This window comes from Esox lucius, chromosome 11, assembly GCF_011004845.1.
Source record: "Esox lucius isolate fEsoLuc1 chromosome 11, fEsoLuc1.pri, whole genome shotgun sequence".
NCBI lineage: Eukaryota > Metazoa > Chordata > Actinopteri > Esociformes > Esocidae > Esox > Esox lucius.
The window spans coordinates 17325125-17397213 of record NC_047579.1 but is presented as its reverse complement, the minus strand read 5'-3'; the positions used below and the strand labels follow the sequence as shown (position 1 = coordinate 17397213).

Below are 72089 nucleotides of genomic sequence, written 5' to 3'. Positions count from 1 at the left end.
GAGGAAGAGTACCTCCATGGTCTAGCCTGGGATCCAGGGTGGCGGCAACACCGCTGGGCACCACGTTGGCGTCCCAACGCACAAGCCCAGAAAACCCATGATATGTTTTTTGGGGGGGCTATGGGGGCCGGAGGGGTGAGAAGTGGAGCCTCTCCCATCCCTCTCGTTAAAACTCGTTGAAGAGCCCCTGCAGCCCTGGGGGCAGGAGCACCTGGAGGAATAAGAAGAGTTGGGGGGGGGGGCTTTTTGAGGAGCCCCTGCAGAAAAAGGACCAGGGTAAGGAGGAGGAAGGAGGCACATTTCAACCTCCAACCCTGGAGGATCAGTGGCCGCCAGAGGGCTTTTTTGCTCGGCGCAGGCCAAGTGGTGGAGGCCTTGGCTGTCACTGAGACCTCTAAACCAAGGAGCCACTACAGCAGTGGAGGAGGATGAAGGGGCCTTTGAGCACCGCAAGCAGATATGTAGGGAGCATCTGAGGTCCTTGTATCCTGACCCTTCGGCAGCCAAGGATGAAATATCCAGCCAAAACTCCTGTCCCTACTCGCCAGTCCCAGTGGAATGAAGAGCCAATGCCGCCACCACCTCCGGAGTGGCTCAACGAGGGGCCCTGTCAACCATTCCCAGAGGGGTCGGGCCGTTGCCACCTTCTCCCTCCACCCCGGCGCCCTGTACTGCCTCAGGGATGGAGCTTCGCTCTGCTTCGGTGCCCCGTCCTGTTCTGGGGACGGAGACTCCATCTGTCCCAGCACTGTGTCCTGCTCGGTGGATGGAGCCTCCACCTCTCCCGGCACCACGTCCTGCTCTGGGGGTAAAACCTCCAACAGTCCCGCCGACCCTTCCTGCTCTGGGGGCCTCCTATTCCGGCGCCACGTCCTGCTCCGGAGCTGCCACGTGGCGCCCGGCTTCCACCCCTAGGGTATTCCGGTTTTGCGGTCGGGAGCGTGCCTTGGGGCGGGTACTGTCAGGTTCCCAAACCTCTCCTGGGGCCCCCCAGCCATTCCATGTATTAGATTTATCCCAGAGAAAGCACACCTGATTCAACTTATTAACTAATTAAGAAACGCTTACCTGTTGAATCGGGTGAGCTAGATCAGGGCAAAAACGAAACTGTGAGATGGCTGGGGGGGCTGTAATGAGTTAAAGTTCCATTACCTTGTTACTCAGGTCTTTTGACTGTTCTTTTCTGCTCCCCGTGGCTCAGTATCTAGCCTGCTCAGTGCATCCACGTGAAAGCTAACAAACTCATTGACTATTTATAATTAACCTTTAATTGCCGTTTTAACCTGTGTGTGTCACCTTGCGTGTTGAAAGGCCAAACAGTCAATGGTATGTAATGATCAGAGCCATTTGGATGATTTCTGTTATCATTATGATTTAAAAAGGAGCCAAACAACTATGTTATAATAAATGGCTTCGTATGATGATCACTATTCTTCAATATCCATCCATCCATCCATCTTCTTCCGCTTATCTGGGGCCGGGTCGCGGGGGCAGCAGTCTAAGCAGGGATGCCCAGACTTCCCTCTCCCCAGACACTTCCTCTAGCTCTTCCGGGGGGACACCTTCAATATGAGAAATGTATTTTGCATGATCAGTCAAATTTTCTAAATCATTGCTAACATTTCACAATTTCTGCCTGGGTATGCAAACTTAGGAGCACAACTGTATATAAATATTAGTTAAGTACTTCTCAAGTTACACTTCATTTTGACTAGCTAAATCCTGTGTAACACCTAGTAAATACATTGTACCTGAGTGGCTGTTGCATGTACTATGTTGCATGTACTATGTTGTATATTACTGTGTTCGACTCTAAAATGCACTCCAATAAGCTTTAAACTCAGGGCAAAGTGAGAATGTGTTCTCTGTCAACTCACCTGGAAAAGTAAAACATCATAACTAATCCATCTTGTTTAACTTGTTTAATTAACTTTTTTGGGGACGTGCCGGAAGCAATATATTCGGCCAAGCACATTGATGGGTAGGTAGTGAGACTATAGAGCAGGGTTATTATCTTTCACTCACCAGCAGGCTCGGGAACAGTTTCTTTCCATCTGCTGTAACTCTGCTGAACTCTGTGACTTCCATCACTTACTATGCCCACTCTCTGCACTACTGGACTAGTCTAATACATTTTTTAGTTCACTTGTCATTGCTGCGATTCCTGTATTTCATTTGCACATGCCATCTTTCACCTTAAACTTGCATCTTAACCGTGCCCTCACTGCACATTGCACATTTAGAACTGCCACTGTACTTGCATTTTCAGTTGTTACACACATGTCTACCTCAGGAACCTCATTGCTGCTATCCCTGCATTTCAATTGCACATGCTACCTTACTCCTTCATAAAACATTAATTTGATTGCAAATTCAGAATGCCATTGAGAATCGCCACAACTATTTATCTCACTTGTACATACATTATACTTAATACCTGTACATTTTCTGTGAATCTGTGAATTTTACACTGCACATTTGGAACTGCCATATGTAATGCATTTGCATTAATTGCACACTTATTCATTCCACTTGTATATACATTTTCTTTTACTTGTAAATTGTTCTGCACTCCTCTATTGTACTGTACTTGTACTCTTCAGTGACAATAAAGTTGAATCTAATCTAATGTGCATCCACAATGAATGATATCCTTTATCACTAAGGTAAATTCATTAACATATATAAAAAGAAGAAACATTTAGATTTTAGTGGAAATAGCCTAGTTTGTAACAAGCATTCATTGCTACACATGCAAGTACAAGTATTACTAAGAATTACACTGTTATTACACTGTAACGATGGGTTGTTATACTTAGTTAAAAAATGGTTACAGTAAAATTATGTTACACTTACTTGGGGTAGGGCCATCTCCGGGTAGGGAATGAGGCATTACCCCAAGTAAAGGAGTTCAGGTATCTCGGGGTCTTGTTCGCGAGTGAGGGGACAATGGAGCTGGAGATTGGCCGGAGAATCGGAGCAGCGGGGGCGGTATTGCATTCGCTTTACTGCACCGTTGTGACGAAAAGAGAGCTGAGCCGGAAGGCAAAGCTCTTGATATACCGGTCAATTTTCGTTCCTACCCTCACCTATGGTCATGAAGGCTGGGTCATGACCGAAAGAACAAGATTGCGAGTACACACGGCTGAAATGGGTTTTCTCAGAAGGGTGGCTGGCTTCTCCCTTAGGGATAGGGTGAGACGCTCAGCCATCCGTGAGGAACTCAGAGTAGAGCCGCTGCTCCTTTGCATTGAAAGGAGCCAGTTGAGGTGGTTTGGGCATCTGGTAAGAATGCCCCCAGGACGTCTCCCTAGGGAGGTGTTCCAGGCACGTCCAGCTGGGAGGAGACCTCGGGGTAGGCCCAGGACTAGGTGGAGAGATTATATTTCGACACTGGCCTGGGAGCGCCTGGCAAATGGCCTGGGAGCGCCTGGGAGCGCTCAGGAAAGGGACGTTTGGGGTCCCTACTGGAGCTGCTGCCCCCGCGACCCGATAAGGATAAGGGGATGAAGATGAGATGAGGAGATGAGATGAGGAGATGGACCCAACTTTTAATGAATTGTGCCAATTTCTTGCAAGAAAGACATTTTTTGTTGGACTACTGTGAGATACAATTGTGTATAGATAGCTTGGTTAGTATTGTAGGCTTTGCACACAAACACCCGTCTCTAACAGACACCTAATTTAGCAAATTAACTACAAACTTATCCATACTTCAGTCGTGATTTTGTGTGTAGCGTTGCAGACTTCTAAGCAACACTATGAGATCAAATCCTGATGATTTTTTTTATTGTTGTTAAAATAATATTTAATTTACTGCATCTTCTACATAATAGATGAAAGATCAAATGAAAAGCAAGCTGGAAAAGCAAGAGAAATGTAGGATACAAAGCCCACATTGTAATTTCCTTTTTAAATGTGCACACACACCAAACTGTTGTGCAACTTTATCTTTTCCAACAATATGCACAAATACATCGGTATGAACAGGTTATTTCTAACCTACCGATGTCACTGTCGAGTTAATGTTTTAAGTGTTTCATATTGCTTCGACACAAATGTTTTTTGATTGTCTCAGTGTTTTGGAAAGCGTCGTTCTGCCTGTCACTAACTGGAATACACTGCCATAAAAATAGCCTGGGTGCTTCACAACATTGTCCTTATTTTCCACCCCACCAGGCGTCTCTCATTTTCCCATAATCTCTTGTGTATTTAACCTGTATTCTCTGTTTGTTCTGATGCATGTTCAGCCAGCAGGACGATGATCCCAAACATGCAGCCAGTAAATGGTCAAAGTCCTGGAGAGGCCTGGACCTTGTGATGGAAATTCCATGTATCGCCACTCGGAGTAAGGAACACAGAGACAAAAGGTTCTCTTGGCACATACTAACAGTTTTATTAACTATTATGCAAAAAATGAGAGACGCGTCAAATGCTTACATACATAATCATCCGAGGAGTCTCTAACTCCATACATGAACAATCCGTATTTATTACATAGAAAAAGGGGTGTGGTAAGTTGTTGCCCATCGGTCTCAAGTCAATCAAACGCATGCCCTTTGTTCTATCACATGTCCTGGGCTTGACACAAGGGACATGGTGTCTTCCCTCATGTGGTTAACTTTCTCAACCCTTGAGGGAAACTTAAAGCATCTAGACAACCTCCAGGTCGGCAGATGATTAACCCTACAACCTACTGGGACCAATCAAGAATGACCCCTAAGACATATACCAGATCCCTACGTTCCTAAAGAACAGAAAGGACTGACACCTTCTTTGTCTAGGCAGGAGGACATGGCCCAAATACCTAATAATCTTCTGATATTATACAGACGTGTGTCACAATCAAAGTAAAGATTTACATACCAGCCAATAGAAAGACAGACATTTCTCAAATGTACCTTAGTTCAAAATTTCCATAACAACCTCACTGAGAATATATGTGTCACGGCTGAGGGTAGGCAGGACACGTGGTGCCAAGAAGGAGTGGGAAGTCATTCTTTCTATTAGTTCCCAACAAAAACAACAAAAGTACAACACGAACTGAAGCACAAAACTCCAACAATGAACCACAAAACCAAAAGATAAAAACGACTTAAACTTAAATAAAGCCCCCAATCAGAGGCCTCTAATTGGGGACAATCAAAACTGGATAGTAGAGATGCCTAGAGGAACCAATTAAATAACAATAACAATTAACAAATGTGGAAAAAGAAAAAAACTGACTATCTAGAACAATAGTAATATGGGCCCTTAGGCTAAAGTGACCTGTTTAACAAGTGTGTCATTGTGTGAGTACAGATATATTTTCTGAAAATACCTCTACTTGATTTTGACTGTTTTTTCTGATTCACACTCCTACCTTCTGACCCACAGATGCAATACTGAACTCCCAGTATTGTCAAATTCCAGATTTTTGACTATTTCAAATGACCTGACTGACTATGGCTTTCCACTGCCCAACCAATGTTTTGGTAGGGTTTGTTTGTGTAAGTAAATGCCACTCCTGAATGGGTATTAAGAAAATAAATACATGTGGGGCATTAACTAATGATTCAGTTTTTTGCAGCAAAATGTAGGGTTGTTTTGTGTGTTGGTTTATAAACATCTCCCAACTATTTTACAACCTTCAAGGCACAGTAATCAACATATTTCTTCTCAAACTGAATTAGTAGCCAACTTGTTCTTTTTCATAAAATCAGCCAATTTTGCTCTTTAGTTTATGGCAGATAAACTAGTTCCCCACCATTTCCCCTTTCCACTTGACTACTTCATTTCTCAGGTAATGTGGTTAGAACGGTGGATATAACAAAGAAAAAGAATACAAATGTGAATGTGACACCACAAGTATGTAAACATATCAAAGGTTGAAAAAATATATTTCTTACTGGTCTGAGCTGCTGCTGATGCCGCCTTCAGTAACATCACCAGACACAGCGATGTAAGAGTTGATCAGACAATTCATCCAGTGAAAATGGAAGGGGAAACCATTCACATATACAGTGTATATTCCTAGTTAATGTTTGACTTTGGAGTTCACACCCTGAATAGCATGAAGTGCCTACCACTGTCCTAAATGACTGACCTAAAATATTTTAAATTGAATCACTGTCGGAACTACCTATTCAATACTCTAGCCAGGAATCTAGTAGAGAGTAAGGATGGCTAATTACCGACTGGGACTGTTTTTATACAGTGGATATAATAAGTCTACACACTCCTGTTAAAACGCCAGGTTTTAGAGATAAAGATAAATCCATTGACCATAGGTTGGAACATACCATACAAAGTTCTTTCTTATTGGAGGATATTGGACTGTGTAATGGTTGGTTATGATCACTGATCGCCTCCCATGTGTCCTGGCATAAAAGACTGTGTTAACTTCGTAATAATTGGAGAACATGTAGGAACTATGGAAGGTCAACATTGTAAACTCATACTGAATAAAGATGCTCTCCCCTGACTTCCTGTTGCATTCATTTTGTTCATGGATCAGAAATGGACAGAATCAAACACCCCACAGATGTTCAATTGGATTCATGTCTGGGCTCTGGCTGGGCCAGTCCAAAAGGTTCATCTTCTGGTGAAACCATGTTTTTGTGAATTTGGATGTGTGCTTTGTGTCGAAGTCATGCTGAAAGGTGAACTTCATCTAGGGCTGCAGGCAGTTAACCCAGAAAGAGGTTGAATTTAAGAATGGCAAACATTGCAACAGATGAGTGACAAAAAAACCAAATCTGATACTGTACAGTTTGTCTGGTTATTACTTGTTTGTCTGGTTATTACCCTATTTCCTTAAGCAGCAAGGCCCCTTTTATTTGGCATTCATTGTCCCATCCACCGTCAGTCTCTACAAATGTTTACATTTGAGTAATTTATCAGACACTGTTATGCTGAACAACTTACAATAGTATAGGATTAAGGGCCTTCATTAAAGGCAGATGCTTTTTTCACCTGGTTACCTGGAGAATTCTAACTAGCAAATTACTCTAAAACCCACCCTTTTATCTAGCCTTTATTTAACTAGGTAAGTTGCCTGGGAACCAATTCTCATTTAGAGCATCAACCTGGAGAATAGTTACCGGAGGAGAGAAAATCAACCAATTGGAAGCTGGGAATGATTAGGTGGCCATGCTGTTATAAGACTACATTTTACTATCACACAGGTTAACACCCCTTCTCTTACAATCAATGACATGGGATCTATGGTGACCACACAACGTCTGGACACCCATTTAACATCCAATCCTTAACACAGCACTCTGTGGAAGACATGTTTAAAGCAACATGTAGTCCCCACCCCAGGACCGACCAGGCCCGACCTTGCTTTGCTTCACAGACACATGTCAGCAGTGGGATGCACAGAACGTCCATAGACATACAGGCAGAACTTACTCAGTTTGCCATGCCTGTCATTCCCACTAATATTCACCTAATTATAATGTGAGGGGAAAAAGTATTTGATCCCCTGCTGATTTTGTCCTGTCCCCTTAGCAGAAAAACACCCCAAAAGCATAATGTTTCCACCTCCATGTTTGACAGTGGGGATGGTGTTCTTGGCAGGATTCCTCCTCTTCCGAACAACTCCAAAAAAAGCTTGATTTTGGTCTCATCTGACCACAACACTTTCATCCAGTTATCCTCTGAATCATTCAGATGTTCACTGGTAAACTTCAGAGGGGCCTGTACATGTGCTTTCTTGAGCAGGGGGACCTTGAGGCCACTATAGAATTTCAGTCTTTCACGACGTATTGTGTTACCAATTGTTTTCTTGGTGACTATGGTCCCAGCTGCCTTGAGATCATTGACAAGATCCTCCCCTGTAGTTCTGGGCTGATTCCTCACCGTTCTTATGATCATTGCAACTCCACGAGGTGAGATCTTGCATGGAGCCCCAGACAGAGGGAAATTGACAATTCTGTTCGGTTTATTCCATTTGCGAGTGATCGCACCAGCTGTTGTCAACTTCTCACCAAGCTGCTTGGCGATGGTCTTGTAGCCCATTACAGCCTTGTGTAGGTCTACAATCTTTTCCCTGACATCCTTGGACAGCTCTTTGGTCTTGGCCATGGTGGAGGGTTTGGAATCTGATTGATTGATTGATGTACATGTAGATCACAGATCAGCCACACACATTGAAATACAGTGGTGTGTAGTAGCTCTTCACTAAGAGCACACATCATATACAGTATTTTAACTAAGTAATATTGAATGACATGGCTGAAGGCTGTATTTTGCGTGTCTGTTGTAGCAGAATCAATGAGATGTTGTGTCCATCAGTGCATATACAGCATATGGCCAAAAGTATGTGGACACTTGACAATCACACCTATATGAGCTTGTTGGCCATCCCATTCCAAAACCATGGGCATTTGTAAAAACATATTTGTCCCCACTGGCGTTGCTATCCAGGGCCCACAGTGGGTGGGAGGCCTGTGCTTGACCTCTATAACAAAGTTTTTTGTAATTTTATTTTTTATCATGTGTTTCTATGTGGTTATCACAGTCAGACCTCAGGATCGGCTTTCAATGCGTATATACCGCTTTGCAATTTGACATCCCGGGGGGTCCATGTAAGGATAGCTTGAACCATGGCCCGGTGTCACTACGCTATGCCAGTGTTTGTCCTCCTCACATTTGAAATCAAACCTATGCTCCTGCATATTCATATGCAAATGTAAAAGTGACTTTATAAAACAAATCTGATTGATTGATTGAATTGCTGCAAATGGAGTATTATTCGACAGTTTGAAAGACACATTTATTATATAAATTAAAAATGATTATTTCTAACCTTCTAAATTACTCCATTTCCTATTCATTTTGCCATATTTCCTATTGAAAATTATTTCATACATGTTGTCATGGAAAACATGGACATTTCAAGTAGCCCCAAACGTTTGAATGGTAGTGTTTTTTGGCTATAATCAAAGAATTCAACAGGACAACATGGCTAAACTCCAATAAATAATCACATCATGTGAAGCAGCAACAAGTTTCAGTAAATGTGTTAATAACTGTGTGTTAAAAAGTGGCAATGGTGACAAAAGTAGAGTCCACAATTGAGTTACCAGTTAAATTATTCTTTCTTAGTTATTATAGCAATGTTTTCTGGGTTATTGTATTCTGTCTTAGTAGGTTGTCACTGGAATGTTTATGGTAAACTGATTTTTCTGTAAGTTGGAAATCCAGGGACAAAAGGGTTGCTTTTAATTGCGTAGCTTGCGTGATCATTGAGATAACACCCCTGTGTCATAGGAAGAGCCCCAGGAATTGATAAGGGGTCTATTCTACAGGACTGGTCTTGTTTTCCTCAGGTCAGTTAACCAACCCCCACTACTTGAGTTTTAGGATACAACCAGAGTGAAGGTTTGGGGAAGGTTTCTTGCATTTTCTTCTTGAACTCTCTGCTCTTGCACACACCTCATTGATCTTGGATATTTGTCTTTGTCATTGTAATACTCTCTTTATGTACTAAATTCATGTTATTTTAATTCATTGACTATCTGGAATTAATCTAAAAAAGCTCAAAATCAAGTTCCACCAGATTAAGACTACAGGCTACAGAGAGACACAATATCTTGATCAGACAAACTGAAAATAATAACACACTGACCTGAGTAATCACATACCCACTAAAAAATCTAACATGGACAAAACATCTGTTTTGTTTCCCCTTTTCTACTATTACATATTTTACTCATAACAGAGACCAAATTATTCACTTAGAAAACTTTAACAGACCCTCTGTTTACTTGCTACGCTGATAAGTTACTGGTCATTGTGTTTTTTGATGAAGCACCGTTATGGCTTTTATGGAATTTCTTGAACTGATGTACTTAATTCTATAAATGAGTTACTAGTTAAAAAGTACTGAGTCCCCATGTTTAGGTAAGAAAAGGAATGTGGGAGAGGGGGATCTGGTATTTGTTAATGGTCATCATTGAATGGTATCAGTGGATCATTGGGTCCTGTGTCAATCTGTCTATCTGTTTAAACCATCAGTGTATCTGTTCATTGTCCAGAAGGTGTGTCCCTTCTGAGTTGAATAGATCACGTACAGTGTCTTTAGTTCATGGGGATAAGATGGGGGCACAGCCCCCCTTTGGGTAAAACCTGTGTATGGTTGACATACGATAGCTGGGCAGTATCTTACCACACCCCTTTTACCTGTATAAGTACTGATGTTCTGTGTCACTTTAGAGATGCCTCACGGTTTATTCTGCATGCTTTTACGCTTCCCTCTTTCTTGCAAATAAACTGCTAAAAGTGAATTTTGTCTCTGTACATACTTCCATTAAGAGTTCTTATAGATGGAATTACCATCACAGGGCCTTTGTTCGTGTTTTAGCAGGAAATATGTTCCTGTTCACGACAGTATTCATTCATCATCATTAACATTAAGAGCTCAAGTAAACTAATGAGTAATATCTCACTTCCAGTATTCATTCCCTTTATTAATCCTTAAGGAAATAATATTTATCCTTGAAATACTTATGTTATTGTTGTATCTTCCCCTTGTTATGTTATTGTTGTATCTTCCCCTTGCTATCTAACTGACCTTCTAACTGTTCAGACGCTCTTGCTTACTGCTCCGTGCTTTGCTCTATCGCTTTTATATTCTTATACTTTATTTCCTTTTACCACCTAATTTTAAACTCAGCAAATCAGCACAGTGCTCAAACGCTTGGATTGTGCTCAAACGCTTGGATTACTATTTTTATTTTTTTTATACAACCAGTCTCCCACAGAAAGCTTACATTCCGGGAAAAGGAACTCTTAAGGATAAGAGAAAATGCCTCTTCTGGAATCGACTTGCTGTACTAACTGCCACAAACTTTTACAAAGGATTGCAGTTCTTGAAACAAAGTTATTTGTGGGATCACCAAGCCAGACGGAACACACAACAGAGCTCCATCGTGGACACCCTCAGCACACAGCCGGTGAGTCCCATGAATCTAATGCTCCTCAACAGACCATACTGAGTGTAGAGAAACAAGCCGATCGACTTACACATCGATGGCATAAACAGGGAGCGAAACCTAAAGGCATTCGAGACATCAGACTGTCACGAGTATCACATATTGCAGCAGTAGCATCCTCTACCCCAAATACGGCTCTGACAAGGATTGCAAACACTGGTCTCCTATCACCGCCTATACATCTTGAGAACAGATTTGATGTATTATTGAATGAGGAATCCCCAAACTTGAAGAATGTGTTTGAACATAGACTGAATCAGCCAGTAGCTAACTCTAAAGCTAACAGGCGCAGACAGCGGCATTCAGCTCAGAGCACAGCTGAGCCCAGGACTCTGATAGTGGGTGACTCCATAATCAAAAACATTAGTAGCAGGGATACAACTACATGCTGCCTTCCACAAGCAACAACTTCTGATGTAAACAGGGAACTTCAGAACATTCTGATGAAACATAAGACTGCAAATAGACTCGTCATTCATGTGGGGGAAAATGACATTCATAAAGAGCAGTCAGAACTCCTAAAGAAGGACTTCAATGAACTTTTTGAAACACTTAAAAGACTGACAGTTCAAACTTTCATCAGTGGACCACTCCCAGCAAGAGGAACAAACAGGTTTTCACGCTTGCTTGGGCTTAATACATGGCTGCAAAAAACCTGCAATATAAAAGGAGTGAACTTCATTGACAACTTCAATCTTTTCTGGAGTCAGAGGCAACTGTTTCAACAAAATGGTCACCAGCCAAACAAACTGGGGTCAAGAGTGCTTAAGGACAATATCTACTTCTTCCTCCGTCATCCTTCTGCCAATCCACACAACCAGAATGGCACATACACATCTGGACACACTATGAATGACCACAGGACTTCACTTCAGCACCTAAATGGACATGCGGTGAACGGATTATACAAGGACAATGATAACACCACTCAGCCACAACAACCCTTGCTCATGGACACAATCTCAGCTGAGCCCTGCCCACCAAGGTTTGCCAACTTACTAGATGTCACAGACATATCACAGCCTCAGATTACACCTGAGAAAAAGACCTCTCACCACATACTTTATCTCTTTCTCCAGCATCTCCTCATCTATGCTTCCCAGAGAAAATGGAGAAACTGGTGTGTGCTGGAACCATATTATCCCACTCTTTTGCAAGCCCCCAGATACCGGTCAAAAAACGGCTGGCTCCACAACCACCAAAGCCGGCGGACCCAGCTCCCCCTCCTCCTGTGAGATATCTTCGATCACAACGCCAGGGCCCACACCCTCTTCCTTCTGTTCGAGGTGTACCAAAAACAAATGATACCAGCTCTCAGTGATATGGGTCGGGTCCCCGCTGTGACAACAGCAACTTTATCAAATGTTTACAGAACAAGCGGGAACCCAATGTGCCTGTATCTTTCTCTATTGCTGTTCTATTACATGATAGAAAGTCTAAGGCCTTCAAAAGCCGCACAGCAAACCCATCTAATCTAGTGCCTATTGCACGTCAAACTAAAATTACTGTGGGGACAAAAAGTAAGACTGTTAAGTTAGCACTTTTAAACATCCGCTCACTTAAAAATAAATCACTTCTAGTCAACGAATTAATAACTAGATACAACCTGGATTTTATGTTTCTAAATGAAACTTGGCTAGAAGACAACTGCAGTGCAACAATTCTCAATGAAGCATCCCCTCCTAATTTTAATTTTATGAGTGTCTGCAGATCAATGAGGAGAGGTGGGGGAGTAGCTGCTCTTTTTAAAGATGTCTATCAATGTAAGCAAATATCATTTGGGAACTACCAGTCTTTTGAATATCTGGGTATTGTGTTAAAAGGTGCCCCTCGCATTTTACTTATCACTATTTACCGACCTCCTAAATACTCTCCAGCCTTTGCTGAGGACTTTACAGAACTGTTATCATTAGTTTCCTCAGAGTTTGACTGTTTTGCTATTGCTGGAGATTTTAACATTCACATAGATAATGCAGAAAACAATATGGCAAAAGAAATCAAAACAGTTTTAATAACTTTTGATCTGACTCAGCATGTACATGGACCCACACACTATCATGGAAACACTCTAGATTTACTTATCAGCAAGGGTATAAATATTAAGGATGTAGCACTGTCTGATCATTTCTGTATTTTCTTTGATATATTGATCTCTCCTGCCATTGAAGTTAGATCTGTGTCTGTCAAGAAGAGATGCTTAAATGAGAACACTAGTATACTATTTATGAAGGCCATATCTTTAACACCAAGCATATCTGCTGACTCTGTTGATTTTCTCCTTGATTCTTTTAACTCAAAGGTTAAAAGTGTAATTGATGATATTGCTCCTGTGAAAGTCAGGAAGAATGGTAGACAAAAAGCACCTTGGAGAAACTCGACAGCAGTGCAAAATATGAAAAGACAATGCAGAAAACCAGAGCGCATGTGGCGAAAGACAAAACTTGTAGTCCATTACAACATCTACAAAGACACCATCCATGCTTTCAACATGGAATTAGGCAAAGCTAGACAGATTTTTTTCTCAAATATTATAAACAGAAATCTAAATAATACTCGCATTCTTTTCGCTACTGTCGATAGACTAACAAATCCCCCAAGCCAGATTCCCAGTGAAATGCTCTCAGACAGCAAGTGCAGTGAGTTTGCATTCTTTTTCTCTGAGAAAATCAATAATATCAGAAAGGTGATCAGCACATCCTCGAGTAGTGCTGGGGTCAGACAGATCCAACCACAACCTGAGAAAGTGGTTACTATGTCTGATTTCGAAGAAATTGATTGCAAAGTTTTGGAAGAAACTGTTCAACACCTTAAAACATCAACCTGTGCCCTTGACGCACTTCCCACATCTTTTTTCAAAAGTGTGTTAAACTGTTTAGAAGTAGATCTCATAAAAGTGGTAAATGCCTCACTTCTCTCTGGAAGTTTCCCAAACTCCCTGAAAACTGGTGTTGTCAAACCCCTCCTGAAAAAGAGCAATCTGGATAAGACCATATTAAACAACTATAGACCGATCTCAAGTGTTCCTTTCATAGGCAAGATCATTGAAAAAGTTGTCTTCAATCAGCTGAACAAATTCTTAAGCTCAAACGGATACTTTGACAATTTTCAATCCGGTTTCCGACCGCATCACAGCACAGAGACAGCGCTCATTAAGATAATAAACGATATTCGCTTAAATACTGACTCAGGCAAATTATCAGTGCTGATACTACTTGATCTCAGTGCTGCATTTGACACTGTCGATCACAACATACTTCTAGACAGGCTGGAAAACTGGGTGGGGCTCTCTGGGATAGTCCTAAAATGGTTCAGGTCATACTTAGAAGCAAGAGGGTATTATGTGAGTATAGGAGACCATAGGTCTGAGTGGACGTCCATGACATGCGGAGTTCCTCAAGGCTCAATTCTTGCGCCACTCCTATTCAACCTGTACATGCTCCCAATGAGCCAAATAATGAGAAAGAACCAAATCTCTTATCACAGCTATGCAGATGACACACAGATCTACTTAGCCCTATCGCCAAACGATTACAGCCCAATTGACTCCCTGCTCCAATGCATTGATGAAATAAATAGTTGGATGTGCCAAAACTTTCTTCAGTTAAACAAAGATAAAACTGAAGTTATTGCGTTTGGAAATAAAGATGAAGTTCTCAAGGTGAACGCGTACCTTCACTCTAAAGGTCAAACAACTAAAAATCAAGTCAGGAATCTCGGTGTGTCTCTAGAGTCAGACCTTAACTTCAGTAGTCATGTCAAAGCAATAACTAAATCAGCATACTATCATCTGAAAAATATTGCAAGAATTAGATGCTTTGTTTCTAGTCAATCGCATCGCATCGCATCATCTTCCGCTTAATCCGGGGCCGGGTCGCGGGGGCAGCAGTCTAAGCAGGGATGCCCAGACTTCCCTCTCCCCAGACACTTCCTCCAGCTCTTCCGGGGGGACACCGAGGCGTTCCCAGGCCAGCCGGGAGACATAGTCCCTCCAGCGTGTCCTAGGTCTTCCCCGGGGTCTCTTCCCGGTGGGACGGGACCGGAACACCTTCCCAGGAAGGCGTTCCGGAGGCATCCGAAACAGATGCCCAAGCCACCTCAGCTGACCCCTCTCGATGTGGAGGAGCAGCGGCTCTACTCTGAGCTCCTCCCGGGTGACCGAGCTTCTCACCCTATCTCTAAGGGATCGCCCAGCCACCCTGCGGAGAAAGCTCATTTCGGCCGCCTGTATCCGGGATCTTGTCCTTTCGGTCATGACCCAAAGCTCATGACCATAGGTGAGAGTAGGAACGTAGATTGACCGGTAAATCGAGAGCTTCGCCTTACGGCTCAGCTCTTTCTTCACCACGACAGACCGATACATCGACCGCATTACTGCAGAAGCTGCACCGATCCGTCTGTCAATCTCCCGTTCCATCCTTCCCTCACTCGTGAACAGGACCCCTAGATACTTAAACTCCTCCACTTGAGGCAGGCACTCTCCACCAACCTGAAGTGGGCAAGCCACCCTTTTCCGACTGATGACCATGGCCTCGGATTTGGAGGTACTGATTTTCATCCCCACCGCTTCACACTCGGCTGCAAACCGTCCAAGTGCATGCTGGAGGTCCTGGCTTGAAGGGGCCAACACGACAACATCATCCGCAAAGAGCAGAGACGAAATCGTGTGGTCCCCAAACCTGACACCCTCCGGCCCCTGGCTGCGCCTAGAAATTCTGTCCATAAAAATTACGAACAGAACCGGTGACAAAGGGCAGCCCTGCCGGAGTCCAACATGCACAGGGAACAAGTCTGACTTACTGCCGGCAATGCGGACCAAGCTCCTGCTTCGGTCGTACAGGGACCTGACAGCCCTTAGCAAAGGACCCAGGACCCCATATTCCCGAAGCACCCTCCACAGGATGCCACGAGGGACACAGTCGAATGCCTTCTCCAAATCCACAAAACACATGTGGACTGGTTGGGCAAACTCCCATGAACCCTCCATCACCCTGTAGAGGGTATAGAGCTGGTCCAGTGTTCCGCGGCCTGGACGAAAACCACACTGTTCCTCCTGAATCCGAGGTTCTACTATCGGCCGTATTCTCCTCTCCAGAACCCTGGCATAGACTTTCCCGGGGAGGCTGAGAAGTGTGATCCCCCTATAGTTGGAACACACCCTCCGGTCCCCCTTCTTATAAAGAGGGACCACCACCCCGGTCTGCCATCCCAGAGGCACTGTCCCCGACTGCCACGCGATGTTGCACAGGCGTGTCAGCCAAGACAGCCCCACAACATCCAGAGACTTGAGGTACTCAGGGCGGATCTCATCCACCCCCGGTGCCTTGCCACCGAGGAGTTTCTTAACCACCTCGGTGACTTCAGCCCGGGTGATGGACGAGTCCACCTCTGAGCCCTCATCCTCTGCTTCCTCAATGGAAGACGTGACGGCGGGATTGAGGAGATCCTCGAAGTATTCCTTCCACCGCCCGACGACATCCTCAGTTGAGGTCAACAGCTGCCCACCTCTACTGTAAACAGCGTTGGTAGGGCACTGTTTCCCTCTCCTGAGGCGCCGGATGGTTTGCCAGAATCTCTTCGAGGCCAGCCGATAGTCCTTCTCCATGGCCTCACCGAACTCCTCCCAGGCCCGAGTTTTTGCCTCCACAACCACCCGGGCTGCAGCCCGCTTGGCCTGTCGGTACCCGTCAGCTGCGTCAGGAGTCCCACAAGCCAACCAGGCCTGATAGGACTCCTTCTTCAGCTTGACGGCATCCCTTACTTCCGGTGTCCACCACCGGGTTCGGGGATTGCCGCCTCGACAGGCACCGGAGACCTTACGGCCACAGCTCCGAGCGGCCGCTTCGACAATGGCGGTGGAGAACATGGTCCACTCGGACTCAATATCTCCAACCTCCCTCGGGATCCAGTCAAAGCTCTGCCGGAGGTGGGAGTTAAAGATCTCTCTGACAGGAGACTCGGCCAGACGTTCCCAGCAGACCCTTACAGTACGCTTGGGCCTGCCGAGTCTGTCCAGCTTTCTCCCCCGCCATCGGATCCAACTCACCACCAGGTGATGATCAGTTGACAGCTCCGCCCCTCTCTTCACCCGAGTGTCCAAGACATACGGCCGCAGGTCAGATGAGACGACAACAAAGTCGATCATCGACCTGCGGCCTAGGGTGTCCTGGTGCCACGTGCACTGATGGACACCCTTATGCTTGAACATGGTGTTCGTTATGGACAAACTGTGACTAGCACAGAAGTCCAATAACTGAACACCACTCGGGTTCAGATCAGGGGGGCCGTTCCTCCCAATCACGCCCCTCCAGGTGTCACTGTCGTTGCCCACGTGGGCGTTGAAGTCCCCCAGTAGAACAATAGAGTCCCCAGTCGGAGCACTTTCCAGCACCCCTCCCAGAGACTCCAAGAAGGTCGGGTACTCTGCACTGCCGTTCGGCCCGTAGGCACAAACAACAGTGAGAGACCTATCCCCGACCCGTAGGCGCAGGGAAACGACCCTCTCGTTCACCGGGGTAAACTCCAACACATGGCGGCAGAGCTGGGGAGCTATAAGCAAACCCACACCAGCCCGCCGCCTCTCACCATGGGCAACTCCAGAGTGGTGAAGAGTCCATCCTCTCTCAAGGAGTGTGGTTCCAGAGCCCAAGCCGTGCGTAGAGGTGATCCCGACTACCTCTAATCGGAACCTCTCAACCTCACGCACTAGCTCAGGCTCCTTCCCCGCCAGCGAGGTGACATTCCACGTCCCTAGAGCTAGTTTCCGTGTCCAGAGATCGGGTTGTCTAGGCCCCTGCCTTCGACTGCCGCCCGATCCTCTTCGCACCGGCCCCTTATGGTCCCTCCTGTGGGTGGTGAGCCCACGGGAGGGCGTTTCTAGTCAAGACTTAGAAAAACTAGTGCATGCTTTCATCACCAGCAGGGTGGATTATTGTAATGGACTCCTCACTGGCCTTCCCAAAAAGACCATAAGACAGTTGCAGCTCGTACAGAACGCCGCGGCCAGGATTCTCAGCAGAACCAGAAAATATGATCATATCACACCAGTCCTCAGGTCTTTACACTGGCTGCCAGTTACATATAGGATCGATTTTAAAGGATTACTACTGGTATATAAATCGTTCAAAGGCCTAGGACCTCAATACATTGCAGATATGCTCAATGAATATAAACCCAAACAAACACTCAGATCATTAGGATCACATCAGCTAGAAATACCAAGGGTTCACTCTAAGCAAGGAGAGTCTGCTTTTAGCTATTATGCCAGTCGCAGCTGGAACCAGCTTCCAGAAGAGATCAGATGTGCTCCTACAGTAGTCACATTCAAATCCAGACTCAAAACACATCTATTTTACTTTGCATTTAATGAATGAGCACTGTGCCACTGTCTGTCCGACTGTTTTCACTGTCCTTTATTTTATTATATTTTTTATTCTAAACTGTATTTGACATTATATTCTTAACGGTTTTAATTTTTCTTATTTCTTCACTGTTCTGTATTTGATTTTATATTCTTAATGGTTTTTATTATTTCTTATTTCTGTAACAGTTCCTCTGTCAAATGGATATTTATGTAAAGCACTTTGAATGACCATTGTGTATGAAATGTGCTATATAAATAAAATTGCCTTGCCTTGCCTTGCCTTGTGTTTCTCGCTGCTTCAAAATGGAGCCTGGAACGACAAAAAAGTTACTTTTAGTAACATTTCCACCCACCTCCCAGCACCACACTGAGAATTGTTGTATTGTTACCTTCCACTAGATGGTAGCAAACACCTGCTGTAACCACACTACAATCATACTGTACAAGTCCTGTTTCAGCTTTTGAAGTGTCTACTGTGTGTTCTCTGTGGTGAATGACTCCTCCACTATGAGCATTCCAACAGACCCTACAGTATATCTCTGAAGTAAATTTGTCAATCCGATCAGCCATAACATTAGGACCACTGACAGGTGAAGTGAGTAACACTGATAAGCTTGTCATTATGCCACATGTCAGTGGGTGGGATGTATTAGGCAGCAAGTAAACATTTTGTCCTCAGAGTAGATGTGTTAAAAGCAGGAAAAACGTAAGGATCTGAGCAACTTTGACAAGGGCCAAATTGTGATGGCTAGACGACTGGGTCAGAACAAAACTGCTGCTCATGAGAGGTGTTCCCAGTCTGCAGTGATCAGTACCTATCAAAAGTGGTCCAAGGAAGGAAAAGCAGTGAACCAGCGACAGGGTCATGGGCGGCCAAGGATCATTGATCCATGTGGGAAGCGAAGGCGGGCCCCCACTCCAAACATACAGTGGGGAGAACAAGTATTTATATATTTATATACTATATATATATGGTGAAGAGTCCATCCTCTCTCAAGGAGTGTGGTTCCAGAGCCCAAGCCGTGCGTAGAGGTGATCCCGACTACCTCTAATCGGAACCTCTCAACCTCACGCACTAGCTCAGGCTCCTTCCCCGCCAGCGAGGTGACATTCCACGTCCCTAGAGCTAGTTTCCGTGTCCAGAGATCGGGTTGTCTAGGCCCCTGCCTTCGACTGCCGCCCGATCCTCTTCGCACCGGCCCCTTATGGTCCCTCCTGTGGGTGGTGAGCCCACGGGAGGGCGTTTCTAGTCAAGACTTAGAAAAACTAGTGCATGCTTTCATCACCAGCAGGGTGGATTATTGTAATGGACTCCTCACTGGCCTTCCCAAAAAGACCATAAGACAGTTGCAGCTCGTACAGAACGCCGCGGCCAGGATTCTCAGCAGAACCAGAAAATATGATCATATCACACCAGTCCTCAGGTCTTTACACTGGCTGCCAGTTACATATAGGATCGATTTTAAAGGATTACTACTGGTATATAAATCGTTCAAAGGCCTAGGACCTCAATACATTGCAGATATGCTCAATGAATATAAACCCAAACAAACACTCAGATCATTAGGATCACATCAGCTAGAAATACCAAGGGTTCACTCTAAGCAAGGAGAGTCTGCTTTTAGCTATTATGCCAGTCGCAGCTGGAACCAGCTTCCAGAAGAGATCAGATGTGCTCCTACAGTAGTCACATTCAAATCCAGACTCAAAACACATCTATTTTACTTTGCATTTAATGAATGAGCACTGTGCCACTGTCTGTCCGACTGTTTTCACTGTCCTTTATTTTATTATATTTTTTATTCTAAACTGTATTTGACATTATATTCTTAACGGTTTTAATTTTTCTTATTTCTTCACTGTTCTGTATTTGATTTTATATTCTTAATGGTTTTTATTATTTCTTATTTCTGTAACAGTTCCTCTGTCAAATGGATATTTATGTAAAGCACTTTGAATGACCATTGTGTATGAAATGTGCTATATAAATAAAATTGCCTTGCCTTGCCTTGCCTTGTGTTTCTCGCTGCTTCAAAATGGAGCCTGGAACGACAAAAAAGTTACTTTTAGTAACATTTCCACCCACCTCCCAGCACCACACTGAGAATTGTTGTATTGTTACCTTCCACTAGATGGTAGCAAACACCTGCTGTAACCACACTACAATCATACTGTACAAGTCCTGTTTCAGCTTTTGAAGTGTCTACTGTGTGTTCTCTGTGGTGAATGACTCCTCCACTATGAGCATTCCAACAGACCCTACAGTATATCTCTGAAGTAAATTTGTCAATCCGATCAGCCATAACATTAGGACCACTGACAGGTGAAGTGAGTAACACTGATAAGCTTGTCATTATGCCACATGTCAGTGGGTGGGATGTATTAGGCAGCAAGTAAACATTTTGTCCTCAGAGTAGATGTGTTAAAAGCAGGAAAAACGTAAGGATCTGAGCAACTTTGACAAGGGCCAAATTGTGATGGCTAGACGACTGGGTCAGAACAAAACTGCTGCTCATGAGAGGTGTTCCCAGTCTGCAGTGATCAGTACCTATCAAAAGTGGTCCAAGGAAGGAAAAGCAGTGAACCAGCGACAGGGTCATGGGCGGCCAAGGATCATTGATCCATGTGGGAAGCGAAGGCGGGCCCCCACTCCAAACATACAGTGGGGAGAACAAGTATTTATATATTTATATACTATATATATATAGTTTTTCTTTAAGAAGCCCTCCTGTTCTCCACTCATTACCTGTATTACCTGTATCATTACCGGTCTGGGGCTCCATGCAAGATCTCACCTCGTGGGGCATTAATGGTCATGAGGAAGGTGAGATCTTGGCCAACAACCTCCTTCCCTCAGTAAGAGCATTGAAGATGGTCGTGGCTGGGTCTTCCAGCATGACAACGACCCGAAACACACAGCCAGGGCAACTAAGGAGTGGCTCCCTAAGAAGCATCTCAAGGTCCTGGAGTGGCCAAGTCAGTCTCCAGACTTGAACCCAATAGAAAATCTTTGGAGGGAGCTGAAAGTCCGTATTGCCCAGCGACAGCCCCGAAACCTGAAGGATCTGGTGTAGGTCCGTATAGAGGAGTGAGCCAAAATCTCTGCTGTAGTGTGTGCAAACCAGGTCAAGTACTACAGGAAACGTATGATCTCTGTAATTGCAAACAAAGGTTTCTGTACCAAATATTAAGTTCGGCTTTTCTGATGTATAAAATAATTATGTCATGCAATAAAATGCAAATGAATTACTTAAAAATCATACAATGTGATTTTCTGGATTTTGTTTTAGATTCCGTCACTCACATTTGAAGTGTACCTATGGTAAAAAATACAGACTTCTAAATGCTTTGTAAGTGGGAAAACCTGCAAAATCGTCAGTGTATCAAATACTTGTTCTCCCCACTGTAGCACTTATGGTTGTGACCATAAAGCTCTATTTTGGTCACATCAATCCAAATTACAGTGTGCCAGAGGCTGTGAGGCGTGTCAAGGTGTTGTCAGGCTTACTGTAACCAGGCTTTTTTGTGGCATTGGCGCTGTAAAGGCAACTCGACCATGCAACAATTTAAAAAGCAACAGGTGTAGGAAATTAAACTTTAAATGCCATTTTCATCTGTGTGTGTCACCTTGTGTGTCTGTATAAAGGCCAAATATTCAAGGGTATGTAAACTTTGATCAGGGCCATTTGGGTGATTTATGTTATCAGTATGATTTTAAAAGGCTTCATATGATCACTTTCCTTGCAATATCAGTAATATTTTCAAAAACAATGCCAAAATTTCTAAATTTCTACAAGGGTATGCAAACTTATGAGCACAACTGTATATAGAACAATCCATACATAGAAGCAAGTCAATGTGCTCTACAAAGAAAAAACATGAAAATAAAATAGCATGAAAACAAATACTGAAATGAAAACACCAAAACAATATCACAATAATAAAACACAGATCAAGAAAATAGAAATAGAATAAAAACAGGATAAAAAACATAGGAAGATATAACAGCTGTAAGCAACAGCGGCCAGGACTTTGCAGAGGCCTCCCCGCAAAGTTGGAGCTCGAGGCCCCTCCCCTAAATCCACTCAAAATGTATCTGCATCTGTTATCTTATACCACTGCAAATAGACTGATTGCTGCCTACCTTTAACTAAAGCCTATATTCAGCAATGTGAGAGAGAGAAAAAAATGCACAACTCCGTCAGCACAACAGCAGCCTATTTGTCATTGTTCAAAACCAAAGACAGCTCTATAGCCTTCTGATTGTTCAGCACCAAAGATAGCACCACCACTATGAAATAACACAATCAATTGAGGGAAAGGAAAACATTTATTCTTGACAAGTAAGCAAGGATATTTATTGTAGACTAGATTTGAACTTATTAACAGGTAAAGTTGAATTGATTTGTCCTTTAGCAATTTAGTTAAATCTTTTAAAAAGTATAAAAGATATCCAAAAAAGAAGAGAGAGGTGTGTTGTGGCAGAATCAATGTCAACAGTAGCGTAGAACACAGAATCAATGTCAACAGTAGTGTAGAACACAGAATCAATGTCAACAGTAGTGTAGAACACAGAATCAATGTCAACAGTAGTGTAGAACACAGAATCAATGTCAACAGTAGTGTAGAACACAGAATCAATGTCAACAGTAGTGTAGAACACAGAATCAATGTCAACAGTAGTGTAGAACACAGAATCAATGTCAACAGTAGTGTAGAACACAGAATCAATGTCAACAGTAGCGTAGAACACAGAATCAATGTCAACAGTAGCGTAGAACACAGAATCAATGTCAACAGTAGCGTAGAACACAGAATCAATGTCAACAGTAGCGTAGAACACAGAATCAATGTCAACAGTAGCGTAGAACACAGAATCAATGTCAACAGTAGCGTAGAACACAGAATCAATGTCAACAGTAGCGTAGAACACAGAATCAATGTCAACAGTAGCGTAGAACACAGAATCAATGTCAACAGTAGCGTAGAACACAGAATCAATGTCAACAGTAGTGTAGAACACAGAATCAATGTCAACAGTAGTGTAGAACACAGAATCAATGTCAACAGTAGTGTAGAACACAGAATCAATGTCAACAGTAGCGTAGAACACAGAATCAATGTCAACAGTAGCGTAGAACACAGAATCAATGTCAACAGTAGCGTAGAACACAGAATCAATGTCAACAGTAGCGTAGAACACAGAATCAATGTCAACAGTAGCGTAGAACACAGAATCAATGTCAACAGTAGCGTAGAACACAGAATCAATGTCAACAGTAGCGTAGAACACAGAATCAATGTCAACAGTAGCGTAGAACACAGAATCAATGTCAACAGTAGCGTAGAACACAGACACCTTGAAGTATTCCTCTGCATTCTGAAGCCGTTGGTCTTCACAGAGTTCATCGAAGTGCCTCTTTGTAAGTCATGCATTCCTTTTTTTAAAAGAAGTGCTGGTGCCCCATTAGACTGCAAGGGTTTGCACTGTTGCCTTAATGTCTTCATAATCCCCCCTGAGTTTGGTCAGTTTGTCCATGCCGTTTCTTAACAGGCTTGCTGCATGAAGCAGGTCCATTTCTTGCTTCTGGAGAGCTTGCGAAGCAGCATTAACTGTCTCCAGTAATTTTGACTTTACTACTGTTACATAAGCATGAATTCAAATGTCTCCATTGCCTTTTGTATGCCCAATGCCTCACTGCGTTCTTCTGGTTTCTTAGACAGCATTATAATTTTACTTAGCACCTGCATTACTTCTTTGTATTGGAAGCGTAATGATTTAATAGCATCGTATCTGTATGCCCAACGCATAGGGCACAGTTTTTTAAGAGTAGGTTTGGAAAAATGGTTCTCCAATAGCTTGATGCTTTCACAAAAAAACACATAAATCCTCTGTACAGTGTCATAATAGGCCATTATCTCTGGTCTCTTTTGACAAGCATAGTTTAAACCAAGTTTAGGTTATGAGCAGCGCAGTGGACATATATGGCATTGGGCTTTCGGTCTGAAATGTCCTTTGGGACACCGGAGTAAGCGCCACTCATTGTACCGTGCCATCGTAGCCCTGACCACAGCATTTGTTCAGAGATATTCCAAGACTTTCTATCAGTCCAGTTTTTGTTTTTTCAATGCCTGAGGCACTTTGATCTTTCACGCTTTGAAATCCCAGAAAACTCTCGTTTATTTTAACCTCAGTCAGTTGTTCATTTTCATCAGTCTCCACTGTAATATATCTAAATGCTGGACTTAGTTGGTCAACTTTTGTGATATCTTGAGTCGTGTCCATGATAACTGAATAGAAATCAGCCTGCTTGATTTCAGTGACAATTTCTTCCTGTACGTTATGGGACAGTAGTGCAATCAGTTCATTTTGAATAGTGGGGCTCAGATAATTAAATTTACTTTTCCTCTCAAGTAAATCTTTCAGTACAGGGTCATATCGTGCAAGAAGCTCAGTAACAGACAAGAAATGACCATTATTTATTTCACCTATTTTCTGAATGCCAAATTACAAGATGCCGGAGTCAATGTTACATCTGTTATTCTCGTCAGTACCTCTGACCAAAAGTTTACTTGTTTTTTTAAATTGGAGTCTAACTCTGTATCAATGGTGTGGTCCGTTTTCCATGTATCATAAGCGACACGTGCAGCCAAATGAGAACGACTGTATTCATGGTCTTTGATTTTTTCCTTGAGAGACCATGGAAGTCATTAATTCCCACAGCCCATGCCACCTGGTGTGATCTGCACCGTCTGTTGCCGAAAGGCCAACAAGGCTCGCAGTATACACGGTCCATCTTTGGCGAATAACATATCCATCTACGTGGAATCTTGTTTCCATGTTTAGTTTTTTTGAAGTAGTGTTTGTCTGAAAAGCACCTGCCCTTACTTTCCCTAGGATATGGTCCATTTGGCTTACACAATCCTTTATTTATTACATATTTCTTGATGCTGTCATCATCAATGTCTGCAGGGAAAAGAGCCCTGTCAGTAGGGAACTCTGCGCTGGAGCTCTGTGCTCGGGAGAAGAAAGATTAGTAGAAAGGCTATGATTACTGCTGGTCTCAGGCAGTGCCAGTGATGTTGTGCTGGAAAGGCTGGTTGCTGGTGAAGACGTGCTGATGCTAGCTACCTGCTGCTGGGGCAGTGTTTCGTCTGTGGAGATGCTGATGATTGCTTCCTCTCCGGCTGGTCTAAATAAGGATGTAATCTTTGGGTGTTTTGCTCAAGCTTATTCAGACAACAGTTTATTGCTGCGCTTTTGAGCACCGCTTGCATATTTTCTTTTACTCATGTCTCTACCGTCATCTAGCAAAACGTAATGATTAGCATTTTTTTATTTGCGCATTCAAGAGGCGTAGTGGCGTAGTAGTGCAAGTAAGATACGCAAAAGCCATTGTTGCCAGATTCAGGGATTTTGAGACAACCTATTTATTTAATGGAAGTGGATGAAGATCTGTTATGTTGCTTACATTACGGGATTCCTTTACCTGGCAGTTGAAACTTGGGGCTCTCAATGAGCGCCCTCAAAGTTTTTTTCCTTTTATGTTTTGTTCTGTTATTTCTGGGGCTCCTGCAGTGACATACCACGTACAAAATAGACTAATAGCATCCAAGACTGAGTTTTAATTGAAAACCCTATGTTTGACTAGTTTCTCCTTTTCACCAGGGCACATGGCGCCAACATGCCAGACTGGTTATAAATATACATTATATATTATAAAGATACATTTCTGCTTTTATCTAGTTTTTATCACCAACCTGTCTGTTACAACACCAAATACCTCCTCATTTTTAGCAACTGTTGAAGATGAGATGGAGTGCTTTATAGGCATTAATATTCTCATGGGCATCCACCATCTATTGGTCCACTGACTCCGCCCGCTGGGTAACATCCGAAACAAAGAAAATGTCAGCAACCGCTACGAGCAGCTGTGTAGGTACATGCTCTTTTCTGACCCAAATTCCTCCAATTCAACAGACAAATGACAGTACAAAGTAAGGCCTTTCATCAAGGTTCTCCAAGAAAATGTCCACAAACTACTTAACCCATGGCAAGCCCTAGCCTCTCAGTGGATGAGGCTATGATCAAATTTGACAGTAGACTATTGTGGAAGCAGGAAGTTCAAAAAACACGTCAAGTGGGGGATAAAAATATGGTGTCTCTGTGTCTATTTCACTGGCTGTGCCCTTGCTTTTAGTGTGTACACAGGTCGGGGGGTGAAGACATTGAACATGGTTTAGCCTACGGTGCTGTGATTAATCTTATGACATTGTCTCTTTTTTCACATTACCACATATATGCTGACAACTTCTTTTCATCCATCCCCCTCGTGAGAGATCTCCTTGAGGCCGACACATACTATTGTGGCACAGTAAGGCCCAATAGGAATACTTTCCCTAAAGCCATAATGGAGGGAAAGCCTCAAAGAAGTGACAGCATAAAATTATCTGCAGACAACATGTTGGCATGTTGGCAGTACTTTCCAAGTACTAACAGCTCAGAGAATGACACTAAAAAGCCAGTGTCAAAAAACAGGCAGGACAAATTTCTCTCAGATGTTCCACAGATGGTCCTGGACTATAATAAGAAAATAGACGGGATTGATCTTGATCAGCTCAGAAGATATTATAATGTATGACACACAGGGAGAAAATTGTGGAGATATGTGTTTTGGGGGTTGCTTAATATTGCCATTATCAATGCATACAGTATATTGTGTGGGGGACCCTGCAAAAGCCCCTTCCCCAAAACAGCACATTTCACTGAAGATCTTCAGAATCCAACTTGTACATTCACTATGTGATGGCTACAGTGGCAGGAGATGGTGAGCCAAGTCTGTGGTGACAGGGACTGTGGACCAAGTCATAATTCGTGATTAGAAACCAGGCCATCCTCTGGTGAGTTTTGAAGGGTTCAAGAAAGAATGTGTTTCATGAAGAAGGATTGGATGCAAGTTGGAGATGTGTTGGAACCATAGACTGTATAAATAATGGACGACGCCCTTTCGCTCTTTTCCATTGGTGAAAAATGAAGCCACCAGTGTCCTGATTTGGCGCTGACATCTTGGACTTGCGTCTGCGCAGATAGCGATCTTGGGACCAGTTCTGCGCAGTAGTTATGCGCAGTAGCGAGAAGGAAGTAAAGCCGTAAAGCCGCGAAATCAACGGCCCCACCCCTGTGCCCCGCCCTCACTCTCCCTCGCAGAATGCGCATACCGTAATCAATCGCAAGTCCAAGTACAGTACAACCTTTGCTTGTTAAACCTAGACGATATGTTATAGCCTAACTTACATCATGTTTAACCTTAATTTAAAATAGGCCTAATACAAAAATAATTGGTAACTTCTAGCTAACGATCACCTGCTAGTTATTAACATGGCTATTAACGAGGCTTGTTGTCTTTTAGCTAACGTTAGCTAGCCCATTACATTTATTTACTAATTAAATAGCTTATAAATTTAACTTACCGAAAAAAATTCAAAGATCGATTGGAAATGCCAGATCGGTTAGAGTGAAATTATATCAATTATAGAAATTTAGAGATTAAATGTAAAGTTCCAATCTCCTCAGTCCTCCGAAGATTCAGTGGCTCCTCGGCTCAGATAGATGTCAATCACAGCTGTGAATCACGACGTCACACCACCGTTTTTAGAGCATTAAATAACTAACTAAAAACAAACTTATTTTAAAAACAAACTCTTGAATTTACATTAGCGTGATACAAACTACAGTAAATGACAGAAACCAGCTTCGGAAAAAATATATTTGAAGGGTAATTTAATTGTTTAGTTGGTCTCGCGTCCCATTGAATAACATGGGGAGGGCGGGCTTTATGACCTATACTGGGACCACTCACCAGGGGGCGATCGAGACGTTTTGGCTTCACTTTTCAGGGCTTGTGCGGCACGCTTGGTTGGAACCTCCTTTAGGTGCTCAACATGTTCATTCCATGATCTATTGTAGGCACAATGTACTTAATATTAATTTGACATGTAAAGGTAATAACAGCTTAAGCCTAGTCTAGTACTAAAAAAAAAGCACAATGGAGTATTCTATTGAACTAGATTTTTTTGTCATAGAATAAGCTTAATCTGTGTATGCTGAAACGGCCCTTAAAATGTGGCACTCCTGCCTGGCTGACATCAAAGTCCGACTGCCTCTATGTTACAAAGTGAAACAAAACCAAAACTGAAAGTATTTTTGTTTAGGATCCATTTTGTGTAACAGAGCTTAAGAGTTTTTGCAGAAAGAGTGACTAAAGTGAGTATTTCTCCACCATCCTGCCAGATTCGAGGTAAGTTAATAAAATTTAATAATGGAATACGGTATTTTGAAATGTTGAAATAGTTGAATTGTTACTGCACTGTTCACGAAAACGCTTTTCATACCAACTATAACACTTAGCTTTCAGCTATTGGCTAAAGTTCCCTTTTACAACCCCGTTTCCAAAAAATTACTATGGAGCCATGTTGTTGTAAAACGTGCAGAATGTGGTTTGGAATTGTCTTGCTGAAATAAGCAAGGCCTTCCTGAAAAAAAACATTGTCTGGATGGCAGCATATGTTGCTCCAAAACCTGTATGTACACTCACCTAAAGGATTATTAGGAACACCATACTAATACTGTGTTTGACCCCTTTTCGCCTTCAGAACTGCCTTAATTCTACGTGGCATTGATTCAACAAGGTGCTGAAAGCATTCATGAGAAATGTTGGCCCATATTGATAAGATAGCATCTTGCAGTTGATGGAGATTTGTGGGATGCACATCCAGGGCACGAAGCTCCCGTTCCACCACATCCCAAAGATGCTCTATTGGGTTGAGATCTGGTGACTGTGGGGGCCATTTCAGTACAGTGAACTCATTGTCATGTTCAAGAAACCAATTTGAAATTATTCGAGCTTTGTGACATGGTGCATTATCCTGCTGGAAGTAGCCATCAGAGGATGGATGGGTACATGGTGGTCCTAAAGGGATGGACATGGTCAGAAACAATGCTCAGGTAGGCCGTGGCATTTAAACGATGCCCAATTGGCACTAAGGGGCCTAAAGTGTGCCAAGAAAACATCCCCCACACCATCACACCACCACCACCAGCCTGCACAGTGGTAACAAGGCATAATGGATCCATGTTCTCATTCTGTTTACGCCAAATTCTGACTCTACCATCTGAATGTCTCAATAGAAATCGAGACTCATCAGACCAGGCAACATTCTTCCAGTCTTCAACTGTCCAATTTTGGTGAGCTCGTGCAAATTGTAGCCTCTTTTTCCTATTTGTAGTGGAGATGAATGGTACCTGGTGGGGTCTTCTGCTGTTGTAGCCCATCTGCCTCAAGGTTGTGCGTGTTGTGGCTTCACAAATGCTTTGCTGCATACCTCGGTTGTAACGAGTGGTTATTTCACTCAAAGTTGCTCTTCTATCAGCTTGAATCAGTCGGCCCATTCTCCTCTGACCTCTAGCATCAACAAGGCATTTTTGCCCACAGGATTGGAAGATACTGGATGTTTTTCCATTTTCACACCATTCTTTGTAAACCCTAGAAATGGTTGTGCATGAAAATCCCAGTAACTGAGCAGAGTGAAATACTCAGACCGGCCCGCCTGGCACCAACAACCATGCCAAACTCAAAATTGCTTAAATCACCTTTCTTTCCCATTCTGACATTCAGTTTGGAGTTCAGCAGATTTTCTTGACCAGGACCACACCCCTAAATGCATTGAAGCAACTGCCATGTGATTGGTTGATTATATAATTGCATTAATGAGAATTTTAACAGGTGTTCCTAATAATCCTTTAGGTGAGTGTATTGTATGGATGTATTAATGGTGTCTTCACAGATGTGCAATTCACCCATGCCATGTGAACTAATAAACCCCCACCTCCTACCAAAAATATTTATTTCAAGTTAAATGTATATACTTAACCCTCTGAGAACTAGGGTTTTCAAATCCGCCTCTCACTATCTTGACATTTTGGCTTCTAAAATGGTCCTCCTTTATAGTAGAAGGAAGTGCTTTATATTCTGGGATTCTGCAGACCCTCAGCTACATGAAGGAGGTATTGAAAACACATTTTCTGAGACACGTACATGAGTAATAATGTGAAATAGTCAGAAAGATGTAAAAATGCAAGTGCACATACTTTGGTTTAATATTGAAATAAAATAAAATATAATAGGTAGCCTGTTTTACATTACATTTGGATACCCCCAGGGGTTCAGAATAACTACAAGTTGAATGGTTTTGAATTCATAAAATAATAAAATGAACATGGTATTTTGTTTACTCTCATCCACATGCATTTTTTCCTCACAAATTCTTACAATCATTGAAAATGCCCATATGGGGTCACTGAAATTATTCTGTCATATTGTACTTCCAAAAGCCACCACTAAATAGCAGTCCCTTCTTTTTTAACTCTGAGGATTATTTATTTTATTTATTTCTTCATGGGGTGTCTTGAATAGGGGGTGCCTTTATTTCCTTTGGAATTCCCTATATGTGCCATATCTGTAAGTGGTAGAGATTATAACAGGGATGTGTCCAGTCTTCCTTTGGATGTTTATATCCACAGATGACACTCTACAAAACATTGCATAGGCCCACATTTGACCATGGCTACCGTACCATTATATCAAGTTATCATATAGGCCTAGTAATTCCACTAAAACTATGCAAAATAATAAATAGTATCATTGAATAGCTTTTAAGCTACACTTACCCTATTTTACATATGGGTCGATTCCATCCTGATACTTTTCATCGTCTGAATGTTCAGACCCATTTTCAATATCCTCGCTCTCCATAATAATTTATTTCACTTCTTTCGCCGTTTGGCCGTTTCATTTTTTTCAAAACAATTGCTGGTAGCAACTGAATGCGTCTTCAATGCAATCCAAGCGCATAATTACTTTATTGGGAGCTTGGTGCGACACGTGCCTCTCCCCCTGGCGCTCTCGCTACCTCTTTCTCTATCTTTGTTTTTTGGAGGGGGGGGGGGTGACATGGATAGACTTCGCATTGGATTGGTTTATGTATTGTATACTTTTAAACAACAGAAAAATATAAAGTATAATTAATTAGAGCTGCTGCTGAAATCCTGAAGGTGACAGGTGATCAATATTTGTGATTACGATTGCGGGGCTTCTGGTTTCCGAAAGTACACAAACGAGAAGTTGTTATTTGCAGCAGAATATCCATAACCTGGAAGAAGAATGAAGCATTTAACTTCAATCGTTACGGAGCTGTGAATACAAAGATTTTTCGCTTAGAGGGTTAAATAAAGTTCAAGTACATTTCCCTGGTATACTTGATGTAGTAAGTATACTATATCAATGTACTATGAATATACTTCTAAGTGTACTATTTTAATACTTCTTGGAACTAAATTGGCACTATTTTTTGTTTATAAAAGTATACTTTTAAGTATACTTTAAGTGTAAAAGTAGTACACTGTGAATAAAGAACTAGTTTACATTTAAGTTTTATTTTGTACTGCAACAATAAAAAGTGAACTTATGGGTATACTGTTAGTCTACTAGTAATTTACTGTTAGGAAACTTTTTAGTTTAGGACTATACCCTTAAGTAATAAGTATACTCTCAGTAAACTACCAGTTTAATAGTTTATATACTATATAAGTATACTATACAGTGGATATAAAGTCTACACACCCCTGTTAATATGCCAGGTTCTTGTGATGTAAAAGAATGAGACAAGATAAATCATATCAGAACTTGTTTCACCTTTAATGTGACTTATAACGCGAACAATTCAATTGAAAAACAAACTGAAATCTTTGAGGGGGAAAAATAAAAAATACAAAACTCACAATAACCTGGTTGCATAAGTGTGAACACCATTAAACTAATACTTTGTTGAAGCACCTTTTTATTATATTACAGCACTCAGTATTTTTGGGTGGGAGTCTATTAGCATGCCACATCTTGACGTGGCAATATTTGCACACTCTTCCTTACAAAAGTGCTCCAGATCTGTCAGATTGCGTCCTGTGCATAGTCCTCTTCAGATCACCCCACAAATGTTCAATTGGATTCAGGTCTGGGGTCTTGCTGGGCCATTCCAAAACATTAATCTTCTTCTGGTGAAGCCATGCTTTTGTGGATTGGATGTGTGCTTTGAGTCATTTTTGTGCTGAAAGGTGAACTTCCTCTTCATCTTCAGCTTTCTAACGGATGCCTGAAGGTTTTATGCCAAAATTGCCTGGTATTAGAAACTTTTTATAATTCCCTCCACCCTGACTAAGGCCCTGGTTCCAGCTGAAGAAAAACAGCCCCAAATCATGATGCTTGATCAGTGTTGTTTTTGTGCAAACATACTTTTTGGAATTATGGCCAAAAGGTACAACCTTGGTTTCATCAGACCATAACACATTTACCCACATCTCAGTACTATGCATTGGCATGAAACCAGACTGGAAAACGTCATAAAGCTGGTTAGCCCTGAGGTGCGAGTGAAATTGAGTTGCTACAATCTTCTTTAGGACTTTAGATAAGAATGGGAGTTTGGAAATAGGCCTGTAGTTGGAAAGGTCATGGGACAGTTTCTTGAGCAAGGGGGAGATTGCTGCCATCTTGAAGAGTGACGGTACCTGCCCAGTGTGCAGGGACTTGTTGAACAAACAAGTAACAAAATGAAGAGTGGCTGAGCATTTTTTAAATAGTGATTTTGGAATAGGGTCAAGAGGGCTGCTAGAAGATTTCATTTGATTTCCAGAACAGTAGCAGGTGTAACCAGAGCAAATTCGCAGATATGGATGGTTGGGAAGGAGCCTGAGAGGGAATAGGGTTACAGGATCGAATGTTTCCTCTTATGTTGTACATTTTATTCTTAACGAATTCATCAAATGTATTGAATGTTCAGTGGTTGCATTGAGAGGACCAGAGTCTGTAGGTGGGTGGAGGCGACTGATGGTGTTAAAGTCTTGGGATTATCTGTGCCATTCTCAATCAAAGAAGAGGATAAACTTGAGCGGGCTGCTTTTAATGCTTTAAAATAACAATGCTGGTGGTCTTTATAGGCCAGTAGGTGGACAGTTAAGCCAGTGTTTCTCCACCGACGTTCTATCTTGTGGCAGTGTGTCCATGCTGCGCAGCTCCTCTATGAACCACGGGGAAGGCTGTTGGAATGATACTTGACAGGATTTTACAGGGGCAAGAATGTTTAAGGTGTTACTCAATGTGCTGTTATACAGGTCAACCATCTCATCAGAGATGGACTTGTGACAGACAGAATGTAGGGCAGGCTGTACTGACTCCCAATTGACCATATTAGTTGTGTGATATTCCAGCAGGTCTAGTTTTATTAGAATTACACAAATTTTCCAGTCTTTTGTTGCCTCTGTCCCAACTTCTTTCAAATATGCATCAAATTGAAAGTGTGCCTATATTTTTGAAGATATAACAAAATGTCTCAGTTTCAATATTTGATATGTTGTCTCTGTACTATTTTCTATTGAATATAGGGTTTACATGATTCGCATATCATTACATTCAGTTTTTATTTACATTTTACGTCGCGTCTAACGTCTGAATGACTGACAGACTGACTACCAGTTGTACAACTTTTTTGGAAACGGGTTTGTAGCATACATCCTGACGCTAACACTAATATAGGCCAACTTAATCCTTCTACTTTGTTTGTGAATCAGATACTTTGAATCAGATACTGGACATTATTACTGCACTGCCTCATCCCTATCAAACACAATCATGTTTACTTTCTTAAGCCTGCCTGGCCTCCAATCTCCTCTCCTTTGAACAGACTCTAAATTAATTTCACATTAAACAGAATTATCCAATGAGGTAAAGGAAAAGGGTCTTTATTCTCCATGCTTAAGGGTGTCAATTGATTTCAAACACTGAGCGGAAGCATTCATATATAAAATAACGGAATAGTCAAGTATAAGCATAAAAGTAACTTATACAAGCCTGCTTTTGGAAACAAGACTTAAATAAAAGATCACAGCTTCAAGTTGTTGAATATCCAATTTAAAAGAGCATCAATCTCATTGCCCTGACAAGTAATTGTATTTATCATATCTATTTCTTACTTTAGAGAAACACTGAAACACTCTTGTTGCTTGTTTTGTAAAAGCCCTTTGTGACAAATGCTGATGTAAAAAGGACTTTTTAAATCAATTTGATTGGTTGATTTACCTTTTTCCCTGATCCTGCTGCTCCATTGTGTGCTGTTGGTCTTTGTTTTGGTTTACCCAGACGTCACGTTGTTCTGTTTGTCTCTGTTGGTCTTTGTTTTGTTTTACCCAGACGTCACGTTGTTCTGTTTGTCTCTGTTGCTTAGTTTTGTTTTTGTCATGTTTGGTTTCTTTATTATATGTCCTCCGTTCTCCTTGAGCCTTTGTCCTGCCTCCATCCTTCCACGTGTAAGCAGTAACACAATGAGAGTTACTGGGGGATAAAATGGGAGGGAAATAACTAGAATAATGGCTTTGAGATTGGCATATTGTTTAGAAGGGGATCTCCCCTCACCAGATTAGTTAAAGTGCTCATTAAAATAACAAAGAATGTCACTTTTCATTTACTGCAAACAGGTCCTTCTGTACACATTATGCTAATTCATTAGAATTACTGTTACCAGATTAATAGCAATCCAACACATTCAGGTTATCAGTGGTAACAGACAAAACAAATTCAGACTTGGCCTTCCTGAGAAAGTACATAGTTAAGAATGATTCTGGTATCATATAACACCATGCGCCTTCAGACATATTAACATGGAAAGGACATTTCACCCAAACATGATGTTAGGTTCAAGCATATTTTTTTTTTTTACTTTTTCCAGGTTTTCCCTGTAAAGGGTTAAAATGCATCATAAGGTCACCACTGCTTCTAAAATTAGTCTCTGTGGGAAGAATGAGCTAAACACTGGAGCTGTCGGGTGAGAGATTTACTTTTGTCATGGATTGTTAGTAATGTTATTCTTTTAAAATCAATTGGGAAAAACTGCTTAGTGTATTTTACTTAATGGATCACAAAATGGTGATCAAAGGTGTTTCTGTGATCAAAGGTGTTTGAAAGGTAAGAACTGAACGATCAGGTTATACTCTTGGTATTAATGTGTATCACGTCTAACTGTTGAAATGAAGACTCCTGACCTTATGTAGGTAAAAGTAGCAACTCTTGTTACTATTGTTTGGTCAGGGTTCATCAGGGGAGACCCGACTCCCCAGTACCCAGCTGTCTGTCTATGAAGAGTGACAGGTCCATGGGTCCACCTATACATTTTAGGAAGGGAGACTCATCTCAACCATGGTAAGAACTGAAGGATCAGGGTCCTCTTAGTATGGACATAATTATAATTACAGTGTATACATTGTATTATTTGACTACGTTTGGTCAGGGTCCATCCAGTGAGACCAGACACCCTTGTACCCAGGTGTGTGTCCATGGAGAGTGAAAAGTCTATGAATCAGTCAATCAACTTCAGGGAGGGAGAAATTTCTACTGAACTATGGTAAGAACTGAAGTATCAAGGTCCTCTTCATGTGGGATCTTTGTGTGGACCATGATTGGTTCGGATCTCTATGGTTGATCCATGTTTAGCCAGGGTCCATCTGTTAAGTTGGTTACCAAACAAGGTGAACAACTGAAGCACCAAAGTCTCCTTTTGATAAAGGTCCCCTTCACCCTCAGGTGGTATTGATACAGGTCACTTCCACCCTCTGGTGGTATTGATACAGGTCACCTCCACCCTCTGGTGGTATTGATACAGGTCACCTCCACCCTCTGGTGGTTTTGATACAGGTCCCCTCCACCCTGTGGTGGTATTGATACAGGTCCCCTCCACCCTCTGGTGGCATTAATACCGGTCTCCTCCACTTTCTGGTGGTGTTGATACAGGTCCCCTCCACCCTGTGGTGGTATTGATACAGGTCACCTCCACCTTCTGGTGGTGTTGATACAGGTCACCTCCACCCTCTGGTGGTATTGATACAGGTCCCCTCCACCCTCTGGTGGCATTAATACCGTTCTCCTCCACCTTCTGGTGGTGTTGATACAGATCCCCTCCACACACTGGTGGTATTGATACATGTCCCCTCCACCCTCTGGTGGTATTGATATCGGTCCCCTCCACCCTCAGGTGGTTTTGATACAGGTCACCTCCACCCTCTGGTGGTATTGATACAGGTCCCCTCCACCCTCAGGTGGTTTTGATACAGGTCACCTTCACCCTCTGGTGGTATTGATACAGGTCCCCTCCACCCTCTGGTGGTGTTGATACAGGTCCCCTCCACCCTCTGGTGGTATTGATATCGGTCCCCTCCACACAAAGAAGTTTCAATGGTTAGAACTGAAGTATCAGGTTCTACTATTGGTATTAACGTGTATCACATCTGTTTAAATGAAGACCCATGTACTTAGTAGTAGTAAAAGTACCTAATTGTTGTTACTGTGGTTTGATCAGGGTTCATCAGGAGAGACCAGACTCCCCTGTACCCAGTTGTCTATCTATGAAGAGTGACTGGTCTATGGATCATCCAAACAGCTTCAGGAAGGAAGACATTTCTACTGAACTACGGTAAGAACTGAAGGATCAAGGTCCTCTTAGTGTGGACTATGGTTGGTTAGGATCTCTATGGTTGATCCATAGACCTGACAGTGGTTGGTCAGGGTCCATCTGTTCATTTGTTTACGTTTATATGCTACTGTTTATATGCTACTGCAGATGACACCCAGATGTATGTAGCTCTCATCTAGTGATTGTAGACCCAGAGACTCACTCAGACTCACCAGGGCCTTGAACAAATCAGTGATTGTGTGTGCCAAAAAATTCTTCAACTAAATATTGATAAATCTGAAATAATTTTCATTGGTGGCAAAGACACAAGACTGACTGTGAGTAATTACCTTGACACACTGTCCCTGAGGACTAAAAGCCAAGTTAAAAATGTTGGGGTAATTATCTATTACTATCTGATTTTTAATAGCAAAATAAAATTAACAACAAAATCAGCCTATTATCACCCTAAAAAACAAAAAACAAAAACAGCTGGAATTAGAGGATTCATGACCAAACAAGATCTAGAGAAATGTATCCACACTTTTATCTCCAGTTGGTTGGACTACTGTAATTGGCCTGTTTTCAGGTCTCTCTAAAAAGCCCTTAGAAAATTCCAGCTCATTAAGAACTCTGTTGCTTGAGTTCTAACAAAAACAGAGAGCCAAATACATTACATCAGTTCTCTGTACTGGCTTCCTGTATCTCATATAATACATTTTGAGATATTGTTACCCATCTATAAGTCACTGAATCGTTCAGGGCCAAGTTACATCTCAGAACTACTCTCTCAGTATGAACCCTCTAGACCCCTCAGGTCATCAGGGTCTGGTCTGCTAACTGTTCCCAGAGTAAGGACAAAGGTTGCCGAGGCAGGTTTTAGACATTATTCTGCGCACAGTTAGGACACAGTTCCAGAACAACACTGACCATTTTCTATCTGTGCTAAAAACCTTTATGTTATATTATTTTCTAAAGTAAAGCTTCACTTGCCTTGCCTAGATTAAAAAGGTTCTGTATGATGGTTTGTATGATACCAAAATATTACATTATTGCTCTATGTTAAAAAAGTTGTTTGACAAGACTGACGTTTAGTTTAAAAAAGGAATAATAACATAGTGAAGTCTGTAGTTTGGTGTTATAGGTATACCTTGACAAAAATATGTATTTTAAGAATATGTTAATTAGTCCAGTGATAATGCCATTCCAAAATAAATTGCACTTTCACTTGTCAATTCAGAGAAGTACATAGAAAATTGTAAAATGATGACAAAAGCATAGTTTTTTGGTCAAATATAACTTTAAGGCTTCTATTCCATGTTTTAACAAGATGTATTTTACTTTTACTGGATGTTTGAATTTAGAATATATACAGTGGGGAGAACAAATATTTGATACACTGCTGATTTTGCAGGTTTTCCCACTTACAAAGGTACTCTCCAACTGTGAGTGACGGAATCTAAAACAAAAATCTAGAAAATCACCTTTTTAAGTAATTAATTTGCATTGTATTGCATGACATAAGTATTTGATACATCAGAAAAGCAGAATTTTTTATTTGGTACGGAAACCTTTGTTTGCAATTACAGAGATCATACGTTTCCTGTAGTTCTTGACCCAGTTTACACACACTGCAGCAGGTATTTTGGCCCACTCCTCCATACAGACCTTCTCCAGATCCTTCAGGTTTCGGGGCTGTCGCTGGGCAATACAGACTTTCAGCTCCTTCCAAAGATTTTCTATTGGGTTCAGGCCACTCCAGGACTTTGAGATGCTTCTTACAGAGCCACTCCTTAGTTGCCCTGGCTGTGTGTTTCAGGTCGTTGTCATGCTCGAAGACCCAGCCACGACCCATCTTCAATGCTCTTACTATAGGAAGGAGGTTGTTGGCCAATATCTCGCAATACATGGCCTTATCCATCCTCCCCTCAATACGGTGCAGTCGTCCTGTTCCTTTTGCTGAAAAACTTCCCCAAAGAATGATGTTTCCACCTACATTCTTCACGGTTGGGATGGTGTTCTTGGGGTTGTACTCATCCTTCTTCTTCCTCCAAACACAGCGAGTGGAGTTTAGACCAAAAAGAGACCAAGGGAGAATGACGTCATCTTGAACTTCTTCCATTTTCTAATAATTGCGCCAACAGTTGTTGCCTTCTCACCAAGCTGCTTGCCTATTGTCCTGTAGCCCATCCCAGCCTTGTGCAGGTCTACAATTTTATCCCTGATGTCGTAACACAGCTCTCTGGTCTTGGCCATTGTGGACAGGTGTCTTTTATACAGGTAACAAGTTCAAACAGGTGCAGTTAATACAGGTAATGAGTGGAGAACAGGAGGGCTTCTTAAAGAAAAACTAACAGGCCTGTTAGTTCTTACTGGTTGGAAGGTGATGAAATGCTTATGTCATGCAATAAAATGCAAATTAATTATTTAAAAATCATACAATGTGATATTCTGGATCTTTGTTTTAGATTCCGTCTCTCACAGTTGACGTGTACCTATGATAAAAATTACAGACCTCTAGATTCTTTGTAAGTAGGAAAACCTGCAAAATTGGCAGTGTATCAAATACTTGTTCTCCCCACTGTATATTCTAAATTCAAAACATCCAGTAAAAGAAGAAATGAAAATACATCTTGTTAAATGCTAATGTGCTAAGTTGCCAGACTTATTTGTCATTCCATTTCTTTTCATTACAAAATATTTCAACTGCACCCAAACGTGTAATCTCCATTTCACATCAGACCAATAAAAATGTATAAAAAAAGTGGTTGACAAATGGCTGTCTGCTCCTCTTTCAACAGTATGGATAATGTTGGAGATTTCAGGGTGAAGTCAGCACCAAAAGAATGTGAGTTTTTATTTATTTATCCATCTTTTCTTCCTTATCCATCTGTCCTAATTTTAATTCTGATCAAAACTCACTATGAGACTACAGGCACAGAGAAGAGTTTGAACAGTGACACACATTATTATTATTTTTATTATTATTGGCTTATTATTATTATTGGGTTTTATCATTATTATTATTATTATTATTAGTAGTAGTAGTAGTAGCAGTAGTAGTAGCAGTATACAGGGACTTTGTATGTATATATAACCTTCACCATGTTTAACAGAGGTAGTATAAATGAACATAACACTACCTAGTGTACACAGTGTTTCACAGATGAGGTGGTATACTTCAACATAATGCCAACTCCACTAAGTTTCCTAGCCACTTTGTTCTTGTGGCTTACGAGTGGTTTGAATGATGTGGTAAACCCTCTGAAGTTATGCCAGTCTATTCTTCTGCATATGTTGGTCATTGACAAATGTTTGCCTTCCTCTTGGAGTCTGTTAGACTGTTATTTGTCTCTTTCTTCACCACTGAAAACATAATTTGGTCACTACAGTCATCTGCCTTGGTCCACCAGGTCATTTTCCCTGAGCTCACTAAAGTTTCATTCTTCTTAATTTACCAAACAGTTGTTTTTGTCATGGTCAATGTTCTGGCTATTTCTCTGATCGATTTATTCTGATTTGTCTGCATCATGAAGGCCAGCTTGATCTTCTTTATTCCTCATGTTGTCAACAACCAGTAACCAAATCAAATCTAGACATTGAAAGCTATCTATGTATTTTGTCTTTTTATTTTACTGTTATTTAATTTACCGGATAAGTCACTTTAGAACCAATTCTCATTTTGTAAGATGATGTGGGGAAGTCATTACAGTACACAAAACATCATGTACAAATTTTAATATCAACACAAATAGACAAACTCATTTAACGGCAATAAATTAATTGGGACAAAATATACTTTATTCAAAAGTAAAAAATCAGAGTCAGTTCGCGGAGCAACTCTCCGTCTCAGATCTCTATCTTTATACAGTTCCATCCTTTCACAACATATTATCTGATGTCAATAGATCTTTGTTCTCTGAAATCAAAAAGATACAGTGGATCCCCCAACTGTTTAGGAAGCAACAGTCACTGATTTCCCCCTTTGAAATTAGTGACTGTTGCTATACTACTCGTGTTGCTTCACGTCCAATGGTAGCGTCCAGGCTTCACAAAACGTTGAGGTTCATCTCTTGACGGCTGATGTGCGTGTTCATTTTGTATTTTGAATTGAAATAATAAGAAATGGAATGATTTTGGGCGGACGGATCGGGTGTATTGACTCATTAAAAATCTCATACCTATAATGGTAAATCATGTTGGACTAATCTCTAAGGAAAAATTACAGATTTACATTATGTTTCAGCTCTGTGGGCTTCTGTTACTACTTTCGCCAGGAGTGACGTTTTTAATCCACTAGCAGCAACTTAATAGTTGTGAAAAACCTAAAGAAAGATTTTATACTTACCCATTATTAAAAAATAATGTTCTTTGCCTGGTTTTCTCTGATTTAAAAGAAACATGCTCTGTGTACAAATGAAAACGTCAGGTGGACGTGACGCTGATGGAAATGCAACACATATATAGTGTAGACAGTTCCACAGAGGGCAGAGTGTCTGCAGGTTTTTGCTCTTACCTTGTACTTGATTGACTAATTACGTTACTAATTGGTTAGTTTCTACCTTCACCTGGTTGTTTATGTCTGAACTGGAAACCAAAAACCCAAAGACACTCGGCCCTCCGTGGAACTGTTTGGACACCCCTGCTGTAGATCCATCGTAAGTTAAAACAAACATATCTGTATATCTACCAGAGCACAGGTTACTATTACAATAGAAGATGTCATGCAGGCTGAGGTAAAGCAGGCATTTATACCTAAAAGGGACTTCTGAAGACGTTTGTACCAATGAGTCTGGTTGAGTGTGTATGGAAGGCCAAATAACCAGTGTAAAGGTCTCAGTGTTTAATTTGGGAAGAGGGCAGAAGTTAAAAACCAGGGTCATAGATTGGCAAGATGGTCATTTTCAAGTGGAAGCATTTGTGGATGCCTTATTGCAGAAAAATAAACAAATTCTGGATTTACCTTAAAGCCCCGTGCACACTGCCCGCACACTAGCGCTACAAAGAATTACACTCCCATTCATTTCCAATAAGAGACAGCAAATCACGGCGACAGTTGGCGGAGCTACTCTCTGAGACAGAATCTCCCAGCGACAGCGTCTGTTGAGAGTTGAGAAATGTTGAGCTTCATGCTAATTTCCAACGAGCGGGCAGTGACGGAGTTCGGCGACTACCGATGGCAGGGCAGATGTTCCCTGCTTCTTAAAGTCCCTTCTTTTTTCTACTCGCTAGCTAAAAACTCGCTCCCTGGCAAATAATAAATTATAAGAAACGTATAATTGTGGTGTCCAGTTTCCCCATTATACAGCTTAGAAAAGAGACCACTGCACCTTTTTCAGTGTGCACGCTAGGGAAGGCTCAGCGACAGCGTGCCAGAGATTGTGTGATTTGCGAGTTGAGCAGGCAGTGTGTAGGTAGGGTAAGACTGCAGGTGGGCGATATGAATTATATCGGAGTGAGCACTCAAGCCAAATAGCAGATATTAGTTGGTGCTGACAAACTTCAACTCAGTCCCCTCTAGAGCAAGGATGTTGGCGGGCAGGCTGGTTGTGGAAGGCTTCGACAGTAAAAGCCATGTTGGATATAAAGTTATCTTGTTTGGAGGACAGCACAGTGTTCAGTGAGGAGCTAGTTGTTTACCAGATAGGTGGAGGGAGTTACAGGCAGCAAGGCCAACCACATTTTGGAGTTTACTGTATGTGATGCTGTCGTCAGACATGTTTTCATAGCAACCAGAAATGGGAATTGAAAGTTCTGATCTTTTTATAAAGGATAAAGAACAAGGAAGTGGGGAATAAAGTAAGAGAGGGAGAGAAGGTAATGCATCCAGCATGACATTGTTCTCTGTTAATCACTTCTCTAATAGTGGATAAGGTCATTTACATACGGGATTTTGTTAATCAGTTTTAATATTTAATTAATATTGTAGTTTAAGGCTACTAATATCCATCTCATTATTTTCCTATAGCTCAAACTCTTCAGAGGATCCAACAAGACATTAAGACTAAACTAAAACAGAGATATGAAATATTATTTGAAGGAATCGGACTGCACGAAAACCAAACTCTCTTAAACAACATCTACACAGACCTCTACATTACAGAGGGTGAAAGTGGAGAGGTCAATAAACAACATGAGGTGAGACAGATCGAGATGGCATCCAAGAGACAAACCACATCAGAGACACCAATCACTTGCAATGACATTTTCAAGCCAAGACAACAACATGAGATGCAATATTGGAGCCCGGCTCTCTTGATCAGAAAAACAACATCTATATCATTGAACCATGAAAACATGTTCTCAGACAGGACTAGATCATCACAAGAGCATGAGTCAAAATCACCTCTGGTCCATTTACATGGTCACGACAAACATATCAAAAAGAAAGGTTTGAGGAACTTGACTAAAGGAATCGCTGGTATTGGAAAAACAGTCTCTGTGCAGAAGGTCATCCTTGACTGGGCAGAAGGAAAAGTGAATCAGGAAATTGATTTCATATTTCCTATTCCTTTCCGTGATTTAAACATGAAAAAGGACCAATGTAGTCTAATGCAACTTCTTACTCACTACTTCCCAGAGCTAAAAGAGATTGATAGAATTGAAAATGGTTTAACCAAAACTGTTTTTATTTTTGATGGTCTGGATGAGTGTCGACTTCCTCTAGACTTTAAAAACAATAAGAAGTGCTGTGATGTCACAGAACCAACCTCAGTGGACGTTTTGCTGACAAACCTTATTGAGGGGAATCTGCTTCCATCTGCTCTCCTCTGGATAACCACACGACCTGCAGCAGCCAATCGGATCCCTCCTGAGTGTGTTGACCAGGTGTCAGAGATACGAGGGTTCAATGAGCAACAGAAAGAGGAATACTTCAGGAAGAAAATTGCAGACCAGAATCTGGCAAATGAAATCATCAACCACATAAAAACATCCAGAAGCCTCCACATCATGTGTCACATACCAGTCTTCTGTTGGATATCAGCCACTGTCCTTGAGTTGATGCTGAAAGAAGCAGAGGAAGATGAAATCCCCAAAACTTTGACTCAAATGTACGAACATTTCCTACTCATTCAAACCAGTATGAAAAACAAAAAGTACAACAAATCCATAGAAACAAATCCAAAGGAACTGTCTCAGTCAGACAAAGACATGATCCTGAAGTTGTCAAAGCTGGCTTTCCAACAGCTTCAGAAGGGCAACCTGGTCTTCTATGAAAAGGACCTGAGAGAGTGTGGCATTGATGTCTCAGAGGCATCAGAGTACTCAGCACTGTGTACAGAGATTTTTAAAGAAGAATCTGGGCTTTACCAAGAGAAGGTCTTTAGCTTTGTTCATCTTAGCATTCAGGAGTTTCTAGCAGCAGTACATGCTCTAGAATCTTGTCTGGGCAAAGAAGAAGAGGTTTGTCCCCGAACAGTAATCACTAAGTCTCCATTCCAACATGATGATGGTGATGGTTTAGTCAGACATTCCTTATTCCACCATTATGATGAAAATGATGAAGTGAGAAATTCAGACAAGTTATCAGTCTTGTACAGCAGCGCAGTAGACAAAGCCTTGAAAAGTGAGAACGGACACCTGGACCTGTTTCTCCGCTTCCTTCTCGGTCTCTCGCTGGAGTCCAATCAGAATCTTTTACAAGGCCTTCTGACACGGACAGGAAGTACAACACAAAATAATGAAGAAACAGTTAAGAGAACAGTAGAGTATCTTTCACAGATGATCAAGATGGAATCCTCACCAGAAAGGATCATCAACTTGTTCCACTGTCTGACTGAAATTGGTGCCAACTCTCTAGTTGAAGAAATGCAGACCTCCCTGCAATCAGGTACTCTTTCTGAAACAGAGCTTGAACCTCACCAATGTTCAGCTCTGGCCTACCTGTTACTGATGTCAGAAGAGGTACTGGAAGAGTTTGACATGAAGACATACAAAACATCAGAGGAAGGTCACCGGAGGTTGCTGCCGGTAGTGAAAACCTGCAAGAGAGCAATGTAAGTTCTGGTAATGTTTTGATATAAACAGTATAATTATTCTGAATAATGTCAAATATTATATCCAGTCTCCAGACTGTAACATCAGATCTTATTGCTTTAAGACTTTTGAAAATGATCAACTTCAGTTAATTAACTTCATATGCACAATTAAACACACTTTTTCTAAAATCAGCATCTCTACGTGTAGGGCTGCATTTCCATTCCGGTGTCTGTTAAATTCCAACACCGGCACGCCTAATTTCCTTAGTCAGGTACTGATTGGGTGATTACCTGAACCAAATCTAATTTAACGAGGAAAAGTATGAAAACCACTACTGTGGTCATCACTGTCCTCATTCAATAGGACCAACTGGATGGCAAAAACAGTGCAAGTAGTACCTCAAAGGAAATTTTAATAAAATAATAACTATTCAGCATGACAAAAGAGTTGAAAAGAAAAGCTTTGAGTGAAGAAAAGAAGAGTTCAATTCTGGCTTTACAGGCAGAGGGATACAGTGAATGTCAGGTTGCTTCCATCCTGAAAATTTCATCAACTAATTTGAATGTCAGTCAACAACCGTAGGATAACATTAGTGACCTACAAAAAGAATGGCAAACAGCAGCTGGGGTGAAATGCACAGTGAGGACAGTTCGAAACAGGCTCTTAAGGGGCAGGGCTGAAGTCGTGCAAAGCTACAAGTCTGCAAAAGACCATAAGGGTTGAACCGTAGAGGAATGGAGTAAGATCATCTTCTCTGACGAGTCAAATTTTCTGATTTGCCCAACACCTTGTCTTCTAATGGTTAAACGGAGACCACAGTGTCTCGCACCCACTGTGAATTTTGGTTGCGGATCGGTGATGATCTGGGGATTCCTTTAGCAAGGCTGGAATCAGACAAATTTGTCTTTGTGAAAGACGCGTGAATCAAGCCAAATACAAGGTTATCCTGGAAAAACACCTGCTTCCTTCTGCTCCGACAATGTTCCCAAACTCTGAGAATTGTTTTTTCCAGCAGGACAATGCTCCATGCCACACATGGAGAATTATTGTGCCAGGAGTGGCATAAAGTCAGCAGTGTTACAGACTGGAGAGTATGACAAGACGCATGAAAGCAGTGATAAAAAAACTGGGTTATTCCACTAAATATTGATTTCTGAACTCTTCCAAGTTAAAACATTAATATATTGTTGTTGAAAAATTAATATGAATTTGTTTTCGTTGCATTATGTGATGTCTGAAAACAATTCATATTGTATTTGGTTATTTTGACCAGTTGTTATTTTTTACTAATAAATACTCTAAATGACAATATTTTTATTTGGAATTTGGGAGTAATGTGGTCAGTAGTTTACAGAATAAAACTAAACTGTTCATTTTACTCAAACACATACCTATGAATAGTAAAACCAGAGAAACTGATAATTTCGCAGTGGTCTCTTAATTTCTTCCAGAGATGTATTTCTTCGGTATGGCCGATTAATTCTGGCTGATGTCAAGTTTTCATAACAATTAGTAATTGGCCCTTTTGGGCACCGATTGTGTCATAGATTGTGCCAATTTAAGTTGTTAGCTATCATTTAAATAAAAAATCAAAAAATGTAATCTATAAAAAACAATCAAACTTCACATAATTACTAGTTAACTAAGCATTGTTGATGATATTATATTAAAGAAAAGTTTACAAAACAGTGATGGAATCTATAGAGGCTTTGGGCTGTCACGATTATGCAATTTTGTCACTCAAATAATTGCTTTTCATGATTTAATTGTCTCTAGTGTTAATTTTATGCCACTATTATAATGTAAGTCTCATAATATTGTAAGAATTAACATGGTGGATCTGGAGATGGTTCTTCAGATCTGTTGTGTTTGCACTTTTAATCACAATCTTTCTGGAGAAAATCCAACAATAAGGCTCCTGCAAATAATTGCTAAATTTGGCTTAAAACCTTACTACACACAAAGTGGTGCAGTTGTGTTTGGCTTTTGGAACTACCACTAAATCCATGTTGTTTACAATTGCTCTTTATTAATGCAACAGCAAAACAATGACAATAAAATGTTCCTGCACGTCGTAACATTTCACCTCTCGCTCTGCCGCACATATTATTACAGGCTAGTAATTTGAAATAGCTCATTCTAAAACTATTATGTAGGCCTTTCTGACATAGCAAAACGTGTTTCACCGGTCAGTTGATTAATTCAGTTAAGCATGTACAATGATATTAATTTATAGAAGCAATTTTAAAGTTATCCCGAACTATTATTCTGTTTGTGACATGATAGTATCTCTCCAGACTGTCAGGTTGTAGAATCACTGAGGAAGGCTGTGTTTCTCTGGTCTCAGTTCTGAAATCAAACCCCTCACATTTGAAAGAGCTGGATCTGAGCTACAATCATCCAGAGATTTATGGAGTGAATAAGCTCTCTGATTTACTGAAGGATCCACAATGTAGACTGCAGACTCTGAGGTGAGTAATAGTTTATTTTTAATACATCATAGTGATGATTATTATGATAACACAATTAGTGCTGTCAAACGATTCAAATAGTTAATCATGATTTATTGCATAAATATCTCTAGATAATCGCTATTAATTGCAATTTCAGAATCTGTTAAAATGTGGTCCTAAATAAAAAATAATCTGTTTAAAAAGATGGGTATTATGTTAAAGACAATAAAATGAAATGAAATAGTACAAAGACAACATATCCAATGTTCAAACTGAGAAATGTTATTGTTTTTGGAAAAATACATGCTCATTTTGAATCCGATGTTAGCAACATGTTTAAAAATTTTGGACAGGGGCATGTTTACCAGTGAATCCCCTCTTCTTTTAACAATACTCTGTAAGCATTTGGGAACTGAAGGGACCAATTGCTCTTGTTTCGGAAGTGAAATGTTTTACCATTCTAGCTTGATATAGGATTGCAGCTCCTCAAAAGTTCAGGGTCTCCTTTATCGTATTTTTGGTGCAGGCAGGTCAGTTTATCACCCGGACTCTTTTACTACGGAACCGTACTGTTGTAATATGTGCAGAATGTGGTTTGGCATTGTCTTGTTGAAATAAGCAACGCCTTCCATAAAAATGACGTTGTCTGGATGGCAACATATGTAGCTCCAAAACCTGTATATACACTCACCTAAAGGATTATTAGGAACACCATACTGATAACGTGTTTGACCCCCTTTCGCCTTCAGAACTGCCTTAATTCTACATGGCATTGATTCAACAAGGTGCTGAAAGCATTCTTTAGAAATGTTGGCCCATATTGATAGAATAGCATCTTGCAGTTGATGGAGATTTGTGGGATGCACATCCAGGGCACGAAGCTCCTGTTCCACCACATCCCAAAGATGCTCTATTGGGTTGAGATCTGGTGACTGTGGGGGCCGCTTCAGTACAGTGAACTCATTGTCATGTTCAAGAAACTAATTTGAAATTATTCAAGCTTTGTGAGATGGTGGCGGGGCAGGGCAGGTCTGGAAATCCAGGTGAGACAGGTGAATCTCCCAGGGCAGGTGTGTCTACGCAGAGTAGGGGAAACCACGGAAATACAGGGAGTAAAACGAACCACGCAATAGAGCTGGTACGTTGTGAACCTTCTAAGGCGACTAACCATCCGTCAGGGATGGGACGTCAGGACTCCTCCTAAATACCGCTGGTGATGAGCGGAGCAGGAACAGGTGTGTGATGATGGAGTCGGACCAGCTGGGCACAGGAATCACCTGAGTTAGGACGTCCCGCCCCCCTCACTCGTATCCCGGGAGACCGGAAATGACAGACAACAAAAAACACACAGACAGAAGCAAGTGCACTGGGGAGAAGCTCATTTAGCAATGAGACCAACGGAAAACACAAGTCACGGAAGTGAGGTCTAGACACCACCACGTAATTTTTTAGCATTAGACAACTTTTCCAGTCTTTTGATGCCCCTGTCCTTGCTTTTTTGAAACGTGTTGCTGGCATCAAATTCAAAGTGGGTGTTAGGCGTGGTAAACGAGGAGCCAGAACAGAGAAGTATCTTGACCAAACAGTAAAAACAACAAACACATGGAAGCCTGACGTTGCTCCAAAAATGACAATTATACACAAGGACAAGGGAGCAGAGGGAACATCTATAGTTAAGCCCAAAAGTATTCATACCCATGCCAAATTTAGTTAATTTTGTCTCAGTTTGAACATTTGATATGTTGTTTTTGTACTATTTTCTCTTGACTATAAGGTTTAAATGATTTGCACATCATTGCATTCTGTTTTTCTTAACACTTTAGACAGCATCCTAACTTTTTTGGAAATGGGAATGTATTACATTTTATTGTAAACTAAGAACATTAAATAAATATGGATTTTAAATTAAATTAGTGCTGGGGCTGTCTTTTTCCTAGATCCATTAGAACAGGGTGTGGCATAGCCCTTAAATATCTCCCCTCAAATTATCACAATGACTAGCAGAATCTCTTGCTTTCCCATTTAAATCTAAATAGATTAGCGATAGTTCTACCATCTTTTACCATTGTGCTCTTGATCAAGGCATCAAGTACAATAACAATTATGTTAGGGTTCTGTTTAAAACACCCATCTCTGGAGAATCACAACAATACTTTTTCTGGTATTGCTTTTTTTAGGCTAAAATGTGGTTAGAACAGGGTTCAGGTCAGGGCCTGCAAACAAGTAGCTTTTTTGAATAGTGTTTGGCCACAGCCAAATGAGTGTGTCTTTATTAAATGATTTCCAAATTCCATAAGGTAGGTTACTTAAATAGGCAAAGGCATAGGTTAGGCAAGGTAACCAGAGATGTTTATCCGCAAACATTAATCAGGATCAGATATGCAGCATGGAAGTTGTTAGTTGCACAATTATAATGTGGTTTAGTGGTAAAGCAACCGGCAATGAAATGAATGCCTAGTAAGGCTGGCAACAATCATCAGATAGCTTACCATGCTAATTGCTAAAAGCAACACACAGTGTTTAGTGATCAGTTTGAGAAACAGGTCAGGGGAAATGCACAGCTGTTCTTGTAGATATTCCAATTTCCAACTTGTCCAGTGTTTCATGAGCTGAAATGGAAGATCCCAATGGGGCTAATGAATCTGTCAACTGACTGACTTTCTTTTATGATCTGTAACACAACAACAAATTGTTGCATATGTGTGTAGTATACTAGGAGCAGGGTAAGGAAAACAAATAAACAAACAAAACTATAGTGGAATTGCCCTCAGAAAAAGGCCATTCTGAGCCCATATTACAATATATGGTTTCCTTATTTTTCTATTTGAAATATTCTGGGACTTTAGATTCTTTCCCTGGCGTGTTGGTTCACTGAATAGGCTCACTGCTGCATGCAGGATCATAAATGTTTCAGATAATGTGTGAGATTGTTTTGTTCACAGTTTCCACACATACTGTAGGCTAATAGGTAATATGATGAGTAATTAATGGCTGAAACTGAATAGATTTTACTTTAAGTACGATTTAGTCTAATAATCGTTGCAGTCTTACTTTCCAGGTTTATCAACCATTCAAACTAATCTTCATTTGAACCCTCTGATGTCCACAGATTCAAACCTCTTTTTCAGTTTGTTATCATTCCTGATAAACACACACACACACACACACACACACACACTTACTCTTCTTACATCTACAGTATACAGTGGGGTGAACAAGTATTAGATACACTGCCGATTTTGCAGGTTTTCCTACTTACAAAGCATGTAGAGGTCTGTCATTTTTTTTGATAGGTACACTTCAACTGTGAGAGACAGAATCCAAAACAAAAATCCTGAAAATCACATTTTATGATTTTTGAATAATTAATTAGCATTTTATTGCATGACATAAGTATTTGATCACCTGCCAACCAGTAAGAATTCCGGTTCTCACAGACATGTTAGTTTTTCATTAAGAAGCCCTCCTGTTCTCCACTCATTACCTGTATTAACTGCACCTGTTTGAACTCGTTACCTGTATAAAAGACACCTGTCCACACACTCAATCAAACAAACGCCAACCTCTCCACAATGGCCAAGACCCGAGAGCTGTGTTACGGCATCAGGGATAGAATTGTAGACCTAAACAAGGCTGGGATGGGCTACAGGACAATAGGCAAGCAGCTTGGTGAGAAGGCAATAACTGTTGGTGCAATTATTAGAAAATGGAAGAAGTTCAAGATGACGGTCAATCTCCCTTCGTTCTGGGGCTCCTTGCAAGATCTCACCTCGTGGGGCATCAATGATCATGAGGAAGGTGAGGGATCAGCCCAGAACTACACGGCAGGACCTGGTCAATGACCTGAAGAGAGCTGGGACCACAGTCTCAAAGAAAACCATTAGTAACACAATATGCCGTCATGGATTAAAATCTAGCAGCGCATTCAAGGTCCCCCTGCTCGAACCCTGCGCGTGTCCTTGCATCTGAAGTTTTCCAATGACCATCTGGATGATCCAAAGGAGGAATGGGAGAAGGTCATGTGGTCTGATGAGACAAAAATAGAGCTTTTTGGACTAAACTCCACTTGCCGTGTTTGGAGGAAGAAGGATGAGTTCAACCCCAAGAACACCATCCCACCTGTGAAGCATGGAGATGGAAACATCATTCTTTGGGGATGCTTTTCTGCAAAGGGGACAGGACAACTGCACCATATTGAGGGGAGGATGGATTAGGCCATGTATTGCGAGATATTGGCCAACAACCTCCTTCCTATAGTAAGAGCATTGAAGATGGGTCGTGGCTGGGTCTTCCAGCATGACAACGACCTGAAACACACAGCCAGGGCAACTAAGGAGTGGCTCCGTAAGAAGCATCTCAAGGTCCTGGAATAGCCTAGCCAGTCTCCAGACCTGAACCCAATAGAAAATCTTTGGAAGGAGCTGAAAGTCCGTATTGCCCAGCGACAGCCCCGAAACCTGAAGGATCTGGAGAAGGTCAGTATGGAGGAGTGGGCCAAAATCCCTACTGCAGTGTCTGCAAACCTGGTCAAGAACTACAGAAAATGTATGATCTCTGTAATTGCAAACAAAGGTTTCTGTATGAAATATTAAGTTCTGCTTTTCTGATGTATCAAATACTTATGTCATGCAATAAAATGCTAATTAATTACTTAAAAATCATACATTGTGATTTTCTGGATTTTTGTTTTAGATTCCGTCACTTACAGTTGAAGAGTACCTATGATAAAAATGACAGACATCTACATGGTTTGTAAGTGGGAAATTGGCAAAATCGGCAGTGTATCAAATACTTGTTCTCCCCACTGTATACATTATGTTGACAGAATGCATTGACAATTTTCTATATATTAAGTTACATTCTAGTTTCATGTATTGGCAATGTCAGTTTTAAAAGTTTACAAAGCAATGATGCAATATATAGAGGCTATTCTAAAGTTATTTTGAACTGTTGTTCTCCAGACTGTCACATTGTGGAATCACTGAGGAAGGCTGTGCTTCTCTGGTCTCAGCTCTGAAGTTAAACCCCTCACACCTGAAAGAACTGGATCTGAGTAACAACAATTTGAAGGATAAGGGAGTGGAGAAACTCTCTGCTTTGCTGAAGAAACCACAGTGTAAACTGGAGATTCTGAGGTGAGTCTCCAGTCTAAACAACAACACAACTGACAACACAACAATAAACATGACAACAGAGGGGCAACACAACAAAAGGGGAATACAAACATCTACTGGGCTCTGAGCTGCCAGCAGGTCCAAGCCTCCATCCCTGGTAAAGACCAAACCCTGTCTGACATCCCAGCAGGCCCGGACAACCTGGTTTCATTGGAATATGTAAACTATGTTACGTAAAACTATGGCATTCGATTACGTTATGTTACATAACATAACAATGTGCTAACAAAATGTATTAAACATTACAAATTGGCTAAAACATAACATGTTACGAACGTAAGACAAACGTATCATATTTTACAAACAGTATGAAAACTTGATATATGATATATCATGAATGCTATTAAAACGTATCATATAATATGAATTTACACAAAACATCCAAGCTTTGTTTCAAACTGGCAACATTCAGCTCTGCTGATAGGCGTCATACCCACTGCTCCATACAGGGATCACGGATTTGAAGGGATGAGTAATGACCTTACGAAGATTGCCACAATAAGTAATAAATGCCTTTTAACATTAGTTAACGTTAGGGTTAAGGTTTTCTGTTGGTCCAAGTTAATCCCACATTAGAACTTGTCTGCATTCCACCCTTCCAATGTCCACAGATCCACCATTCATTCCAGGTGTATTGTTATTATAATGTTTCTTTGTGAAGACATCCCTTCATTATAACATGTTGTCTCATAGGGGCTTCCCATCTGCAACATTTCTTCAGGAATTGCCTACTGGGGTGAATGGGTGGAAGTCACACAGGGCTGCCTTGTCATGTTGCTCTCTAGAGACTCCTTTTGGTCGAGTAGCCGACTGCAATCTCAGTCATGGTTGTGAAGCTGGGGAATGTGTTACCCTCATGCGCACATGTATCAGATGAACGTCTTGATTGAGTGAGCAGTGTGGTAAGGATCAGAACGGCTTGGTGAAACATGCTTTTAGCCAATGTCATAATTTAGTTAATATTTTTAGTTAATTCATTTTGATTATCCCGTAATGTCTGTGTGGATGTTGAGACAAGGCAACATAATGTCTTGTCTCAACATCCACAAGTCATAGTAGAGCATTTGAGATCAAGAAATTGGGAGGGGATAACAACAAACTGGTCGAAAAAGCACATTGATATCTGCTATTGACTGACCTTGAACAGTAAGTGCTCATCACACAAGTAAGGAGCTCTAATTCTCAGGTCACTTAAAGCATGTCACGTATGTTTTACATAGAAATATAATTAGAATATGGTCCCGTAATATTAATAATAATTACCAATGCATCTTGCCTTAAAAGTGCAGTAAATCTGGAAGAACTGGCATAGCTCTGACAGCCCTGTGTGTATGTGTTGTTTTTTAATTCTACCTCAGTTGTTGTGGCAGTGTGTACACATGGATCTCCATGTGGAACTTGTTGTCACTCACTGCATAATGTTACTGTTGTGAAAAATGTCAAGAGACAAATTTCCCCCCCAAAAAAACACTACAGTAATTTGTACAGAAGCATTATTATTCTGCAGAGTATTATTTTTATAAACAAACTTACAGAGTGATATTGAAGTTTTGATTGGTAAGAAAAGATTGCATTCAGTCATGATGCAAATCAAATGTAGCAAAAAACAAGGAAATGAAAGCATCTGCACCTATTCAAACATTGACAAGCAAGATACAATCTGGTGATGCAGGAATTCATAGATGATTTAGTTGAGGTGCATGCAGATGCTGATATACTGTAGCCTACCTCACCCAGAGGGTCAGGAAATATTGTTAGGATAAAGGGCAGGTTGAATAAAAATTCAACACTGTTTCTGTTTGCTCCTTGGGGTTTCAGGCTGGGTATTTTGTAAAAACACCTTATGACAACTGCTGATGTAAAAAGGGCATCATACATAATTACATTTATAAGCATAACAATGAATTGATCTGTCACTTCTTAGAGAATTAGATGATAGTACGCCTCTGGAGTAGGCTAAATGTCAGCTGCTAACACGCACCTCTCTATTACATTAAGTGTGAATCTCTTAATGTACCCCAGATTGTTCGTTTGTTTATGGGAACCGGCCAGGGGGACCAGGACCACTTAGGGGTACTGGGTACAAGACTGTTTATTACTAAAGGTTTATGCTGTGTGTTAAGCCAACACTTGTCTGTATGTTACAGTAGCATTTTCTATACTTGTGTGTTCAGAGTTGGAGTGGAATTGAGATTGTAACTTTATCCATATTTTTGCAGAAGGGTTATTAAGAATTCCGGGTGGTTGCAGGTGAAGAAAGGGATTTATATGGATGTGTGACATTAAAAACACAATCACAAAAAGTGTTAATTATCTAGGGCCCTACAGAATGAGGATTTTAAATGTCAGATTAAATTGATTGACTCTCTACAGGTTGTCAGGCTGTCTGGTGACAGAGGAAGGCTGTGCTTCTCTGGTCTCTGCTCTGAAGTCAAACCCCTCACATCTGAAAAAAATTGATCTGAGTAACAATGACCTGAGGGATACAGGGGTTAAGTGTCTCTCTGCTATTTTGGAGGATCCACAATGTAGACTGGAGACTCTGAGGTGAGTAGGATAATAGTTGGTATTTGTCACACTAGTCTAAAACCCCAAATTTGGTCCATCAGGCTCACTTGGGGTGACGATGTCTCATTGTGATTTATTTAGTCCCTACAGTTCTAAAATGTGTGACAGCAGTGAAACAATGTTGAATGTTTGGGGTTTGTTTTTCTTTCATCCCTCCTTCCCTTTATTTTTCTTCCATGTGATTTTTACTCTGCGACTACTAATGTCAATACAACAGGTTATTGGTCCTGTTTGCCCTTTAATCATATTCTGATCTCTGAAGTATATAGTTTAACTGTGTCAGAAGCTGTTCTGGTGAAGAGTCCATCCTCTCTCAAGGAGTCTGTTATAGCTCCCCAGCTCTGCAGCCATGTGTTGGAGTTTACCCCGGTGAACGAGAGGGTCGTTTCCCTGCGCCTACGGGTCGGGGATAGGTCTCTCACTGTTGTTTGTGCCTACGGGCCGAACGGCAGTGCAGAGTACCCGACCTTCTTGGAGTCTCTGGGAGGGATGCTGGAAAGTGCTCCGACTGGGGACTCTATCGTTCTACTGGGGGACTTCAACGCCCACGTGGGCAACGACAGTGACACCTGGAGGGGCGTGATTGGGAGGAACGGCCCCCCTGATCTGAACCCGAGTGGTGTTCAGTTATTGGACTTCTGTGCTATTCACAGTTTGTCCATAACGAACACCATGTTCAAGCATAAGGGTGTCCATCAGTGCACGTGGCACCAGGACACCCTAGGCCGCAGGTCGATGATCGACTTTGTTGTCGTTTCATCTGACCTGCGGCCGTATGTCTTGGACACTCGGGTGAAGAGAGGGGTGGAGCTGTCAACTGATCACCACCTGGTTGTGAGTTGGATCCGATGGCGGGGGAGGAAGCTGGACAGACTCGGCAGGCCCAAGCGTACTGTAAGGGTCTGCTGGGAACGTCTGGCCGAGTCTCCTGTCATAGAGATCTTTAACTCCCACCTCCGGCAGAGCTTTGACTGGATCCCGAGGGAGGCTGGAGATATTGAGTCAGAGTGGACCATGTTCTCCACCGCCATTGTCGAAGCGGCCGCTCGGAGCTGTGGCCGTATGGTCTCCGGTGCCTGTCGAGGCGGCAATCCCCGAACCCGGTGGTGGACACCGGAAGTAAGGGATGCTGTCAAGCTGAAGAAGGAGTCCTATCAGACCTGGTTGGCTTGTGGGACTCCAGAGGCAGCTGACGGGTACCGACAGGCCAAGCGGACTGCAGCCCGGGTGGTTGTGGAGGCAAAAACTCGGGCCTGGGAGGAGTTCGGTGAGGCCATGGAGAAGGACTATCGGCTGGCCTCGAAGAGATTCTGGCAAACCATCCGGCGCCTCAGGAGAGGGAAACAGTGCCCTACCAACGCTGTTTACAGTAGAGGTGGGCAGCTGTTGACCTCAACTGGGGATGTCGTCGGGCGGTGGAAGGTGTACTTCGAGGATCTCCTCAATCCCGCCGTCACGTCTTCCATTGAGGAAGCAGAGGATGAGGGCTCAGAGGTGGACTCGTCCATCACCCGGGCTGAAGTCACCGAGGTGGTTAAGAAACTCCTCGGTGGCAAGGCACCGGGGGTGGATGAGATTTGCCCTGAGTACCTCAAGTCTCTGGATGTTGTGGGGCTGTCTTGGCTGACACGCCTGTGCAACATCGCGTGGCAGTCGGGGACAGTGCCTCTGGGATGGCAGACCGGGGTGGTGGTCCCTCTTTTTAAGAAGGGGGACCGGAGGGTGTGTTCCAACTATAGGGGATCACACTTCTCAGCCTCCCCGGGAAAGTCTATGCCAGGGTTCTCGAGAGGAGAATACGGCCGATAGTAGAACCTCGGATTCAGGAGGAACAGTGTGGTTTTCGTCCAGGCCGTGGAACACTGGACCAGCTCTATACCCTCTACAGGGTGATGGAGGGTTCATGGGAGTTTGCCCAACCAGTCCACATGTGTTTTGTGGATTTGGAGAAGGCATTCGACTGTGTCCGTCGCGGCATCCTGTGGATAGTGCTTCGGGAATATGGGGTCCTGGGTCCTTTGCTAAGGGCTGTCAGGTCCCTGTACGACCGAAGCAGGAGCTTGGTCCGCATTGCCGGCAGTAAGTCAGACTTGTTCCCTGTGCATGTTGGACTCCGGCAGGGCTGCCCTTTGTCACCGGTTCTGTTCGTAATTTTTATGGACAGAATTTCTAGGCGCAGCCAGGGGCCGGAGGGTGTCAGGTTTGGGGACCACACGATTTCGTCTCTGCTCTTTGCGGATGATGTTGTCGTGTTGGCCCCTTCAAGCCAGGACCTTCAGCATGCACTTGGACGGTTTGCAGCCGAGTGTGAAGCGGTGGGGATGAAAATCAGTACCTCCAAATCCGAGGCCATGGTCCTCAGTCGGAAAAGGGTGGCTTGCCCACTTCAGGTTGGTGGAGAGTGCCTGCCTCAAGTGGAGGAGTTTAAGTATCTAGGGGTCCTGTTCACGAGTGAGGGAAGGATGGAACGGGAGATTGACAGACGGATCGGTGCAGCTTCTGCAGTAATGCGGTCGATGTATCGGTCTGTCGTGGTGAAGAAAGAGCTGAGCCGCAAGGCGAAGCTCTCGATTTACCGGTCAATCTACGTTCCTACTCTCACCTATGGTCACGAGCTTTGGGTCATGACCGAAAGGACAAGATCCCGGATACAGGCGGCCGAAATGAGCTTTCTCCGCAGGGTGGCTGGGCGATCCCTTAGAGATAGGGTGAGAAGCTCGGTCACCCAGGAGGAGCTCAGAGTAGAGCCGCTGCTCCTCCCCATCGAGAGGGGTCAGCTGAGGTGGCTTGGGCATCTGTTTCGGATGCCTCCGGAACGCCTTCCTGGGAAGGTGTTCCGGTCCCGTCCCACCGGGAGGAGACCCCGGGGAAGACCTAGGACACACTGGAGGGACTATGTCTCCCGGCTGGCCTGGGAACGCCTCGGTGTCCCCCCGGAAGAGCTGGAGGAAGTGTCTGGGGAGAGGGAAGTCTGGGCATCCCTGCTTAGACTGCTGCCCCCGCGACCCGGCCCCGGATAAGCGGAAGATGATGCTATGCTATGCTATGCTAGAAGCTGTTCTGACTTTAAAACTATTATTAACTGCATATTGTTTCCAAGTTGCCTTTTTGGATGTTTGATGAGGCATTACATTACTCACAGAACGGTAGGGTATATATTAAAAATAAATGTGTACAGGGTCATCCCAAATCCAGCCCCTATGTCCTACACACTTGCTCTGAGTGCCCTTCATGTTGACTTGAGTCTGAGTCACAGAGGGTGACTTCCACAGAGTGGATAGATGTTTAATAAACAGGTCAACATTGGGACACACATACATGGTCCTCTTTTATTTAATGAAATGGGCATACAATTCAAATGTACTGATACCTCATTGTTTTAGAAGATAATAACCTCATTAACAACTGAACATTTAATTTAAGAGCTTTTTTGTTTGGTAAATGTGTCAAGTTTTGAATCCAGGCTAAAGCAAATGCACGTCTCATATAATTAGGCCGGCTTAGCAATAACAGAGTGTCATATAGGATTCCACTTCTCTTGAGGAGGCTGCATCGTTGGATACTCACTAGAAGTGGCCACTGGAGGGTCTAATTAGTTCCTGCATCCTTGACAGTTTTCTGTCCCTCAGCTTTGTGACACTGATGCAAAAGGTGGAAGCTCACCTAAACACACAAATGTTTCAATCCATTTTGTATTCCATTTTTTTCATATTCTTTGCGGGTTCAAAGAAATCTTTGAAAATTCTTCAGTCTTACTGTGGTCATTTAAACAAAAACAAAAAAATGCAATGAAGTATTGATAGGACAGTCCGATGCTCTGTTCAGTTTTTAAAGCACTTGTCATTTAATATGGATTTACTGAGTCATGTTTTAATGTAACTATGAAGTGTGAATGAAGACACTAAAAGAATCTGACATCACATAAACATCTGAAGAATGTTGGAAATTATAGTTTAAAAAAGGGTATGTATATACTACCGTTCAATTAGAAACGTCCTTGTTTCTCCATTTAAAATAACATCATATGGATCAACAATACAGTGTAAACATTGTTAATGTTGTAAATTACATTTGTAGCTGCAATTGTGGATTTGTAATGGAATATCTACGTAGGTGTACAGAGGCCCATTATCAGCAACCATCAGTCCTGTGTTCCAATGGTAAATTGCTAATTCAAGTAAATCATAAAAGGCTAATTTATCATTAGAAAACTATTTTGCAGTTATGTTAGCACAGCTGAAAACTGTTGCTGATTAAAGAAACAATAAATCTTATTTAGACTAGTTGAGTATCTGAATAATCAGCAATTGTGTTTGATTACAGCCTTAAAATGGCCAGAAACAAATAACTTTCTTCTGCACCTCGTCAGTCTTGTAAATGAAGGCTATTCCATGCGAGAAATTGCCAAGAAACTGAAGACCTCATATAATGTTGTCCTACTCCCTTCACAGAACTGCACAAACTGGCTTTAAATACACTGAACAAAATTATAAATGGAATACTTTTGTTTTTGCCCCCATTCATCATGAGCTGAACTCAAAGATCTAAGACTTTCTCTGTGTACACAAAAGGCCTGTTTCTCTTGAATATTGTTCACAAATCTGTCTAAATCTGTGTTAGTACCCACTTCTCCTTTGCCGAGATAATCCATCCACCTCACGGGTGTGGCATATCAAGATGCTGATCAGACAGCATGATTATTGCACAGGTGTGCCTTAGGCTGGCCACAATAAAAGTCCACTCTAAAATGTGCAGTTCCATCACACAGCACAATGCCACAGATGTCGCAAGTTTTGAGGGAGTGTGCATTTGGCATGCTGACTGCTGGAATGTGCACCAGAGCTGTCGCCCGTGAATTTAATGTTAATTTCTCTACCATAAGCCCTCTCCAAAGGCGTTTCAGGGAATTTGGCAGTACATCCAACCAGCCTCACAACCGCAGACCACATGTAACCACACCAGTCCAGGACCTCCACAGCCAGCATCTTCACCTTATGATCAATGATGTCTGAATCTTTGTTTGATTACATGCCTTTTATAAATCTTGTTGCAAAATGCAGGCTCACAATTCTCTCTTGGATGCCTAGTTGCTTTCAATCACCAACCTCTACCTGACACCTAATTCACCAGTTTATGTATTTTCTACAATGGGTTGGTAAAATAGGTTGTGTTGGGGACATGAGTTACAGGCAGTGACATGAGACACTTTCAATTAATGACATCTGTTTCATTTTGTATATGCTATCACACTTTATCCTAAACATTACTATGCATGCGCAGTTTAAAAATAAATGGTAACCTGGGAGGCAAACCCCTGATTCTTACTGATCAATAGTGACTGTGTCACTACTGAGAACTGCTTAATAACTTAACGTATTTCGTATTTTTTTACACATTCTTCAAAGGGTTCAAAAAGCTATCCATATTTGAAAGTGTAGAAACCTTGTTAATGTAAGTAGTTTGTGAAATCATGATCAACTCTATGCAGGCTGTCAGGCTGTCTGGTCACAGAGGAAGGCTGTGGTTCTCTGGTCTCAGCTCTGAAGACAAACCCCTCACACCTGAAAGAGATTAATCTGACCTACAATCACCCTGGAGACTTGGGAGTCAGACTGCTCTCTGCTGGACTGGAGGATCCACACTGGAGACTGGAGGAACTCCAGTAAGTCTTGTATGTTTTCTCTATCAGAAATTAGTTATGTGGTATTAAGTTGGCATGTGGTTTTGCATTATGTAACGTGCCAAATACAGACCTGCCTACCTGTACTCATTTTGCATACTATGAACACAGTTTCAAAGTCAAAGTACACTGAAATGATATCAAGCTGGATAATTGTGAATTTGAGGAAAACACATTATTCATTCATTATTATAATTCAAATATTACTACACCATCAATGTTAATATGTTCAGACATCTTCTGGTCTGACTTTGTTTTCACTTGTAATAACCACAACATAAACATTTCTAATCCTGAACAACTGTAGCTGTGTAGACAATGTTGTTCCTCACTCAAAATATTGTTGAAAAGGAAGGTTTTGAGTTAGGGTTAAGAACAGAAGGGTTAAGATGAATTCCATATTTATGTGTCAAAATCATTATACAATGTTATCTATATGAAATGAATTTAGTACTGATAGCAGTACTTCAGTACCTTAACAAAAAATATTTTAACCGTGATATTGCACAACAAAGCTGAGCATTGCCCCCCGAGATGGAGTCTGTGCCCCCATTTTTATTGCCCCATAATCACTGCAAATGTTATATGAATTAGACATTCTCCCTATTGATGAAAAATGGCCCCTCAGCCATTTCATCCTGTAGCCGTGATTGCTTGCCTCAAGTGACAATATCCAAAGGCAAACATTTCTATATTAACATTTATTAAAACATCAAATAACATTTAATTAATATTTTAAAATATGTTTTGTTAACTGGGCAAAAGTAAAAATATGAAATCAATAATATTGAGCAATTCATTCAATATCAGTGCCAATTGATAGGCCTATTACATTAGAAGTTAACGTATGCTCAGTAAACTAGCTATTAAACAAAATACTACTTATATTAGGCTATATCTTTTTTTATGTTTCAGCATGATTTTGTTAGCATTTTGTTATATTTTACCAATATATTCTCAGGGGTAAAATTCCCCCTAAGGGCATTTTACCCCAAAGGAGAGGGGGCGTTTAGGCCCAAACATGATGACCACAAAAAACAGAACTGCTATAGAAAATGAGTAAGCAGATCCAGCCAAGAAGAGCGAATGTCTCTGACTGAGTCAGTGAGTGAGTGCATGACTGATGAACTCATCCCCCAAAGTGTTTTGGGGGGTGAGTAGGCTAAAACATCGGTGGTTACAAGCTTCAGTAGCTGCATTATAGTAAGTCTAAAGTACAATGAATCTGATTACTTTTATATTAAGAGGCATTAGAAAACATATTGGAATAGCCTATTACTAATTGAACTCCTTCTGCGGGATCAAGTCGGGCCGAGGCCCTCCAAACATGTATTTTTAAAATACAAAGGTTCAACGGTGCTTTGGTGTAAGTGGTGCTAATGTACAGGCTCAGGGGGTGTACCTTTTGCATGCCCTAGTTTGCCTCCATTGGTGGCTATTAGAGACTCAGCGAGCGCTCTCTCTGCCCGGTAGCCTGCAGGTTTTCTAACAGTTACGCTTGTGCACACTCCATCCCTTTCAGTCCTGCCCTTAACCGATCAGCGACACGTCTTTGGCTATGGGCGCATGCCCACCTCCCCCCTGACTGCGACTCAATGCGGCCGTCTGAATGTGGGCGCAGACATGATGTCTCGGGGTGGCCTTCATCACAACGAGTGGCGTCTCCACCCAGACATCGTCTCCCTCATCTGGCAGAGGTTTGGGGAAGCCCGGGTGGACCTATTAACGTCCAGACAGAATGCACACTGTCGCCTGTGGGTTTCCCTTTCCCGGTTGGATCGCCCCCTTCTGGAGGTGGATGCGTTCATGCACCACCCCTAGCCTCAGGGCCTCTTGTACGCATTTCCCCCGCAGCGCTGTATAGCGCGTCTGCTGGCTCGGATAAAGACGGAAGGGCTTCGGGTCATCCTGGTGGCACCCAATCACCCTGCAGTTATCTGGTATGCTAGGGCAGCGTCTACGTCCAAATTGTATTCCTCTCGCTGGAATATGTTTGTGTCGTGGTGCACGCAGAGGTCCGCGTACCCTTGGTGCTGTCCTGTGGAGGAGATTCTGTCATTTCTGCAGTATCTCTTTGATATGGACAGGTCTCCTTCGACCATCCGTGGCGCTCTCTGTGAGCCTCCATTCAAGCCCATATAGCAGTGTTTTCTTAAGCTGCTCTCCCTTAAGACTGCCTTACTTATCGCTATGTGCTCTGCTAAGCTAGTGAGTGTGCGCCCAGGTTGCCTGGCTATCAGAGAGGACTTAGATGGCACTACACTGAGACTTAATCCATCCTTCGTACCCAAGGTTATCACCAGCTTTTTTCGGTCGAAGACTATCAACTTACAGGACTTCTTCCCTCCTCGCCCTTTACGTAGAGGGCACCAGGTCTATCGGACTGACTCCCCAGCTGTTTATCTGTTATTCAGATTCTCGGGTGGGTTGTCTGCTTTCTAAGCAGCGTCTCTACAACTGGCTTTGTGACTGCATCACTTTGACCTACGAGACGTCTTGTTCTGTTGTTTTGGAGGGTACACTCCACGCGTGGCGTCGCAGCCTCCTCTGCCCTTTTTCACAGGATCAGGGTAGATTACATTGGCGCCGCAGCGTTTGTCCCATCTGCATTTGTCCATCTCTAATTTACTGGACATTTCCCCCACGTCTTTTGTTCATTCGGTCCTCGGCACGGCTGCCCGTGACATCCTAACTATCCTGTGGAATCTCATGCTTTGCCTTGATTCTATCACGGCTTTAGACGCTACAGAATTCAGTGGCCTGCTTGTCTCAGGGGTATCGTCGCTACCCGCCAACACACTTGGATCAGGTTTGTCTCCTCCCTGGGGCTTCCCTCATTTTGTAGTTTTTCTGTATTCTCATACCCCTCATCTCGTGATGTGTGGTGCTTGAGTTATATGTTGTGCTTTGAGTGAAACAGATATGTTTCCTTTTCGCTTGAACTCAACATTCCTTCTCTTTCCATTGGGCGGCGTATGTGTTCATAGGCCCGCCCTTGGGGAGGATTTTCGTCATTAACGCATTCGATCATTCCTTCTCTGACTTTGTCAGCTTACGGGATGTTTCAACTTGGGGTTTTAGGGGACGGTTCCTTAACTGAACCCTGCTGGTTGCGTCTGGCAGGGACTACATCCTTGGCTCACTTCCTTCCTGCAGTCCAGACCTGTCACTCATTGGAACAGAAAATACGACAAAGGAGAACCCAAACTGTTCAGCAGCTGAAATCCTCAAGCAGAAATAGATTTCATGTTCAAAACTACCACAATTGGTCTCCTCGGTTCCCAAACGCTTACAGTATTTTTAAAGAAGAGGTGCTGCAACACAGTGGTAAACATGCCCCTGTCCCAACTTTTTGATGTTGCTGACATCAAATTCAAAATGGGCATGTATTTTTACCTAAATAATAACATTTCTCAAGTTCAACTTTTCATGTTTTCTTTGTACAATTTTCAATTAAATCTAGGGATAAATGATTGGCACATCATTGCATTTAGTTTTTATCATTTGCATTTTACTCAGTGTCCCAACGTTTTGGGAAAACGTGTTGTATGATTAATTTGTTGTATAGTCAAGGATATCGATTTCATTTCGTAAATAATTAACTGGCATAATTGATTTAATGAATTATAAGTGACTACAGCAAAAGAATCAGCAAAAATGTACAGCCAGATGTTAGATTTTTTTAATCTCTCCTAATGAAAAACAGTAACGGTAATTTTCGAGGATATTGTTTGTACTATGTTTCAATAATAGCCTAATTCATTTGTTGAATGGTCAAGGAAATAATTTGTATTTCAATTGTAAATGAATTTAAATTAATTCAAAATCTGATCAAAATTTTTTCAGTTTGTGAGTTTAGAACTTTGACAATGAAATAACAATCATGTAATATATACCTATTAAGGTAGATTCCTAGAGGGAGAGTTTAGTTTTAATTACAAACTTAAGCACCAATTGGTGGTTCTGTTAAGTGATATAAAATACTTCCAAAACCTCTAACCTCTTTTTAGGGACCACGGATGTTTGTGATTAAAATATTGCCCGTGTCCATAATGCAATTTGGATCATAATTTGATTCATTGTGCAACCCTAGTGTGGTGTTTGTGTGATCGGGGAGTGGTGTTGTTTGTGTGTATGTGTTGCAGTTATGTAAGATGTCTGGTTGTGTTTGTGTAAGACAGATTGTGTATCACTGAATGACAGTCTGCTCCTCTGCTTCTTCCACAGTGTGGATCATGGTGGAGAGTGGAGGTTGAAATCAGGCCTGAAGAAATGTAAGTGATTTATTTTACAGCACACATACAACTGGTGTGTGTGTTTGTGTGTGTGTGGGGGGGGAGGGGCTGTACATTTATTTGTGTATGTTCGTTTCATTATGACGTGTGTTTCTGTGTGTTTTGTGAGTGTCTTAATATCCAGTATATGACAATAAAGAAATATAACATGTGTGTATAATCTGAATGATGATGTGTAATATTGTGTCTTGGTCTCATCCATCAGATGTCTGTGATCTCAGACTGGACCCAAACACAGTAAACAGATTCCTCTCTCTGTCTGAGGAGAACAGAAAGGTGACATGGAGGAGAGAGGAGCAGTCGTATCCTGATCACACAGAGAGATTTGAGGACAGACCACAGGTGTTGTGTAGAGAGGGTCTGTCTGGACGCTGTTACTGGGAGGTAGAGTGGAGTGGGAGATGTGCTCTGATAGGGGTGACATATAAAGGAATCAACAGGAGAGGAAGAGGTGATGACTGTTGGCTTGGAGACAATGAAAAGTCCTGGTGTCTAGTTTGTTATGATGACCGTTACTCTGCCTGGCACAATAATAAGAGAACTGTTATAGAACCCGTCACCTCCTCAGACCCCCACAGAGTAGGAGTGTATCTGGACTGGCCAGCCGGCACTCTGTCCTTCTACAGGGTCTCCTCTGACTCACTAACCCACCTGCACACATTCAACACCACATTCACTGAGCCCCTCTATCCAGGGTTTATGGTTAGCTATGACTCTTCAGTGTATCTGTGTCAGATGGTCTCTGTGTCAAACACAACATGATGTTTCACTCTAATCATGGTCATGTTCAGTAAGACACACCATAGTAAAACACTGACAATAACTCTACACTGCATGCACAAATATTTAGCAAATCGTATTCTTCCAGATTTATTTTATTGTGGAAGAAACACAATGCTCTCCGTCAATCCAAAATATAATTGAACATCAAACCTGAATGTTTAACAAAGGAACATTTTGTTTTGATCTTTCTCAGGGGAATACATGTGTGCACAATTATTAGGCAACAATTAGTGTGCACAATTATTAAGCAACTAAATTACAAAAATAATTTATTTTTTTATTTACATTTTTAGAGTTAAAGTTACACAAAATTAAAATGTAATGAAATACATTTATGGCCTTTCAAAAATGTTCAGTGACTGATATAGCCACCCTTCTTTTCAATAAATGCCATGAGCCTTCCATCCATGTAGTCTGTCAATTTCTTGATCTGTTCACAATCAACTTTCACTGAAGCATCAACCACAACCTCCCAAATGCTGTTCAAAGAGGTGTATTGTCTTCCCTGACTGTAAATCTCACATTTGAGAAGGGTCCACAAGTTCTCAATATGATTTAAGTCAGGTAAGGAAGGGGTCAGGTCATTATTCTACCATTTTTTAGGCCCTTGATTGCTAGCAAAACAGTACAGTTCTTGGATGCATGTGATGGAGCATTGTTCTGCATAAAGAACATGGCCTTCTTGAATACTGAGGACTTGTTCCTGCACCACTGCTTGAGGAAAGTATCTTCCAGAAACTAGCAGTAGGTTTGGGAGGTGAGTTTCAGTCCATCTTCAACCCATAAAGGTCCAACTACCTCATCCTTAATGATAGCACCCCATACCTCTCGTCCACCTTGCTGGTGCCTGACTCAAAGTGGTACCCTGTGTCCATTAGTGATCCAGCCACGGACCCATCCATCTGGTCCAACAAGAGTCACTCTCATTTCATCTGTCCATAAAACCTTAGAAAAATCTGTCTTCAGGTATTTCTTTGCCCAATCTATACGCTTCAACTTGTGAATCTTATTCAGTGGTGGTTTTCTTTCAGCCTACTTGACCTTGGCCATGTCTCTGAGCACTTCACACCTTGTACTTCTGGACACTCCAGATAGGTTGCAGTTCTGGAATATGGTGGCACTGGAGGATAATGGGTTCCTGGTATCGCCACATTTAATTATTCTCAAGTCTTTTGGAGTTCATTTGCGTCTTTTCTTCTACATGCATTTTTTGCACCTCAGTTGACTATTCGCAACAAAACATTTGAGTGTCTGGTGGTCACGCCTCAACAGTTTAGCTATTTCAAGAGTGTTGCATCTATCTGAAAGGCATTTTCAGTGTCAGTTAAATCTATTTTTGGCCAATTTAACCTGAGGTCATGAAGCTGCCTAATAATTATGCACACCTTGTTAAAAGGTGTAATTCACTGTTGCCACACCCTCCCTAATTACATTAATACATATCACCTGATTCAATCAAAGTAGCATTCATAAAAATATGATCAGAATACTCACTTGCCTAATAATTGTGCACGCAGTGTTGTAGTGAGTAAATATATCATTTGATTGTAAATATTCCTGATTAAACACCACAGTGATGTAACTTGTAAACTCAAGGCATTAATCAATAGAATGAATCACCACACTGGGCTGTAAAACCTACACATTTAGAAATCATTAATCTGGTTGTTATTGTTTATCAATCATGTTTTTTTACTGACAAAACATTCCTGCTTCTGGAAATTAATCACAATGTCCCAGATTTGACAGAACTGAAATAAAGGTACTTTAAAACCGATTATTCAAGATTGTGTTGAGAATATACTGTGTCTGCGTATGTGTGTGGACAGATGCTGAAACCAGTTTAGAAAACACAGACCACCAAAGCCAATAGATTGTGACAGTTGACCGTCCAACAACAGAAACTTAGTGAACCTCTTCCTGTTAACTTGGCTACTAAACATGAAGAAAGAGAACCATGTAGCCAGACGCGTGTCAAGAACATTTGGAATGGGGTGGCCAAGGTGGGGCATAAGATTTTAAACTCTAATATATTTTTTCATTAGAATTGTCATGATTCAACACATTGAAGGATTCATGTTATAATTTGATCCTTTCCCTGTTCAAATGAAACAGTTCCAAATGTATTATTAGACCTTGTCAAAATGTTTGCATTTAAGGTCAGAAATGTATATCATTGTACTATACAGTATCTCACAAAAGTGAGTACACCCCTCACATATTGGGACAATTTCACTTAGGGGTGTACTCACTTTTGTTGCCAGCGGTTTAGACATTAATATATATGTGTTGAGTTATTTTAAGGGGTGTCACGGCTTCGGGGTTTGGGAACAAGGAGGAGCAGGAGAAGGCGTGGTAGAAGGATATTTAATGGTATCCAGGAGAAATATACAATATATATAGTACGAAGCGTCGCACAGCTCTTTGTCACAGTCGGAGACAATCACACACAAAGACAGGGGGAGCAGAGGGAACATATATACCGGGGGAAACAGCGATGATGAGGAACAGGTGCACTAAACGAGACACAGGTGAAATGTATGATGAGACGGTGGTGTCAGAAGGCCGGTGACGTCGACCGCTGGGGCCCGCCCACTGCAGGGGGAGGTGAACCAGCAGAGGTCGCAGTTGTCACAGTACCCCCCCCCTGACGCGCGGCCCCAGCCGCGCGACGACGCCGGCCTCGGGGCCGACCCGGGGGGCGCGGAGCAGGGCGGTCCGGCCGACGCTGATGGAAGTCGCGGACAAGGACGGGAGCCAGGACGTCCTTCACCGGAACCCAGCTCCGCTCCTCCGGGCCGTACCCCTCCCACTCCACGAGGTACTGGAGGCCCCCCGCCCGGCGCCTCGAGTCGACGATGGAGCGGACAGAGTACGCCGGGGCCCCCTCGATGTCCAGAGGGGGAGGGGGCACCTCCCGCACCTCACACCCCTGGAGGGGACCATCCACCACCGGCCTGAGGAGAGACACATGAAACGAGGGGTTAATACGGTAGTCGGGGGGAAGGCGTAACCGATATGTTACCTCGTTGACTCTCCTCAGGACTTTAAAAGGCCCCACAAACCGCGGGGCCAGCTTCCGGCAGGGCAGGCGGAGGGGCAGGTCCCTGGACGAGAGCCAGACCCGGTCGCCCGGCCGATACACCGGGGCCTCCCCGCGGTGGCGGTCTGCGGAGGTCTTTTGACGGCGGACAGCGAGCCGGAGGCGGGATTGCACTGCCTCCCATGTGCCCGCTGCCCGCCGGAACCAGTCGTCCACCGCAGGGGTACCGGTCTGGCTCGGCGTCCACGGCGCCAGGACCGGCTGGTAGCCCAGGACGCACTGGAAAGGCGTCACTCCCGTGGAGGAGTGGTGCAGAGAATTCAGTGCGTATTCCGCCCACGGCAGAAACTCTGCCCACTCCCCCGGCCGGTCCTGGCAGTAGGACCGGAGGAACCTACCCACTTCTTGGTTGACCCGTTCCACCTGCCCGTTGGACTGGGGATGGTAGCCCGAGGTCAGGCTGACCGAGATCCCCAGGTGCTGCATAAATGCCTTCCACACCCTAGACGTGAATTGGGGACCCCGGTCAGACACGATGTCCTCGGGCACCCCATAGTGCCGGAAGACGTGTGTAAACAGGGCCTCCGCGGTCTGTAGGGCAGTAGGAAGGCCGGGCAGGGGCAAGAGGCGGCAGGACTTCGAGAACCGATCCACAACGACCAGGATGGTGGTATGGCCCTGGGAAGGGGGGAGATCAGTCAAAAAATCAACAGAAAGGTGGGACCATGGTCGTTGTGGAATGGGCAAAGGGTGCAACTTGCCCACCGGTAGGTGCCGGGGTGCCTTACTCTGGGCGCACACCGAGCAGGAAGAGACGTATACCCTCGCGTCCTTGGCTAAAGTGGGCCACCAGTACTTACCGGCCAGGGCGCGCACTGTTGGCCCGATGCCAGGATGACCGGAGGAGGGAGATGTATGCGCCCAGTAGATGAGGCGGTCGCGGACAGACGCCGGCACATACGTACGACCCTCAGGGCATGTGGGCGGAGAGGGCTCGTCGCGCTGCGCTCGGGCGATGTCCGCGTCCAGTTCCCATACCACCGGTGCCACGATGCATGACTCCGGGAGCACGGGAGCATCATCCACAGGCCTCTCCTCCGTGTCATGCTGGCGGGACAGCGCGTCAGCCCCGACGTTCTTACTCCCCGGCCTGTAAGTGAGAGTAAACACAAACCGGGTGAAGAACATAGCCCACCTTGCCTGGCGAGGGGTCAGCCTCCTCGCTGCCCGCATGTACTCCAGGTTCCGGTGGTCAGTCCAGACGAGGAAAGGGTGTTTAGCCCCCTCTAACCAGTGCCTCCACGCCGACAGAGCTCGAACCACGGCCAGCAGCTCACGATCACCGATGTCGTAGTTCCGCTCCGCCGCACTGAGCTTCTGGGAGAAGAAGGCACAGGGACGGAGCGTGTTACGACACCCCGTCCGCTGGGAGAGGATGGCACCGAGCCCACAATCGGACGCGTCCACCTCCACGATGAACTGGAGCGACGGGTCGGGATGGGCCAGGACCGGAGCGGTGGTGAAACGGTGTTTCAGTTCCACAAACGCCCGCTCCGCGTCCACGGTCCACCTCAACCGGGTCGCCCCCCCCTTCAGAAGGGAGGTGATCGGAGCCGCGACCTGGCTAAAGCCCCGGATAAACCTCCTGTAGTAATTAGAGAAGCCTAAGAAACGTTGCACGTCCTTGACCGTGGTTGGGGTCGGCCAATTACGCACGGCGTCAATGTGAGGCTCCTCCATAGCCACACCTGTGCTGGAAAAGCGATACCCCAGGAAGGACACAGACGACTGGAAAAACAGACACTTCTCGGCTTTCACGTACAGGTCATGCTCCAGCAGTCGAGCCAGCACTCTGCGCACTAACGAGACATGTTTGGCGCGGGTAGCAGTGAATATCAAGATGTCATCAATATACACTACCACTCCTTCGCACAACAAGTCCCGGAATACGTCGTTGACGAAGGACTGGAAGACTGAAGGAGCATTCATCAACCCGTACGGCATCACTAAATACTCGTAATGGCCAGATGTGGTACTAAAAGCGGTTTTCCACTCGTCTCCCTCCCGGATACGCACCAGGTTATAGGCACTCCTGAGGTCTAATTTAGTGAAAAAGCGGGCCCCGTGCATCCTCTCCACCTCCGCAGAGATCAAAGGGAGAGGGTAGCGGAACGGAATGGTGATCTTGTTCAGCGCCCGGTAATCGATGCACGGGCGCAAACCACCGTCCTTCTTTTTCACAAAAAAGAAACTCGAGGAGACCTGTGACTTGGAGGGCCTAATGTATCCCTGTTCCAACGCTTCCGTAACGTAGGCGTTCATAGTCTCCGTTTCGGTGCGAGACAGTGGATACACGTGACCCTTCGGGAGTGCGGCTCCGTCAACGAGGTCTATCGCACAATCCCCCAGCCGGTGTGGTGGCAACACAGCAGCCTTGGCTTTGGAGAAAACCGTAGCCAAGTCCCTGTATTCGGGGGGAATGGGCACGGCGGGCGCACTGTCTGGACTCTCCACCGAGGTCGAGCCAACGGAAACACCCAAACACCTACCCTGGCACTTCCGCGACCACCCCGACAGACGTCGACTAGACCAGGAGATGACGGGGTCGTGTAGGGATAACCAGGGGAAACCTAAAACTATTGGGAATGTGGGTGAGTCGATTATGTGAAAGGATATGGTTTCACTGTGTCGGTTGTCGGTAACCAGGAGGAGGGGAACAGTGCAACTCGTGACCAGACCTGACCCTAGTGGCCGGCTGTCTAGAGCTCTCACGGGCAGGGGGGTGTCGAGGGCCTGGAGGGGTATGCGTGACCGCAGGGCAAAAGACTTATCCATGAAATTTCCGGCTGCGCCTGAGTCTACCAGCGCCTTACACCGGGAGAGCCGCGGAAAGCCGGGGAACCTAACAGGGACAGTGCACATAGAGAGGGAAGAGGTTAGTGGTGAATGTGCATGTGCTACCTGGGGTGATGCGGAAGTGCCCTGCCTGTCACCTCTTGACTCGGGGAGGGAGGTGCGGTGCGGCGTGGTTGTACGGCCTTGTTTCCTCTTGGAGGCACTCCGCACCTCTCCTCCCCTACACCTGCCCGACAGCGCAGCCGTCCCCAGGTCCATGGGGACGGCGGCGTCTGGTTGGCAGGGTGGAACGGGCGGGCCTCTTCCGGGACGTCCTCGGGCAGCTAGCAGGTTGTCGAGACGGATGGACATGTCCGCCAGTTGGTCAAA

At 42.8% G+C, this 72089-nt stretch overlaps 1 protein-coding gene across 1 annotated transcript; it reads left to right on the top strand.

Moving 5' to 3' along the window:
- Positions 1-28525: 28525 nt before the first annotated feature.
- LOC117595143 (NACHT, LRR and PYD domains-containing protein 12-like) lies at positions 28526-64989 on the top strand (the record flags this gene model as incomplete). The annotated part of the gene is made up of 12 exons (XM_034294936.1): positions 28526-28640; positions 35173-35268; positions 35532-35642; positions 35767-35844; positions 36796-36909; positions 39690-39736; positions 42857-44885; positions 47166-47339; positions 52283-52456; positions 54869-55042; positions 60552-60725; positions 64971-64989. Coding segments are annotated over exons 2-12 (3168 nt in total), but the record flags the coding sequence as incomplete, so codon positions are not given.
- Between the last annotated feature and the right edge of the window lie 7100 nt (positions 64990-72089).